The sequence below is a fragment of the Gymnoscopelus microlampas genome (assembly GCF_963454915.1).
Source record: "Gymnoscopelus microlampas genome assembly, chromosome: 5".
NCBI lineage: Eukaryota > Metazoa > Chordata > Actinopteri > Myctophiformes > Myctophidae > Gymnoscopelus > Gymnoscopelus microlampas.
This window is the reverse complement of record NC_139942.1, coordinates 37268395-37340483: the sequence shown is the minus strand read 5'-3', so window position 1 is coordinate 37340483 and position 72089 is coordinate 37268395. Positions and strand designations below refer to the sequence as shown.

Below are 72089 nucleotides of genomic sequence, written 5' to 3'. Positions count from 1 at the left end.
CTGTAAACGGTATCCAATTCTGGTTACAGATGGATGGAGAATCCAAGAGCGTTGGTTGAATTCTGCCTTCCCTGTAGACTGTGTCTCCCTTTATACCATTGGTCAGACTGATGATGTCATCCTGACATGATGTCATGATATGTCATCCATATTCATATATGGATTCCCAAGGTCAGCCATGTCCAAATATAGAGTCCATGATGTCAGACTTAGATGTGACAGCCATCTCCATATAAGGGGTTCTGGGTTGTCAATCATACCCAAATATGGTGTCTGATGTGTACTAACAGCAAAAGCCGTGTTAACCAGGATTCACTCAAACTTAGCGGGTAACTATGGCGACCTTGGGATGGGCCCATATGAAAATTACATGTAAAAAAGTATTGCGATTAGCGATAATCAAAATATGCTTAATACTTAGAATGACACTTTTGTTAATCACTTCAACCCCCCGCATCCCTATTCTGCGGGGAACGTTAAAAAAAACGTCAAAAATAGCGGAGCTACAAGCTCAAAACGTGTTGTGTTTGCAACACAAAGTGAGCTTGTAGATCGGCTATTTTTGGCGAGTCGATTTGTGTAGAGTGAAATAATAGCTTACCAAATGACCTCTTTACTTTACGGTTTTATCAAGTATTTAAGAGATACGGAATTTGCAGCTCAACAAAAGCTAATTCGTCCTAGTTTATGACAGGATAATTTCAAGATACATTTTAATCTCTGCGATACGATTATTGTGAGTTGTTTTTAATCCCGATAAACAATATTAACGATTATCGTCCCATCGCTAATCCTGACATCCTGAGGAAGTGATGCTCTTCTCTTAGCCGCCCGTCAGACGCGTATTTTAGGGACAGAGTCTGAATCTGCAGTGTCCAGGCAGATGGGCTCCTGAGCTTTCTGCTCTCAAAATGACTTGGATGTCATTTGTAATCAAGGACGATCTGGCTGCGTGCCAAGAGTGATCCTCTCTCTCACCAATGGGCGAGAGTTAGAGTGATTCTCTCTCTCACCAATGGATGAGAGTCAGCTGCCTCACGAAGGATCAGAACGAGGTCTTCAAGGAGAATCGCATCACTTCAGATTGAGATGGTAGGATATTCTCAAAACATTTGTTTTGAGAACTTGTGAAATGGGACTTTCTACACAATCAGTACTTTTACTTTTGCTATTTGAACTCTTTGACTGCCAGATCAATAGTGTAATAGTGAACCACTGCTGCCAGCAAAAACAGCAATTTTACTCTACCTTGGAAAAATCATGGAATATTATCTGTGACCGCCGTCCTCACGGTCCTCTCCTACTCTCCAGCGTAGGGGAAGAGAAGAGTCTCTTCTCCTCTCCCATTCTGTCTTGTCTTGTCTTCACGTTTTACCATCAGTATGGACCTGCAGGAGCAATACAGTATGCCATTAAACCTTTGAACCTGAAACCAATGATGCACAAACATCTCCATCACCAGGAGACTATCAACAGCAGAACATTTCAAACAGCCCCTGGACCAAAACATCCAACGTCTCTAGTTATTCACATGGATCTCATTACAAGCAGAGCAAATTCACTTCCCCATAATAACGTCCAGCTTAGGAGACAGAGACGCTTCAAAGGAGATCCCGCTACTCATCTCACACTCATCAAGGTGCTGAATCAACACAGGATGACGTGACATTTATTTATTTATATTGGATTCACAATAATTACGCACCCCGCACTTTAATTTGTGCATCGATATTTTATTGTTGTGAATTTGATACAAATAATTGATTGAAAGGAAAGTAAAAAAGTGTGCTATATCCAAAAGATATTAGCAAGTCAAATGTGATACATATCGGCCCTGTTCACATATACAACTGACCTTTTTTAATTGAAATAAAGAGAACAGCTTTAAACAATGTGCTGCTGCCATTCATCAAATGTATCCACAAAATTAATTGAAAGTTGTTTGAAAATTAAAAAATGTTCAGAAGGAGCCCTTTCTTAAATCCAGACCAAGAGATTGTTTGTGTGATTTGTGTACTATGCAGGACAAGCAACATCCTTTCGGAACAGGCTGATTGCTTGGCCCTTGGAAGTGCTGCTTGAAAACAAAACAAAAAACAAAATTAAATAATGGCTAAGACGATAATCGATTGTTACAGCCATACTCTTGTGTTCAGCAATACACCCGCTATAGAAACTGATATCAGCTGATTCGTTAACCAGATCCAAATCCAGTATGAGAATATGCTTTAGGCTGTGGCAATCGCCTATTGCTGGAATCTCTTCGATGCTTCTCTCTCTGGTAGTTAAGTTAGCTCGGGTTACTGCTGGAACTGATCTGAACCTAGGCATGCCGAGCCTTTTATACGTTTTAGCGGTGGCCCTAGTGTCCCTATGATGATGTCAGGTAGTGTCAGACATCTCCGTTTATGGGTCGGCCCACGTCAGTTATGCCCGAATATGGGACTATGCTGTCAGTCCTAGACGTGACGGTTATCTCTATATATGGAGGTCTGGGCCAAGGATGCTGATGTCAGACTCCGTACATATGGCACATTTAGGTCTCGGCTATGACGACTAGCCGGTTGATTGTCTCCATCTATGGGGATCTCCATATGAATGTTTTCTACACCCGCCAAGTTGATCGTTGAATGTGTTCAACATTCGTGATGGACAGACAGACAGACAGAGACATGATACAGACAGAAAGTACACGCAGTGATAGATACTATATTGTATGTGTGAATTGTGTGTTGTGAAATCAATAAATAATAATTATAATCTAATCTTTTCAAGTGTGCCCAGCTGGCTGGAAACTAGGAAATGATACCATCAAGCCTGATGTCAAGAAGAGCAAAGAATTCTTCTCCAAGCAGTAATAATGCCACGACCATATTGTGCAGCCTACTGTAGGAGATCTTTAGAGATTACAAATCCAATATTGCACAATATTGAAGTCAGTCAATCAACCACTGTGCCTGAGGAAAAAGGGGTGAAGGAGACAATTTCAAGCCAACTCACCCCATCTGTTATGAGTTTATAGTGGGTATTTGTTTTAAAGAAACTTAAATGTATAATTGTGTTCACACTATTATTTGTGTTTTTCTGTAATAAATATAGATCTGTTATCTTACTTCATTCCTTGCTAATGTAAGACCCAAGGTCAGTAGATGAAAGCTTTTCATAGTGAGGAGGTGACAAATATTTGTTCTTTTTTGATTGAAATGTCCTTTCATTTAAATACATTTGAAATAAATAATAACGTTTCAAATGTATAAGAAAACATCATTGCACAGCAGTATGCAGTATGATGTTTCTTACACATTCAAGAGGACCGCTCTAAGATAACATAAAAAATGTTAGGTCATCTTGGGATGATGGACATCTGGTGCCTTTTTGTGTGACACAGGCTGAGTCTCCCATTTCTTAGATTGTAGCAATTTGTGTTTGTAGACAGGCTCTCTCAGTAGTCGACTGAATTCTGCTTATAAATAAGTTGGAATACTACAAATATGAACATTAGGCTATTCAATCAATATTATTGATACGAGGTAGCTTCAAAATGTCCTAAATATGTGTAGCCTATATAACTTCTCCTAAACTGTCTTTTTCTGAGGAAGAGTAAACCACGCTCCAACTGATGTTCACGAGGGCTTTTTATTTTCACCCAATGTAGACAACGTGAAAAACTGTAAATGAAATGACATAAAACAAAATAATATTTTTTAACCACAATGAATTATGTCCTTGTTGACAGCCATGCTGTATTCTTTTTAAATGTCCATGAAATGTCCACATAACAAATGAAATGTCCATTTTAGTTGCATAAACACACACAACAAAACAACAATAACAATCATTGGTAACCGCCCAACTCACTCCAAATCCAACTCACTCCAAATCGCGCCCAACTCACTCCAGACATCTCACTCCACACACTTGCCCAGCTCACTCCACACACTTGCCCAACTCACTCCACACACTTGCCCAACTCACTCCACACACTTGCCCAACTCACTCCAAAAATTATTATTGAGTACAATATTGAGGAATTAAGTACAATATTGAGGAATTTGTTACTTTTAACTCTATTCTGTTTTAGGCTTGGTTAAAGTTTTAAATACTGTCTCTACAAAACAACTTAATGGTTCTGGGGGGGCGGGGGGGGGGCTCGCTGGCCACTTTGGCACTTGGAGTCCAGTGTTTGTTAGATGTCTTATTCTATTGTTGGTCAAATCAAGAGGTGTTGTTATATTCCTCGTTAAGGTTTTGGCCCTCCTCCACTGAGTTCACCCGCATAATCACCCTCCACCCAGGTTAGGGTTTAGGGTTAGGGTTAGGGTTAGAATGTAAGAGTCTCCACCGATTCAACCCACACACACACACACACACACACACACACACACACACACACACACACACACACACACACACACACACACACACACACACACACACACACACACACACACACACACACACACACACACACACACACACACACACTATAATATTATAATTTATAGCTGCAAAGTAACTAGTAAAACAAATACATTTAGTGGAGTAAAAAAACAATATGTGGATCCAATATGTAGTGGAGTAGAGGTAAAACCATTGGAAGTTGGGAATACTCAAATAACGCACAAATACCCAACATTGTACATAAGTACAGTACTTAAGTTAATGTACTTAGTTACTTTACACCACTGACACATTGAACCAATATTACACTGGTGACATTGCATGGAGTGAGTTGGGTTTGGTCCTGGAGTGAGTTGGCTATGGTCCTGGAGGGAGTTGGTCTTTGGTCCTGGAGGGAGTTGTCCCAGCCCTGGAGTGAGTTGGGCGAGCCCTGGAGTGAGTTGGGCAAATATTTCTTAAGTCTTCATGGAGTGAGTTGGATTTGGAGTGAGTTGGGCGGTATTCCAATCATTGTACAGACCAACAAAATAAACAAGTGACATACCGTGTGCGCCTTCTGCCCAGATATGCTCAGGAGTATTAGTACCTTTTATCATTTTATATATTTATTTTCTTCTTGACATAGAGGGAGCTCCTCACAGCCCTGAAACTCTGTTTGTTCTGATTACCAGCACCTAAGCTCACGCAAGTGAACCCAATGCTGCCATGATTGGTGTCACGTGATATCTGCTACAGCAGGCCACACTGCAGAGTGGAAGGCACTATATCACCATACTCATAGACGCCGGCGACGACGGGGTCACGCGGCCCTTAATGTCCCCCCACTTTTCAGCTATCCACTTCTTTTATATATATATATATATATATTTAAAAAAAACAAATAAAAAAAAAAATCGCCTTTTTTTTTTACCTCCGCCCACCCCACCGTTCCCATTGTCAAGCGGCCCCAGCCAGACATGCTAATTGCCTCTAATAAACAAGTCGTGATCTCTGTGGCTGTGCTAAACATGTTCTGCAGGTTTTGGCGTTGCCGTCTGCCCTTATTGAAATGAAGGGTCGCTATGCTGTGTCCCTCGACTCCCTCGTCCTGCACTAACAGTCACTCACTGCATGCACTGAATACCAGTGGTGGGAAAAGTACTCACATTTTTTACTCAAACAAAAGTATAAATTCTGCGATATAAAAATACTCTGTTACAAGTAAAAGTAAGGTATTCAAAATGTACTTGAGTAAAAGTAGAAAAGTATTGGTATCAAAATGTATTTAAAGTACCAAAAGTAAAAGTACTCATTATGCAGAAGGTCCCATTTCACAAGTTTTCAAATGTGTAAAATGTATAAAAATTCTTTGAAAATAGCAGATCTACAAGCTCACAACGCGTCGCAAATCTGCTATTTTCAACATAGTATATGGGTTAGTTTAGTATATATACTGTATAAGTGGTTTTGTAATAATAATCAAATAATAATCAAAATCTACAAACTTACTATAGTAAATAAAGTTATCAAATAATTGTAGTGGAGTAAAAGTACAATATTTGTCTATGTAGTGTAAAAGTACTCTACATTTTTTAATTCTACATTGCATTACTTTTACATAAGTAAAACATTTGAGGATGGGACACACTGAAGGATGGGTAGAGTGTTGTTAATGTTGTTTTATGGTCATTTATATATTAATTAGGCAAAAAAAATCGCGCGCGCTTCGCGCGCGTACATGCCCGTGACGCAGTGGGTGGGGGGGGGGGCGAGGGGGACTCATAACGTTGCCACTTGGCCACGCCCCCCTATGACGTCATCACTGCCCCCCCACTATTTAACCCCTTCCGTCCATACAATACAGTACATTACCCAAAATAAACAATATTCACTTTTCATATTTTCAGAAAAATAATAAAATCAAATACCACAAAATTCAACCACTCTCTGGAACAGCTACAGCCTATGTTATGAAATCAGAGTTTATATTAAAAAATGTACGCAAGCGGTAGGGTAAGTGATATTTTTTGGTTAAAGCTAAATGTTTTTTGTTGAAAGGTCAAAGCACTATTCTTTTTTTTTTGTTCAAGGTTTTTTTTTTTTATATTTTCACATACAGGTCAATAACAAAAGGCATACAAAAACAGTGAATGTATGTTACCCCTCCCACCCCCCCAAAGTTCCCGCTCCGAAAGAGCCACAACCCTGGTATCTTATTGTACCATTAACACAAAGGACAATACAAACAAGTAAAAAAAAAAAGTATACACAGTAGGATATATATTTTAAATTGAATTTTAAAAAATAAAAAAATAATAATTCAAAGCACTATTCTGATCAAAACAATATCACTGACAAAATGTCAGCCAATCAAGAGTGTTCCTGCTCATTTCTTTATGTCATCACTTACAATTTCACTTCACTTTAATCCGTATCCTGTCTGAGTTCTCTATCCTGATTGGATAAAATTGGTATCCTGACCTGATCATCTTTTGAGAATTTGTAAAGATTCTTGCCTATAATGACTTGCCCCAAAATAATGTGGTTCAATTCAATGTGGTTCAATTTAATTTAATTTAATTTGAGTTCATAAGCACAACATCAGCTGGGACAGTGATATTTTGGCCCACATGACCTTCATGATTTGTTGATTTGGCAAGACTGGTGAGAAAAAAATACATAGTAGCCTATATCCTAAATAATATCAGATAATAACGTATTAACATAATATTTATTTAACATAATAATAATGTTTTTTTTGTCTTCAGTTGTGTCTCTAGTTGTAATTTACTCAGCGGTGGAAAAAGTACTGAGTAAATGTACTCAATTACTTTACGCCACTGAATTTACTTTGGGCGGGAATTCCAAAAATAGCCGTTCTACAAGCTCACACCCCTTAGCTTCCTTGATCCACGGTGAGCTTGCAGATCTGCTGCTTTAGGCGCGACAACGTCGTATGGCGTAGTACGTATTAGGGCCTTTACGTCACGTCACCCACCCGTCTCAGAAACTCTAGCTGGGCAAAGTAAGTTATGCTGAACAAGAAGGTCTGTTTAAAGTCACTCTTTAAATATGACTTTTACATAAAACATATTAACACATATTTCACATGATGTATGATGTATTTATGTTGTTATTATGACTAACCATTTGTGTTTATTCACATTTTCATGCTAGCTGGTGAATGAGAGAAGATGGCAGCATCTAAACAGCAAGCATACAAGGTAAGGAAATGAATAAACCGTTGTGACTTGTGTGCAGTGGTGTAAAGTAACTAAGTACATTTACATGCCAATACCTTTGTACTTAATTAAACATCTTAAAAAAACATCCTTCCTTGTTGCATTCATTAAAATATTGTAATGCTTAATCGTAGGCCTGCGTTTTTGTTGACACTTCTTGTATGGAGGTTTTGTTTTATTGTTGTTTTTTATCTCTGAACACGTCGAAGCAACTTCCAAATCAACTATAAAGTTGACTGTTATAACGCTGAATGTTGAACTTGAACAGAACTGTTTAACATGATGAGTTAGTTTTCAGAGACCGTAAGTTAACGGGCGCCATCTTGTGGTTCTGTATAACAATCAGTGGTGGAAAAGGCACTCAAATATTCTACCTAAGTAAAAGTATCAATACTGCTAATGTAGAAATACTCTGTTACAAGTAAAAGTACGGAATTCTACGTGATTAAAAGTACAAAAGTATTGCCCTCAAAATGTACTTAAAGCAGTGGTTCTCAAACTTTTTCGTGCCAAGGACCCCCAAATAGACACTTAGACCGCGGACCCCCATTTGAAAAGATAAGCCAGGGACCCCCATAATAGAAGATTTTTACGGCTCTCTAGCAGTGATTCTCAACCATTTTAATTACAATGACCCCCAGTTTGACAAGCATTAGGCTACGGACCCCCATTTAATGACATTTATATCCCTGGGACCTCAATTTATATTGTAAAATCAATGTTGATTTAACTCTGAGAGTGTACATATGGAACCAAATGGACCCGATAGGGTCCACACAGGACCGATCTCTTGTAAAGGGGGACAAATATGATTTCATAGTTTATCTACAGAATAATCAACTTTGTTATAGTTAATGTATAAGGCTGTTTACATTCATTATTAGTTTATTTTATTTGCTTGTGCACAACTCACAAAACACATCCATTTTGTGTTGACGCTTGAGCTTTGTATGAATGTATAACTAGTGTGTGGTGTCCATTTCTGACTTGTCTCCTGTCACCTGCAGGGGCCCTCATATGCGTCAATCGTCAAGAGGAACCTTCCTCTCAGCAGTGCGGGAATCTCACCTCCTGTCCCTGAAGTCACTCTAACAACACCGGTAGGTTGACAACAGCCAGCTCAGTACAAAACCAAATCTACTAAGTTGCATTGATTCTTAACCACCAGCTCATAGCGCGGCACCGAGTGCCGCGCTATGAGCTTGTAGATCTGCTATTTTTGAAAAATCTTGAAGATTTGTGCAAATCTTTGAATATATATAATTTATGTTTTAAAGCGAACATTTTCTCTCTGATCTGTGCTTCTGGGGGTCCCTGGAACAACATATTTTGAGATGCGGGTCCGCAGCCAAATACATATCATTTTGGGGGTCCTGGGGGAGGTTGGAGCGCCACTGATATAGCAACATACGTTTTTTTCAAAAAACTGTAGAATAAATATTCAAAGATTTGCACAAATTGTCACGATTTTAAAAAGAAATAGCAGATCAACAAGCTCATAGCGCGGCACTCGGTGCCGCGCTATGAGCTTGTATATCTGTTTTTGAATATATATTATATATTGAGCTATATATATCTATTTTTGAATAGAGACATCTAAAGTGACACAGATGCGTTCCTGGATTGAATGGGTTAAGTCAAGACCTTCCTATTTTCTCAAGACATAGCTCGTCTGTGTCTATGGATGTGGCATTGCTGTGTCCTATGTGGATGTATGTGGGATTTGCTGTATCTTATGAATGTGTGGATGGATGAGGGTTCTACAATGCTGTATTTTATATTTGAGAATATTAAGTTTAGTGGCCCTCATTTATCAACGTGGTGGCCCTCATTTATCAACACGGTGCAGACCAAATAATGGATGTAGGGCGAGATCAACAAAACATTAGTTTTGTGACTTTTTGTCACAAAATGCCATGATGTTTTGTTCTTTTCTTTTGAATTGAAAAGTATTGGCTCTGGCACTGTTTTAAAAGTACCGGTTTAGCACTGGTATTGGATAAAACCCAAACGATACCCGACCTCTTTCTGGTAACATCCAAGTGACATTATTCAATTTTGGTGTGCCCGAAATGCAGCGTTGCAGCGTTGGGTCTTCTCACTCGGTTATCTTCCCTCTCCAGGAGGCAGAAACGGTGGCAGCTTTTGAATTCAAGGAGTTAGCTAAGGGAGGTTCGACGCTCCTGCCTCTCACCCACAATGCTGCTTTCAAGTGGTTCTACAAAGATCCCCAAGACGAGATACAGGGTAAGGGCTGGGGATGAAAGGAGAGAATCTGTATTCTGGAGCTTGGGTTGAAAACAAATGTGATTTTGTAAGTTGGAATGCAGAATGAAGAGTGAACATGTGAAACTCCCATGTGTGTCTCAGGTCCTTTCAGTGACCATGATATGATGGAGTGGTTCCGTGCTGGTTACTTCCGTGAGACCCTCTTGGTGAAGCTGGGCTGTGACGAGGTGTTTCAACCCCTGGGAGAAATAACAAAGAAGTGGGGAAGGGTCCCCTTCGCCGAAGTAGGCGAAGGGGCGAAGTAGGGCGAAGTAGGCGACCTACTGTCTACCCCGCGATTTATCAGACCATTCATTGGGCGTAATCAGGAGCTACTGACCTACCGACGGAGATGACTTAAATACTTCAGTTTCGGTTTTGGTTTTGGTTTCGGACCATGACGGAGGCGCGCAGTCTCAGGCGAGCTGGAGCCCCGCGACGGGCCACCGAAGGAGCTAAGGCGACTGAGTTGCCGTCCGGAGCGGTGCGACGCTCGCCTGTGCCTACTCAGCGCCGTTCGAGTTATGTACCGATACGCACAGAATCGTAAATATTGTTGTGGGGACTGCTCCGCCTCCGTCGGTAGGTCAGTAGCTCCTGATTACGCCCAATGAATGGTCTGACAAATCGCGGGGTAGACAGTAGCTCGCCTACTTCGCCCATTCAATGGTCTGATAAAACGTGATAATCTCCCATTCAATGCATTGATAGCATTCGAAGCCGGTGACTGGGATCAGTGCAGTGACCAGGGGCCTATTACACGGAAGGTGAATTAAATAAGCCTGGGCTTAAGTCAAATCCAGGTTTGTCAAAGTCTGGTCCGTACAGCCTGGTTTATTCCGTTCCCTGAACGCCAAGCCAGGCTGAAAAGGAGCGACTTTGTCGAGCTAGACCTTGTCAAGCCAGGCTGTGTCGAGCCAGGATGGTAAAGCCAGGCTTCACGTATTCCTGTAAAAGACCATGAAAGTCAGAATCCTTGAACTTGACCAATCATGGAGTCCAAAACCACAGCAGCGTTCTTCTCTGTGGCTGAACAGCAGCACTGCAGCAGCTCAAGGAATCATATTATGAGGAAGTAAAATGTATAAAGCAAGAAAGGACACACGGCCGCTATAGAGTACTGAAGTCCTGACGTCACTCTGTCAGGGTTGAGTAGCGGGAAGGACCCAAAAGCAGACGAGTAGGAATGCAGGATAAACTTAAATGTATTTATTGAGCCAAACAGGCCGGTTAACACAGGTAGGTAAGTATAGCAACTTCACAATGGCTAACTGCCAAAACACATGACTCACTTGACAATGGTCTACGGACCAACAAGATCATAATGCCAACACAGGGTTTAAATAGACAGGGGAGTAACAGGACGCAGGTGAACTCAAACTACAATCAACACAGTGATAGGCTGGGGCACAACAGGACACAGGTGGAGAACATAACTAATCAAGAGTAAGCGTGACAAGACAGGAAACAGTAAACAAGGCAGACAGGAAACCATACTACAAAGTAAGAGCACAGGACACCAACTGCAAAAGGCAGTAACAGAATGACAGATACAATACAGTATAGCACATGCAGTATGCAGAAACAAACAATATTCAGAACATACAATATGCACTTTGGCCTAATCGGCCTTAACTGTTCACGACCATATACTGGCATATTCAAGGTCTAAATAATAAACGTTGGCCTAACCGGCCTAAAGTGTCCATGACCAAATAAGGGCATTCAAGCTCTAAATAATAAAGTCAAAGTCCACGGCCCGAGGAGCGGACCGTGACACACTCGTTCATCCCCTGGGTTGCAGAAGTAATTTCTCTATGGAGAATAACATTGGGTCATCTTAGAATCGTCTCATATAAGAATTGTGGTCCAAAAATAAACAAACTATCCCGGCGATATTGTCAGCGAGGTGTCGCTGTATCGTTTATGATAGTCAGTCACTCATATTTGATAAAGTCTATTTCTGGAAAATGCGAAAATGTAACTAATTTGGCCGCAGTAACATTAGAGTTTTCTCACCGTCAGTTGATGCTTCATATCCATATAAGTCAAACCGCCGGGGTCATTTGTTTATTTTTGGAAGACAGTTCTTATTGACGCGATATCAAACAAGTCTATGGGAATTCTGAATGGGGGAAATAAACCGCAACCCAGGTAGGATGAGTAAATTACGTCAGACTTTGGTGCTCTATAAATAGATCCCGGGAGAAGGCATGGCAAAGTATTGAATGCACAAGTCGTCCAAAAATATATACAATTTATATATATTGTCCATAAATATATAGTCCATAAATATATAATTCTGTTAGGCTTAAACATGAGGAGTATACTGTAAGTGAATATCGCCTACTAATCTACAATGCTATTATATGCGCCATGCATGCAATGTTGAGATTACATGGAATCCATCTATGTAGGCCTATATACTGTATCTGCAGTGCCGTCCACGGGAGTAACGGGGGTCCCCGGGGGTTGCCGTTACCCGCGGCAGTAACGGGGGGGTCCCCGTTGCGGTGATGGGGGTCGCGTTACCCGGGGCAGTAACAGGGGGGTCCCTGTTGCGGTGACGGGGGTCGCCGTTACCCGCGGTAGTAACAGGGGGGTCCCTGTTGCAGTGACCCCCCCTTGTACAATGTCAATGGCCCTTGTACAATGTCAATGCTCCTCATTGACATTGTACAAGAGGCTCTTTTAAGCCCATCACTAATAATTTACACACACACACACACACACACACACACACACACACACACACACACACACACACACACACACACACACACACACACACACTCTCTCACACACACACACACACACACACACACACACACACACACACACACACACACACACACACACACACACACACACACACACACACACACACACACACACACACACACACACACACGTATGTATGTATGTATGTATATGTATGTATGTCAGACATTTTTTATAATCTAAAAAAAACCTAATATATTATCAAACATCTACAATATGAACTATAGTGTTAACAGAGTGACAATGACATGTCACATAAGTCATTGTGAAACAATTATGATTCATGGTCACACTATTTCAGTAATATAATTAAATTGATTATATCTTATTGTATTTATTTCATTTTATTGAATCATTCAAATGAGTCCATATACAAACATAGGTGTTGCATTAAATGTGGAAAAAGTCACTGGTTTACGATTGGAGTCATTGGACTAACAGCTATTTCCCAAAACTTGAAGAACAAGGCACTGGATTAATTAAGCTTGGCTGTTAGCCTGCTCCTGACAAGGCTAACTTCACAGCTAAATTGCCACGGTAACTAAAGTAGGATTGCGTCAATTTTCTTTCGTGAAATCTAGTCATGGATAAACTTAGCCAGGGCGAACTGGCTAAACTAATCTGGCAAGATAATTCAGCTTTCATGAAACTGATTCATCGCAAATCCTGGCTAAATTAAGCCAGGATAGGTGTTAAATCCAGGCTTAATCCCTAATTCTGCTTTCGTGAAATAGGGCCCTGTTATCGTACAATTGTTCCATTGTAGACCTGCGGAGCAGCATTGTCTCACCGTCTGACAGGCTTCTGGACACATATATCCACCCCAAAATGTATTATCTAACACACTAATAAAGAATCCCTGTGAAAATATAACATTTTATAAACTCATTTAAACAAACTGCTTTAACAGTCATTCAGATAAGATTGCAAATCTGGCTGCATTGAAAATAGCGATGCGATGCTTGTGAGCTTGTAGCTCTGCTATTTTCAAAATATACAAGCGCTTTTGCGATGAGATCCACTGTGTATGAAATGTGCTATACAAATAAACTGCACTTTAATGTCTTTTGTCTTTTTCTGTCATAATGTAGTGGACCAACTTATTCCAAAGTGACCTGAAAACGTCCCTTGTCTTCGTTAAGAGGATGATGGCTGTGGCTGTGTCCTCCATCACCTACCTGAGAGGGATATTCCCAGAGGACGCCTACAGGTCTAGAGATCTGGAAGGTAAACGTAAATGAACACTCCTTTGATAGTCATGGAATAAATGCCTTTATCATTTCTGTAAATGTCCTTCCCTCTCACTTTACTTGTTCAGATCAGTGTGTCAACATTTTGCGAGAGGACTTTGGGGGACCCGGACCTGGCATCTCTTCCAGCATGATCGAATTGTTTCAGAAACTGGAAAAACACAGAGTAAGTAGTACCATGTTTCTGCTCCTTTAGTTGAAATTGCTGTTGTTTCCTTAGGTCTGTGTGAGATAATATTGATTATTGCTTTTTAATATTGATGCTGTTTGTTTTTTTAACAGCTTGAAATTGTGTCCATTACGGTAAGTGAGGTCATTGGAAACAACTATTACAGACATGTAACACGACAAGAAAAACAAAAAAGACATGTATTAACTTTGTAAAGTCAGCACACTTCTGAAGAGCACTTTCTCATTTATAGTCGTATGTACTGTAGTTAACTGAATCCTGACTGCAAAACAAATAGCCTTTGGAGGATATAGAATATTTACTGTGGTATATATAACAAGTGTGATTTTACATTGTAGGTTCACACCTACGCAGGTAACTACAATGTAAGTTATCTTCCCAACACTGAATAAAAACAAATTACGTTTGATGATTCCAAACTAAAAGACACAATTATGGTTACAGCATAGTCTCTATTATCCCTTGCCTCTACTTAAAGATAACAGATACATTTTCTCCTCTCTTTGCAGGAGATGATGAAAACTGAAAAGTACCAGCTCAAATTCAAATACACAGCCAAAGGACCACAGATGGATATACTGAAGTGAGTGCTGTACACACTGTATATCTAACAAGCTTTATAACACAGTATACTGCAAAAGGTAGACAGCATGGAAGGGGTAGAGCTTTTTCACTGGGAATAGAACAAGATTATGTATATTTGGCTCTGGATTTTTCACATGTGAATGTAGACTGAAGGTTATTCTGTGGTGTTGTGTTTCCCATTTAAGTAATGAAACCTCAGGGGATTCTTTTGTGGAGTTCTCTATAGGCAGCACTTTGATCTCCTTGAAGCTTTACAGAACAAATATTGCCTTGACATTTCTGTGCAAAATAACACCAGTGTCAGTGTACACTGTTCTGAGTTCCAAACTAAACTCTTTAACTACAGGGACGGAGTCGTACAGATCAAGAACACCGATAAGGCGTCTGTGCTGCGGTTTGAGGAGCTTTTCCGCCCAACGAAGAACCTGCGTTCTATCACCACGGAAGTTGTCCTCGACATGAAACTGTTACGTTACGATGAGACTCAGATGGACACTGAGTGTCACTGGGGCTTTGCGGCAGGGTTTCGCCGGCCAGAGATGCTCCTGGAACGTCTGATCCATTTTCACTCAGAAGGGGTGATTTGGCAGTTCTTCCTCAAAACTGACCAAAGAGGGAAGTCTCAGAGGGAAGTCTCCCTGACCTCTGAACTGGGCAAGGAGGCAGCAGTTCTCCAGACCGGACCGGAGATACGACAACCTGCAGCAGCCCCCCAAAAGGTCCAAACACACTGTCCCTCTCTCTCTCTCTCTTAACACTTTCTCTGCCAGATATTAATTCTTATTTTGACGATCCACGGAGAGCCACGGAAGCCCGATGTGGACACGGATGTAAACAAAGGCTGTCCTGGGGGAGGGGGAGGGGGAGGGTCTCTTCTATCCACCGGAACAAATTTTTTTTTACCACGATCGTCCATTCTGTAGTTATCGGCCGTTGAATAAGGCTCGTTTTCACAAAAAAAATAAGAAATCCGAGCTAGATGTGTTTTTCTGCACCTCATAACATAGGAGTGTACGGCAATGAATCTTTTTGGGATGACGTCACATCCGTCCATTCCTTCTCTTGCAGTCAAGGGATCATTCATAGGTTGCGGAAGAGCACCCTCTAGTGTTTTTAGCGTTAAAGGGATAGTTCACCCCCAAAATGACCTTTATTCTATGGATTAGTCACCCCATGGAGACTTGAATTAATTGTTTAGTTTTCGTCTCATTCCTAAGCCAGTAATTTGATGACCGGTAGGAGACATGCAGAGTCTCCTTTGTGTCTCCTACCGGAACCGCTGCCTATTATGGTCTTAGGTATGTGACAAAAACAAAAACATATCCATGAATTCATGGGGAGACTAATCCATAGAAAAAAAAAGTAATTTTGGGGGTGAACTATCCCTTTAACCCACTTAGACCTGAGGCCGATTCTAAAAATGCCTTCTAAATCCTGACCTAAGTTTTCTGAAAAACAACAAAAAATGACAACAAATGTATGTTGCTATATACTGTACATAGCAACAGGAACCCCAAAAGGGGTTCCCCGTCTTGAAAGGTATAGTTACAAATAGGGGTTCCCTCCCAAAATGGGTTACGTCATTGAAACCCGGAGCGCATACGTGTCATTTGAAGATTTCTTTGGCTATTCAAAAATAGCAGATCTACAAGCTCATAGCGCAGCACCGAGTGCCGCGCTGAGCTTGTAGATGTGCTATTTTTGAAAAATGAAAATGTGAGCATATTGAATATATATTGATTGATTGATTGATGTACTTTATTTAGTAAGACACCAGAACAACAGTACAAATTCACAATACACGGTCTGCCTGCCTCTGATGGTCGGTTGTTTGGTCCGTATTTTTGGACTGTCTGTTTTGTGTCAAATATTTTTTATTGTGAAGCAGTTTTCTGTCTGTGAGTTTAACCCTATGTCATTTTGTGTACATCTGTCTGCCTGTGATTCAGCCTCAGTCTCAGAGAAAATTGGACCATCTTCCAGCTGAGCACCAGTGATCTCCGTGACAACCAGGACATTAAGAACAAGGTGTGGTAATATACTGTATCTGTGCTGTAATGTAAAAAATGTTTATATATTTTTTTTACGTGGGGGTCCGCGGACCCCCTGGGAGTGTTGGGACCCCCTTGGAACATGGCGGACCCCTTCGGCTGTTTTTTTTTTTTCATGAAGGTGTTTGCTTGTTTCTGGCGCAAATGTGGCAACACTGATATTCAATATGGGGGACCCCCGGGTCCCCTGGGAGTGTCGGGACCCCCGCCAAACATCGCGGACCCTTTTGGACCCCCGCGAAACATTGCATGCAAGAGGTTGCACATGAACTCTGCAGCCGCACTGAGGCGCTCCAACACAAACACTCTGATGCTCCCCTAAATCCATTCCAGGGTTTGAAAATACCCACTTGACAAAGGGGTGACGTGCATCACCGTTCCAATGACCAATAAACTCCACTTCGGGATTTCGCAAAGACCCACAAAAGCGTGCAGTAGTCCACACACACACACACACACACACACACACACAGCGTGCTGAGAGCTAAAGGGAACTAACCTCGCATCACCAGTCTTTCCAGTTTCCACCTCGGAGGAAATAAAAGGTAACACAAATGGTGTACACGAAATTTGGTCCGCCTCGCGGTTTGGGTCTCGCTGGGCGGTGTTCGGCGATGACGCTAAGGAACAACATGGCCGACCGTAATGTTGTGAGTTTGTGTTGGCCGCAATTAATTATGCTTCGAGGGGGCAGATGTGTGCTGAGCAGTGTGAAGTGGCCTACAGAATGCGCGTAGTGATTCTGCGCGTTGTGGCGTGTGTTGTTAGTGACATTGATATGTTGTTTTTGTGTTTATTCCCACACAGTGGCAGGGTTTGTTCTTGGGTTTTGGGTTTAGCAATGTATTATAGGATATCTTCCATCCAGGTACCAGCCGGCCTATCAGGATACCAACCTGAAACATTCAGCAAATTCTTAGCTCTCTACCTCCATGGAGCCGTTTAAGACTGCATGATACCTGAATGATTGTCCGTATTGAATAACTCAATGTAGTGTTATGCTTTTGTTTTAAATGGTATCATTAAGTTACGCATTAAGTATTTCAATCATCAGTTGTTGAATAACTGCACACAAGAAAATGCTTGTATTCCATGATAAAAAAGTAGACAAAATATGAAAAGTAGTACAGTATGTTCTTTTCAACAGAGGCCTTTATTCCAGTTTGAAAAAGCCAACAGTTCATTTGGAAAATTACATTCTTTTTTTGTCCATTTATGCAGAGATGAAATCTCCAAAAAAAGAAAATTTCACAATTTTATTACACAATCTGTTGGTTGTAGAATCATAATAGATTATTGATCCATCCCGCGTATTTTGGCATACATATTTTTATTTACCTTTGTACAATATATTTTATCCATCCGTCCGTCCATTAACCCATCCCATCCACACACGCGCACACACTATGCTGTACAAATTGATCAATAGAACATACATATATCATTTTCCAAAGTCCGTTTGCCTGTAGATGTATTATCCATTAGGCAAGGAAATACACAGCCGAGTACCTTGGTGTTTCAAGTTGCTTTACCTGGCATGAGATAATCTTCCCCCCTTAAAACTGAGACAGGTATAGATAGAGCAGTCTCTAAACCAGTGTTTTGTGACCCAAAAGAGAGAGAAAACAGGAGAAGGTGAGAGAAATAAAGAGAAAGTGCTAGCAACTGAAAGGAGGAGGAGAAAGATTCAAAGGAAGAATTGACACTTCCACATTGCGCAGATTCTTTTGTTGGCTCCACCAGCTTTCTGATGAACATCAGTGTGGCATTCAACTGCGGTGGTCCAACAAAAAGTAGAAACTACAGCTTCTGTATTGTACTCGCACTGCGATCCAGCAGACGAGGGACCTCTGAAACACACAGACAGTCACCTGGCAGATATGGGTCACGCCTCTCTATAGTATGACTATAGAGAGGACTGCAGTCTTCTGTCTATACAAGTGGTGGTCAAGTACTGTACATTTATGTATTGTAGCCAGCATTGTTAACCTCCCTGCCATCTCATAGCATTGCGTCTGCAGGCAGCTACCGAGGCTAGAAGCCACATTCAGTTAGTTAAAGTCCAGTTCACCCCTCCATAGTCCTCAACAAAAACCTCCTTGTAGCGATGGACTTATCCAGTGCAGAGAGGCTTTGCCTCCACATCTCGGCCATAGGAATCCAGTGTAAGGTACAGGAGTGGATGTGACCTTCACAGGAAAACAGTGGCACTAACACAGCAGTGCAGAGGAGAGATCAGAGGATTGGTTAAGTGCAAAGAGTCTAAACTTTTTTTTTTGGGGGGGGGGGGGGGGTCTTCAAGTTCTCAAGATGATTGTATGTGGTTTGAAAAACATGAGCATGTGGAAAGCCAGTGACCGCAGGCTGACTGGAGAGATGGAGGGATGCTGTATTGGGCCGGGCTTATTCCGGGGACAGGGCCATGCTGGGTTAAGAGGAGTTCTGTATTTCAGGTCAGGGGGTGCAGAGAAACACGCTTCCTCCTGTGATGTTGTCTACCTGCCGAAGATGCCCTCGTACTCCAGCAATATGAGCTCCACAATCTGGTTCTGATACACCATATGGACCGCCATGTTCAACGTCTCTGTCTCAGGTCGCAGGAGGGTGGGGCCGAAGACGATGGCCACGCTCTGGGTTGTCATACGGTTCTCCTCACCATGGTCGATCACCCTGGGGAGAGAGAGCGATTGAGAGTGTGTATTGCAGAATGTATGAGGGAGGGAGATATAGACACATAACATATCTAATTAAGTGAAATGCTAATACATGAGGAATTTCCTCAATTGTCCACACATTTAATCTTTGTAAGCATTAAATATGTCTTCTTTTTCTAATGTAGAGCAGGCTGCTGCCGTTTAAATTCATTTTACTCCTTAAAGCTACAATCCATTTGTTTTATTCGTTGTCTCCCTCCTGATAAAAAGAGGGTGGCCCAGCAAGGGGCACATGTGGATGTAGAGCTGATTATCGGGGATTTCCCAAATTTAGAAATAAATCTTGCCTTTAACGGAAAGTGTGAGTAATAAACTCTAAAGCCCTGTAGCCCCCCCCCATCATCAAACAAAATGATAAATAAAAGGGACAGGATGAATGTAGTGCTTACGTCCTGAGGTGTTTGAAGAGGACCTGCATGGTGTCGTGGTTTGGTTTGGGCAGCTGTTTCACCAGCTCTTTTATGGTATGGACACGCTGCTTGTAGTCAGGAATCTCTACAGAATGGACAAACCTGTCACAACTTTGCAGCGATGCAATGGATACGTCCTAATGTGCAAAAAGTGACTTCCATGATGTGTGTGTGTTGTACATACTGATGGCGTTGACAAAGTCGTGGAAGAAAGCATAGGTGAAGAGAGGCTCAGGCAGCTCTCTGAAGTACATTTTCAGAGCTCCAGTGGTCACATGGATGTCCTCCCACTTCCCATCCGTTAGGCTCACCTTCTCATCTACAGGTACACAGACGTACGCAAGCATGCACACAGATACACACAAAATAAATAGAATCAATTTCCAGACAATAGCAATACAGTATATGCCTTATATGCACTTGCATTCATACAATGCCTGAATACATGTTGGGAGGAGCCTAGAGGTGAAGAGTTAACCTGGAGGGTGGCAGCTTACCGTGATTGACAGCGTAGCGTAGTTTCTGTATGACGGCCAGGTTCCCACTCACCCTGTACAGCCCATCCACAGAAAGACCTGCAGGGTGGAAATAACATGTACAGTATATATATATATATATATAACAGGTTTTGCTTCCCCAACACAGGGTATATCTAGTCAATCTACAGTGCAGTCAATGGGACCAATTCAAGCTAATAAATACTATACATACATACATACAGATACACATATACACATACAGTATACATACATATACACATACATATATATATGTGTGTACTGTATATGTATATTTTCACCAGTTTGGCATAGTGAATGTTACTCCTCCATTACCCTAGACATGCACCCAGGAAGTTAACACCCATTGATCATAATGATCATAATCTGTAGACACACGCGCCACACATGCACGCACACACAAACAGGCACGCACGGACGCACACCATCTACAGTTCTTAAGGGACCACATCGGTGGAATGGCATGTTTACCCCATTGACTTTGAGTCCCAGTTAAGAACTGCAGATGATGATCTGTGTGTGTAGTCGATGTCAGCATCACTCACCATTATTCTCCACGTGGTCGATGCACATCATGACGAAGCTCGGCACAGTGGCGTTCTCCATGTGACACAGGTCACTCAGGCTGTAGCCAAACACCTGATCTGAAGACAGAGATTAAACACATGAACCCCACCACCCCCATTGTGGGCATGTCATATAGGCGGACAGTCAGCTAAAATAGGCGAAGATTTGGCGGAAATATCGCTCTACTTGCATACTACAGTCTGACATACAGTAAAAAATATCAACTTAAATATATTAAAACCAAGAAATAAATATCAGGATTTATCTGGGTTATTAGAGGTTTTGACACAAGAACCTGCATCCTACCTTTGATGTATCCCTTGTCTCTGACAGACTGCAGTGTAGGCCGGCGTGTCAGGAACCTCTTCAACTTGTGTCTGGTTTTCTTGTTTTCCGAGGCATCCATGCTGGAGGAGGTCTTCATGGCTGTGGCGGAAGGATGGGACAACGTTACCCAGTGGCGGGCTACAACTATTATTTTCTGCAAAAATAGCCGATGTCCAAGCCGAGCTTGGACATTGGCTATTTTCACTATTTTGTTTGAAACATTTTGCCTATATTGAGTGACATACCCAAAATAGGGATTGATTATTAATCAATTTAAATTATTGATTATTTTTTATAATCGATTCGTTCGATTAACTGTTGCACCCCTAGAAGGAGTGACTGACGAGTGACTGACGAGTGACTGACTCACCTCTGCCCTTCTTAGAGTCTCTGTGATCCTTCTCCTCGTCCTGTTTCTCAGCGCCAGGAGACTCTGGCATGTCCTCTTCTATGGCCTCATCAGACTCCCATGCCTGGAAACAAACACACTTTTTAGAACCCATTTTCTACAAACTTTATTTTTACCCATTTATTCATGTTGTATTTGTCTGTTTTACGCTACTTTCTTACGCTTGGCTACTCAACTATGCCATTACTTGACAACTGCTGGGCTATTGGACCTCAGCTGGTATAAACTTAATATACAGTAACAACATTTTAACACATACTGTATATCCTACAGAGGTCGATATCAGCATTACTGTAGCTATGGGTGTTTGTCCTGACTTCTAAACGTGTGTCCTACAGTGTCCTGTAGCTCTAAGCGTGAGTGCTTTGCCCACATTTACATAACAGCCATTATGGTCTCACTATGAGGTAAGAGCAAAATGGCTGCCATGTGAATATGGTCAATGTTGTTGTGTCAAAGCACTGGGTACAAAAACAAACTCCTTCTGTGAACGTTGCAATCATCAACACAGTGTTTCTTATTGTGCTTGTGAAGGTGGAGGGGGTATGGTGGGGGTGCATTACATGCGTGCTGATGGTGTCCTGAAGTGCTCGGTACCAGTCGTTGATGACGCTGTCGTTCTCCGACTGGATCAGGAGCTCCGTGCCTTGGCGGGTTTTCAGCTACACGCACACACGCGCGCGCGCACACGCGCACACACACACACACACACACACACACACACACACACACACACACACACACACACACACACACACACACACACACACACACACACACACACACACACACACACACACACACACACACACACACACACAGATTAAAACCAGCATATCACTCATCTAAGTAACTATTGTCTGCTGAAAAGGTTAGTGTATGTCTCCAGGACATCCACAACCACTCCAGGACAATGGCCATTAAGGCAGTTGTCCGGTGCAGCAAACCCAACCACTCGGCTATTCTAAAAATGAAATTAAATAAATACATCTGACTAGCTGTGGTTATCATGGAGGTGGGTTCCCCTCAGTCACCTCTAACACATGCTTCTTGCTGGACTTGTCCTTTGAGGCCCACTCCACCGAACCTCCCTTCAGGTCCACAGTGAACTCAGGCTTGGATTGGCTGCTTCCAAACTGGGGATGAGGAGACAGGAGAAGACATGAACTAAAGGGTGCATTTGGAAATGCGCTCTGAGAATCTGCTTAGATTGGTTGACATATACGTAGATGAATGCGTTTGGTGGGTGGTTGGAAGGGTAGCTTTGACAATTGGACTGCAGGAAAGAATAGTAAATAAATGAATGCCACCCAAACATCCAAGAGACAAACAACAACACAACACCACAGAGAGAGAGAAAATACTTCAACAACTTCTATTTCCATATGAACCCGCTAGCATCCATCTGGTTTTAGTGTAAACTCCCAGTGACCTCACTTCTTCCCAGTGTGCAACAGATTTCTGTCACTCACCCAACTGGTCCCGCCTCCTTGGCCTTTAGCAAATAGCAGTGTGGATGCTTGGAGTACCGTCCAGGAAGAGGTCCAATTCTTCCTGTCAGGGGGATAATTCAACAAGATTATCTTATGTTCAGTTTTCTCTCATCTAAAATGTTATTGTTTCATTTTGTTTACCGTTTCATTTATAAAAATGCAACTTCTGGTACTGTACATTTAAACCTAAATCTAAATAACATAGTACTCAGCAACAACTACAAGTACTGCATCGGATTTCAACTCTGGCTCTTACTCACCGCACTTTCTTGCCATGTTCAGTGATCTTAGTCACATTCAGAACGCCACATTTTTCTGATGGCTGCAGAGACACACAAACATCACAACATATTGGAGTGGTGGCATACAGGAACCACAGAGAGAAAAAAGAACAGAGCAAAGAAATGTCCAAGACTACATTCACAGATGAGATCAAACATCTGTCAACGCTAGTAAACATCAGGCCAAACAACCCAAAGAGATCTGACAGAGAAAGCTCTGAACAAGACACCACCACCAAGATCATCACCACCACGTAAATTCAGGAGAAAAACACTGCAAATAGGCTTTCCATCACCACACCTTTCAGAAAGGGAAGCTTAAATATAATTAGACAGCCTTAAAAAATACATTGAAGGAGAACTTTGCTGGTATTTAACATGATTCCTGTCGTTCTTTTGTGAGGATGTGAAAATCGAATGCACCTCTTCCCAATGCTTGACAGACCGATTGGATTCACGTTAAATATTGTCAAATTAATTAATTAAAATTCATTAGGTTACAGTTAAACGCAGCATGTGGACTTCAGGGATAAAGTTGCCTAGACTTGCAATCGTGGAATTCTATAATTGCAAGTCTTTAAGGTTGGGATACAATTGGTATTTTTGAATGGGCATTGCTTCTAGCAACTTTCCAGGCAAAAAAAGAAGGTTTCAGGGTCACAGAAGTCACAATAAGTGAGAACAACTTTGGCTAATCAACTCCTTGAGCAATGCTGTTCATCAGCTGTGCCCAAAAGCTTATCAATTTCGTTAAGCAGAATCCACAACTTGACCCCCTCAGTGATTCTAAGGGACAGAGCAGCAACACCCGAGGGGAGAAGAGGGGAGATACTAACAGAGGTGGGGGGCTTTGGAGATGAAGGGCAGGAGTCAGAGTCAGGAGAGGAGGGCTTGGGGCCTGGAGGAGCATCCTAATATTGAGAAACATGGATGACACACAAGGCAAATGAGTCAAAAAAGTCACTTCAACCAGAAGGGACCACGGCACGAGAACATGAGACGTTAATGTAGGTGCAGATGTTTGACGATAGTGTTATTGATTGACAGGAAGACCTTTTGGAATTAGATTGAATTAAGCAGTGGGATTCTGAAGCGTGATAGTTGGAAAAGGCCTCTAGTTGGTAATCTGCACCCAGCACAATATTGTACTGTTCCACACTGGCACGGTGGCACCAATGAAATTTCTTGAAAGCACTGAGATTGAATTGAATCAAATCCGTCGCCATGGATGTTGTGGCGTGATGCGTCAGCAATATTCTGGTGACAATGCGCAAGTTTGACTGATGATCTACGGTAACTAGCAAAATAATTTGGCCTCTTTCCCTTTAAAATCACATTGGATCACATGGATAGGACTGCAAATAAAATGATAAATGTTATGACCAACCCATGAACCCTAGCGTACATATTCTGGGGCATACGTTTGGGGGAAATAGCTGATCTACAAGCTTACAATGCATCCCAACTTGACACATTGTGAGCTTGTAGATCAGATATTTTCAGCTAAAAGATTTTGTGTAGAGGGGAAAAAAGGGGAACCAAGTGTAGAGCTCTGGGGGACCCATGTCAACTAAGTATAAAGGGGTTCATCGCCCTTAGAGGCCATAACATACCAGCCCATAACAGCCCAATACACATAACAAATTATGTTAATCTGGATAAAATATTGTTGAAAACATTTTTTTTTAAATCTGTGGGGAAATAAAAATGAAAGAGGCATTCAAGTGACCAAGATCTGTCAAACACATTTCCACAATTCAAAGTCTCCTTCACTTTCCCTGTCAGGTGATTCAGGTGAGGATGATCAGTCTAAAGTTAACATAGAAATCAGGATAAAGAAACAGATACATCCGGTGATGCTATACCGCCTCGTTTCATCTCATAATCGTCATGCAAGGTGATTGGCTTTTTGGATTGAAGGTCAAGGCAATTGATTGGCGGGTTGAATTGACAGGTCACACTGACTTGGTGTTTGTATGGGTGTGGGCGGGCAGAGCCTGCACGGAAACGCCTGTTTTTGAGGAGCCGCTGAAACAAAACCATCCGTTTGTAACCTTGTATTATTATCACACACAACACAACCTACCCACTCGACAGGACAGAACAAAAACTAACATTTGTACAGTAGCTGTAAAATTAGTGATCATTAGGGTTATCATTTTTTATTGGGGAAGAATTATTGTCTTTACAGTGCAGCGGTAATAAAGTATCAGTTGACCAAAGTTTATTGAATGTAATAAAACATGGAAGGAAGGTCTATTATTTGTATTCACTAGTTCACACAGGGTATGGAATGCAATGAGATAATTGGGGGACAAATACTGTCTATTTGTAGTAACAGCAGACCCAAAGTTAAATGAAACAAAGGACAAATGTTCTCTGGTTGTAGTGTAATAACATAAAGGGATCCGGACAGAAGACAAGTGGCTGTCTATTTAACGACAGTAAACGAACGTGTATGGACTGTACTGCATACTGTGTTTCAGACCTTGTCGTTGGGCTCCAGGACGTAGGTGCTGTGTCTCCACTTGGTGAGGACGATGGGTTCCTGTTTCCTGTCCAGACTGCGGGTCTTGGGGGCATCTCTGCCCGGCTGGGGTGGTGAGTGGTTGTACTGCAGGGACGAACAAAGAGAAAGGAGCAGGGGTTGGAATTAAATCACTTTAAAAGTCCATCAAACAATACAACACAACACAGATATAGGGTTGTATACATTACAAGCTTTATAAGATGAGTCGAGCCTGATTTATAATTGCTGCCCTTTGAGGCGCAGGACAGCGTCCTGTCCTACAATGGAGTTTAAATTAGCATTAGATTGCAATGAGCAATGAGTGGTAAAGATTCTTACCTTGGGCAGCTCCCATTCTGACCTGGAGCCATCTGCGCTGTAGTAATAGGGCCGGCCCTGGTCATCTACATGCTTTATCCACTGTTGGCACACACAAAGGTCAAAAGTGGGTCTGACTGACTGGTACGTGCTCTGACCTTACGTAAGAGCATAATTGTCTGATTGAAAGCTACAATACTGACTAACGCCTGAATAACATTGAAACGAAACCTCTTTGGAACATCACATCATATATGCTGGACTCTGTGTGATGCTTGAACGCCACCACGAAGGACCCCAGAAGCACAGAAGCAGCAACCCAGAGAAGAAACCCCCAGGTATGGAAGTACACCACCATCACACTGTCCTCTGCTGGTTGTGTTCAAAGTCTTGACTGTGATTTATTCAATTATGACGTTATTAAATAACACAGGTGCATCCGGCTTGGCCGGGCACTCTAACAAACACGTGGATGTTGGTGTAGATATTACCAAAAGTTTTTTTCCCTGGAAAATGAAAAAAATAGTCTGCCAGGAATGAAAACAGCCAGCAGAGGGAACTAGTCATCTCTGTCCTTTCCCATGAGGGAACAGTAGGAGCCCTGCAGCAGGAAGGTACCTTCTCATTAGTGTAATCGCTGACGTACAGCGTGTGGCCGTGCTCATCCATCTCCTCTGACCAGCCGCGGGGTGGCGAGCCGTACTGGCTGTCTGACTGGCTAGAGTAGGTACTGAGGCAGGTGTCCTCCGATGACAGAGGCTGGAGGCGGCCAATGGAGAACGAGAGGAGAGGGAGGAAGGACGGCGAGAGCGGGAGAGGAGGCGTGCTCTACCATTCAGGGAGGGGGAAAAAAAGATGTAAAGAGAAGAGAGAGAGAGAGAGAGAGAGAGAGAGAGAGAGAAAGATCTTTCACCATGGAGTTATAAAGGAGAACAGATGATTGGAATGCACCCATAACCAATCAGTGTAAATCAGATTAGTGCAGAGCCAAGGAAATGCCCGCCACCAATGAAACACAGAGTGCAGCGGTGCTGGATAGAGAACCAGACACCCGTAATGAAGAAAACCAATAAACCACTTTACTGTGAACTCCGTGACCTCATATAAACCTTGAATGTGAGTGCAGGAGATCTTGTGGTGACCTGACTGTGGATTTGCATTCGTTCAGTAGTACCATTGACTGCTTCTCGCCAGTAGATGGCAGGGTGGGAAAGCAGTCGTAAATCGATGGAATTGATGACTCAAAATCTGTGACTGCTTCTCACCAGTAGATGGCAGTGTGGGAAAGCAGTTTTAACTCGATGGAATTGATGACTCAAAATCAGTGATGCCTTCGGTGTGAGTCACCGCCTGATTTGGTACATAAGGACTCCGTGTGCGGTTTCAGTGGGCGTGCCAGTATGAGAACGAGTGTATGTTATATTTTATGTGTAATGTTTCGATACAGTACTCATCCATGTGTGAAATACCAGTGATGTCACCCACATTGCTGCCGCACAGGCATGCACATGGAAGCATGTGTGAGTGTGTGACAGTGTGTATACACGTGTACAACATGCGTCATACACAGTCGACTACCGTAATGCCAAGTCTGAGGATTGTCTGCAATCTAATTTATAGTCGATTGTCTGAGAATCATGTTCTGCAATGTCCCGTTTAATTGAATCATGGATTATCGATGGACAGAATGTAGTAATCAAACAATGGGTTTAGTGATGTATGACGCTAGGATTTCTAATACATGCCATGTACAACCATAACGTGAAGGTGCATATACCTCGGTACTCTCTCCAGCGCTGCCCGTGCTGGTCTCCTTGGCACGTGGTGGCTTCCAGGTCTTCTCCTGGGTGGAGCGGTTGTAGTAGAAGTGTCTGCCGCTGTGGTCCTTGTGCGTCTCCCAGTCTCCCAGCACGGAGACCGGGGAGCAGGAGGGCTGCGGGGGCTGGTTGGACTGGGAAATCTTCAGCTCCTGGAGGTTAGTGTAGACCGGAGAGTCGGAGCGCCCCTGGCCTGATGGAGACATCGACTGATGGAGGGAAAGGGGAAGAGAGAGAGAGACAGGGGGGACAGGGGGGGTAGTTGTTGGTTAAAACCATGAATGCAGGCAGCAGTGATATAGGTAGGTGTGTGTGTGTGTGTGTGTGTGTGTGTGTGTGTGTGTGTGTGTGTGTGTGTGTGTGTGTGTGTGTGTGTGTGTGTGTGTGTGTGTGTGTGTGTGTGTGTGTGTGTGTGTGTGTGTGTGTGTGTGTGTGTGTGTGTGTGTGTGTGTGTGTGTGTGTGTGTTACATCCTGCAGAAGTATCTGGGGGATGTGTGAGTGAGAACGGCAGTGGAATGAAGTTGATCAAACCTGCAACACTGCCATTATGTGGTCGACGTGCCAACCGGTCTGCTAATGTCAAGTGCCTGACATCATCTTGTCTACATAACATGATTGTCATGGTGATAATATTACTGCGTATGATGTACATGTGTGCATTGGATAATTCATCTCATAAGCATAGCAGCAGTGGCTCACACTTAACCATACACAACATACGCGTACTACAGACATGCTGATGTATTTTGGGAGGTCAACCCGGAAATTACCTCTGGAAATATCCGATGGTCTCCCTCAGTGGAGAAATTAAGAAAATACTCTTATGAATATGATATCCCCCTCCAAAAAACTTTTTAATTGACCTTTGTAACCACACAACCAATTTATAGGCAGAAAAAAAACACCTATACCCATGAGTACAATTCATGTTCTAGAATTTATATTAACCACAGACCTTAGTTATTTCGTCCATAATTCAAAAACCCTATGGTAAAGAAAAAGCATTTGAAATCAGGTCAAGGAAACCCATTGTGAACTCACAGGTTTTAGGACTACTAACTGTAATATTCTTATTTTACATGACAATGTACAGTATATAATATAATGAGTATTGATTAGATAAGTACCGCTTTTATCTTTTTCTGTATCTTGTATTAATGAATTTTACCCTGCAGGATCAATAAAGTACAATTCTACTCCCAAACGTAGTACAATCTCCTGAGCTCAGAAGGCAGAGCAGTCACCTGGGAATCAGAAGGTTTACTTATGTGAGGAATGAACAATAGTGCTTTGAGTGGTCAAAGAGTAGAAAGGAGCTACATAAAAGCAGTCCATGTACCATTTTACCATTTAATCTTTCTAGTTGCTACTGAAAGATGAGCAAAGTTTCAGTCTAATTTATAGACATGGAACACCAACACATTGGAGGACATCGAGGAATGGGACAAGAGGAAGGAAGTGTAGCACATAACAGGAAGTGAGAGCGGGACAGACAGGGAACCGTAAACTGCCAGGATCTGTTGTACTTGTTACAAATAAGAGATTCTACTGGGAGAAATACAGAAGTGAGACTGACTTGTGGAGATGGATTATTCTGTACATCAACATAACAGAATATCATCATGAACAACAACATGGAAAGAAAAATGTAAGAGAGAAAAATAATAATGGAAATTCCACCATAAAAACACATGTGAAATACACATTATTCTTTGGTTCTTGGGAAATGTAACTTTAGATTTGTGTGAGGCCTACCAATGCTGGAAAGAAAGAATGATGAAGATGTCAATATGCTAGAACACCATTTTAAGTGTGTAACCCATGTTCCTGTAATAATAAATCTCCAAATGTGATTCCAACACATTCCAACACACCCTTGACAGAACCAGAATCACAAAACATCATCTCAGAAAACATCAATCCAGTCCTATTAAGTCTCATTACAGCCTCTTAAAAGCAGCATACTCCATCTAATAAAAGAACCACATGCTGCAATTCACACACACATACAGTAACTGATCTCACAATCAGAAATGTCTTCATGAAATATCAAAATGCCCATGAAATACATTTACATTAAACTTAATGTATACTAAGTGACATTAAGGAAAAAATACTCCTAAATAAAAAAAGGCTATAGATTTTACAGAGAAACTTAGTAAATTCTCTACGCTGACTGTTCTTCATGATCATTTTATATTGGCATTACAAAGGCGCTGAATGTCTGGGGAGTGACAGGGCAGAGAGGCTCATAAATAATGCCAGTGTGCCCTGAAGCCTCGTAGAGCCTGTGATGGTTTTATTACTCAGAGATCAATAGGGATGAAATATGCAGGGGCAAACAGAGAAAACAGTTGGAGGGCTAGTGACGATCGATGGACTGTTCACTGGACCCAAGGAGATAGTCAGGTACTACCTCATGCATGCTGTACTACCAAAGAAATGTGTCATTATATCCAGCTCTCGGGTTCCCAGTGGAGACACCATTTTCATTTTTGATAAGGCACCATAGGATGTTAAAGGTATGAGCACTGATATATGCCTAGATTGCCTATTTGTGTTGTGCATCTGCACACCACTGTAACATGCGATTGCTTTATCAATCACAATCATCACAATGTTGATTTGTTATCATTGGAACACTAGAGTCAGTGTGGAGATATACCTTTTTCTATTTTTCTACTATTACAATTTTCCATTCTATATAAATTGCAAGGTGCAATAAATAAATAAATTGCAAGTGCAAGGATTCAGGTTACACAATTCATACATTTTGTATTTGTACTATACTGTATGTCAATGGGATTTTTAAGGTAGAGAAATATGATCAAATTGTTTACACATGTGGATGTGGTACAGTATCTACACAGACTGTTCAAGATGCCTCACCTATGGACTGTAAAGACTCTGTTTTGGTATCATGTGCCTCAAGAACATTTCTGTGAGTGCTGGTATTCCCTGACTATAAAATAACTTTTCTAGACCGTGGCGTGTACCCAGTAATATAACAACTATTAAAATAAGCTGACGCATTCTCTTGTAACATAGTTTGAATGCATCTGGTTAGCAGGGTGGCTGGTGAGTTAGAATGACCAAGTCTGAAAAGAAAGGTCGCTTGTGGTTTAATCTTTGAAGTGTCATTGAGCGAGTCACAGAACTCGCATTTGGGCTTTAATGGGTCAGAGAAAATGTTAATAAAAAAATTAATTAAAAAAAACGTAAAATCTTGGGTTGCATCTCTAGGTTGCAAACCAAACAACCTAGAGATGATCTCTAGATGTTCTCTAGATTTCCCCTTCACATAACAGAACACAACACAGGTATATAATAAATGAAAACTTGTCTACCTTTGGTGGTGAGCAACTAGTGAACACATCATCGTCTCTAAGTTTTCTCTCCTCTCTCCTCAGACGCATCATGGCGAGTGTGTCATGGAAATACTTTTGTTTCAGTGCAACACCGTCTAAGCTGTACTGAAGTCTCTCTCTGTGCTGTTAAGCGCACATGTGATTTTATGTATCAAAGGGGAAGTTCAACCGTTGGGAAGCTGCGGAGACACATCTCCACTTTAATGGAACCACAAAACCACAAATTTCCCCTCTGGAGTATCTGTGTTCTAAACACAACTTCAATGAACCACCACCAACCACAATACAGTGTGTGTGTGTGTGTGTGTGTGTGTGTGTGTGTGTGTGTGTGTGTGTGAGAGAGAGAGAGAGTGAAACTGCTGGTGAACGACACAGAACTGTGTGTGAACAGTCTGTGAGGTGCTCACTTCATTAACTCTAAACTTTTAGGTATAGATTACTCAAAAGGGTAAATAGAAATAAGCCGGTCTTTAGCCAAAACCTGGCAACCTGTCGACAGATAGACCACAGAGATGGAGAGGGAGTAAGAGACAAATAGAAGTTTCATATGGGCCTCCTTTGTTAGGTCAGTGAATAATATACATTATAAGGTCTAATGTTAGACATACATGGTTTGTGAGGCTGTGGCATCAGTTAGTCTACTCTGAGATAAAGCCTAGAACACACTGTTCTTGTTGCTAAACATTGTAGGCCAGTCACACACTCTGAAGGAAATTCATTAGTTGTGAAGATCGTAGTACACACATAGTGATTAAGAACGGTTTCTGGTCCTGTTAAATACTAACAGCCGATCGAGAATTTCTTGCAGTCTGTACTTGACTGGAGTTGATATATTTTCATTGCGCATGCGTCAGGTTTGTTTTTTATGTTTCTTGTTTTTATGAGGCATATGCTTGCATGAACCCTAGTGTACCTCTTCTGGGGTGGACGTTCGGCGAACATAGCTGATCTACAAGCTGACATTGCCTTGCGCTGCAACGCTTTATTAGCTTGTAGATCAGCCATTTTTGGTGTAGGGGGTGAAAGGAGGGGCCTAGTGTAGTCCCCTCTCCCAGGGGTATAGTATATAGGGTATATAGGGTTTACGAGTTTAATGCTACTATAAATAGTGGGCTAGTGCTGTCCAGGCAAGAGAGGTCTTAAACAGAAGCTCATAGTTGACCAGAGTCAGGCTGTCCATTAGGTGGCAGTCTGACTGCATTATGTTGTGTGAAGATTTGGGAGGGTGGGGCCAGTGGAGGACATTTCCTGTGTGGCACAGATCAACCTGCTCTACTGCATACCACAGGGAGCCAGAGCATGCACACACACACACACACACACACACACACACACACACTCCTCCCAAGTTCTGCTATTGCTGCAATGCAGGCACATCAAAGTATGGACTTTCCTAAACACAAGGCATGTCGACACAGTAACACGTGCAATATCATGTGTACACACACGCACGCATGCACGCACGTACACACACCTGCATAGCATTTCCTTATCCACTAATTTAGTTACATAGGGAAGATAATCACTGCAGTGCTTTTCCTGGTTAAAACTATGACAGGACACCCAAACACATACATGCACGCAAGCACACACGCGCATACACACACATGACATAACCTACACACACACAATTATTTACCCTGAGTGTTAATAACTGCTGTAATTCTTCACCCATGTTTTTTTCACATGACACATGGACATGCCGGCATGACACTGTGGGATTTGATCCAGTGAACTTTCTGTCACCACGTCTCAGAACTTAAAATGTATTGCAAAAGTATGGGATTTATATAGACAAACAAAACTATTGTCCACGTACAGCTCCTTTTGGTGCTGTAATACAAGACAATAGACCTCACACTAATTAAATCAGTGTACATTAGTATTTTTAGCTGCATTGACAGACAGCCTTTTGAGTGACAGATGACCAATGTGATTAGCTGGGGAGGGGGTGAGGGCGCCTGGGAGGGACAATGCCATGTAAACAGGAAGAGGGCGAGTTCAAATAGACGATTTAAAGGGCAAGTCCGTCATTTCTTGAGAGATTACACGACAGACAGATGGAGAGTCAGGGGTTCAGGAGATGAGGTGAGCTGAGACTGGCTTCACTACATTGTCATTATACTGCTGGGTGGAGGTGGAATGCAACACACAAACATCTCACTCACACACACACACACACACACACACACACACACACACACACACACACACACACACACACACACACACACACACACACACACACACACACACACACACACACACACACACACACACACACACACACACACACACACACACACACACACACACACACACACACACTTTTTCATGCTCAATGGTTGATTGCCTTTTTACAGACGTTTTTATCGACAGTTTAATTCCTTAGTTTACATGCGCGTTAATCCCTTTGATTTGTTACAATTCAACCGGATGTACACATTGTATAGTTGTTGGAGGGAGGTATTGGAGGAAATATTAAAGAAAAAATAACTACAACAGAAAGAACACAGAGTGACGTCACTGACAAAATACAAATAAATAAAGAAAAAAGGCTGTGTGTGGTCCAATGTTATTGTGTGTGTGTGTGTGTGTGTGTGTGTGTGTGTGTGTGTGTGTGTGTGTGTGACTGTGTGTGTGTTTTTTTGTTTGTTTGTGCATGAGTGTGTTCTTGTGCATGTGCACATGCACATGCGTGCGTGCAATGCTCATTCAGTCTGGCTTAGTAATTCCAGTCAAAGTGAATGAGCAGAATAACGACATGGAATAAAGGCCGACCAAAGCCCAGACAAACACACTGCAAGTCACCACACAAAACAGCCGTGAAACGCTGCCACCACCCCAGGCAATTACACAACTACAATTACACTGAATAGAAGAAAACAGCATACAATGCGGTGCAGGGAAAACAGCCTGGGGTGGCTTTGTGCTCAAAATGACTTTATGAAGCTCAGCCCAATATAGAGGAAGCACTCTGCAGGTTACAACAGTCCCAAAATGCCACTGGCTACCTTGCAGGCGCCTGGGTCCAACTTCTAAATAAAACAAAGGGTTTTTGTTGCCGTTCTCTGAGAATAAGCCCGATCCCCTGTAAAAAAAACTGTTGTACTGCTGCAGTAAAATCTGTAGTGTTAATTTAATTCAACACTGAGGATTTCACAGTGCGCACACTTTTACTTGATGTCAAACCCACGGTTTAACGAACAACGCCAACTCCAAGGGCGCCTTCAAGTCTCTAGCGTGATACTGTGAGTGTGAAAAGACAGCTCGTACATCCCCGTGTTCTACAGATGACTAGACATGAGCCTGCCATCACCTCAGCTGAACTCCACTGACCAAACACTCCTTATGTTTTGGATGTGCATTTTTAACACATCCACATGGGGGGTACCACACAAGGGACATCCTTGTCAGGGTCCGATGCAAACACCAGACTTCCAGTATACAGTAGTTACGGTGCTTAGAACAGTAGGCTATCTACTCCCTGTTTTAGCACAGGAAAATACATAATTACACTTAACGTATCACTGGCCTCCCAGTCTCTCTTTTTCGGTTGTCCATTAAATACAAGTCTAATAAAAGATAAGCCCCATTAACTGGACGGCACGCAGCCATTCATCAGTGCAGTACTAGACCAATTAATTCTATTACAGCTCTGTGTGTGTGTGTGTGTGTGTGTGTGTGTGTGTGTGTGTGTGTGTGTGTGTGTGTGTGTGTGTGTGTGTGTTGCTCCATTGGCAGACAGTTGTGGACTGTTGTGACGCTGTTGTCCAGAGTCACAACATTGTGGCGGGCTTTTTACAGTGGCCCTCAATGTCTCTCTATGATACACACACAAGAAGGCGAGTCAGAGACAGGACACACAGCTGCTACAGCTGCTGCTGTTCATTGATCTATCTGTGTGTATGTGCATAAATGATTGTGTGTGTGTGTGTGTGTGTGTGTGTGTGTGCATGCATCTGTGGATATTCCAGTGTGAGTGTACGCGCAAAACGGTTTGTGGATCTACTGTGGGCATAATGTGGATGTTTGTCTGTCTGTGTGTGTGTGTGTGTGTGCACTTGCGTGCGTGCATGAAAGTGTTCCAGCTCAACAGCTGCTGTGTGTGTGTGTGTGTGTGTGTGTGTGTGTGTGTGTGTGTGTGTGTGTGTGTGTGTGTGTGTGTGTGTGTGTGTGTGTGTGTGTGTGTGTGTGTGTGTGGCTGGCTCTGACCTGCCCTGTCCTCTCTGTAGTAAAGCAAAGGAAAGGTTTCTTATCTACTGATTCAAGGCCACAACAGACTGAATCACAGTCCAGGTCAGAAACATATTTATGAATCTCGGTTATGTTACGGTTATACTGGTTCATACCATTACGTACTGTTGTGCAATATAGTTGCTGTTATCCACCGCAGCTGTACCTTTGTTTGTCCCGATTGTGTTTTATTTATCTGTTTTTTAATCACCGAGCTGTGGAATACTAAAATTATATTGTGTTTTTCATAGAGCAAACATATACATTAACCAACATTATAATTCATTAAAAATAGTACTGTGGTATAATCAATTAATAACACCACAGTTCACATTGCAAGTGCCAATATCTCCCGATAACAGCACTCTACCTTGTTTACTTTACCTGTAACCTATTAATGGCCAGAGCTGTTGGTAACAAAGTACGTAATTCATAAATATGAATGAAACTGTGGTACAATAGCAATAATACACTATACCGTGAGACATTGGCACTGGTGTACTGAAATAGTAGGAACGTGATAGAGTGCCATACTGTAGATCAGCACACCAGTGTCAATATTCCGTATAATATCCTTATGTTTAACAAAATATTCTTGTATCCCTGAACATATAAAAATTGTACTGTAAAAAGCTGGTACTGTTAAAACGCAACAACACAACACACAGACATTCAGTGAGACCGCGGACAGCCTCAATCTAACCACTAATCCTCTCCTAATACCTGCCACCTGATTGGTCCCTGATAATGAGTCTAATTCTCCTGCACAGCAGTTGGTTGACAGTCCCAGGGCGAGTGTGTGTGTGTGTGTGTGTGTGTGTGTGTGTGTGTGTGTGTGTGTGTGTGTGTGTGTGTGTGTGTGTGTGTGTGTGTGTGTGTGTGTGTGTTTTAACCGTGTTTGCGAGTGGGGAGGTGCACTGAGGACAGTTAGAGAGGGTAGGAGTAGGATAGGGCTTTTATGATGTAACAATAGAAACAGGTGGACATGGGCAGTGTTAAGGACATCTCATGCAAGTGGACGTGGCCTGGGGAATGATGCATGCTGCACATACTTTCCCACTTTGGGGCTAGTGAAGACTTAATGCTGTGTGTGTGCATGCACAAACAAACAAAGCATTAGCCTACATGGAGAAGCTATAAATGGAGCTACAGCTACACATTAGTCTACTTGCAATCCCCTGTAAGCATGTGAAAGATTATGTCAATAAATGATTTGCTTCTCCACTGCCTTGAGATTGCATCTTCTGCAACACAACATGACCCACCAAGCCCAGTTCAACTGGTCTCTGAAAAGGACAGTGTCTGATCACAATGAACCACCGTTTCCAACGTGAAACCAGTTATCTAAACCCAGCACCTTTATGGTTTGCCAACGTAGTTGAGGAAGATGTAGATATCAAGCAGAGTTATGTGACCTTTTGACCCGTCTGCCCTGTGTTAGTATTATGGCTCAACAGCCATGGGGAGCCACAGGGATTTATACCACTAATCTCTTAGTTTAAATAGAGTGGTTTATGATACAACTAATTTGCCTTAAGTGTATTAGTAATTTAGCAATGCCCCCCCCCCCATCCATGGTATATTCTAATCAACAACGTAATGTACCTCAGAACAGCCCAGTTCAACTGGTGACATTCTAGTCACAAGCTTGTTAAGACACGCACATTACCTTAAGGTACAGTGTGTCAGGCGACAGCAGACTAGTACTGCAGAGTTGGATAACTGAACTGAAGAGATGAATCCAATGTGCTGAGAGCACTATACACTATACACTGAGAGTGAATACCTTCTGCATTGCTGTCAAAAGATAGATGAGGTTTAGTGAGCCCACCAGAGGAGGAACGTTGTGTATTTGTAGTTTCCATTTGAATAGTTTCCAATCACACATTAGCTCTGTCAGAGATATCAGCCTGCAGACTGCACAAACCCACGTAAGAGAATGATGTACACAGGAAGTGTGTATGTCATCTGTTCAGATCACATTGCAAGGACACAGCCTCTGTGTTGAAGCTGCGTAGCCCAGCTGAGTCCTTTGAATAAAATGAAACCATATCCTGTGGGAAAGGACACGACTGCGTCTTATTCAGTCAAATGTGCACAGTGCGTTCAAGGCTGCCTGTCCATTCACCAACTTGAATGAAGCTACAGGCTGTATATGCCTGTTAAGCCAGATAACGGGGACATTATAAATCCATGGGGCTCTGATACAGTTGAGACCATGGCCTTTTGAGGAGGGTTGTCTATATAGTTTGACTTCTTTCATTCAGACACTCACAGTAAGTCAAGATATCCCTTTATCAGAACAGTAAGCCAACACATAGTTTAAGTCCAGTAAGGGACAAAAAAATCCAATTCATGGCAAACAAAATACTTCTTCACACCAAAAAGAGACTGGAGGCTTGAGGAAGTTTAACCCTAAATGACAACCTTACCAAAACCCATCTTACCACAAAACTCTAGGGGAAAAGATACAGTTAGAGTCTAACTATCTTTTCCTCTGGATAACCCACATAAGGAGAAGGTAACTGCCAACTCACATGCTGTTGTGGTGACCTTTACCCTGGGCTATAAAAGCAGATAGACTATATTCAGTGAGGTGGACCTTACCACAACTCTGCATACTACTAAAAGTAGGCTGGTGAAATCATTCATATTGTCGCCATTATTCCTTTATCCTACACATCAGAGAAACACATTTGTGAAGGTAAAATTAGCTCCATGGTCTCAGTTACTAGGCTAGTAAATCTCTGACATCTCTGACATCACAATGATTTAATTTGATTCAATTATGTTTCTTTCAGAAGCTATTTAGTCCAACAGGAAATCTCTCACGACACCACGACGCAAATCAATCCGATTCGATAATCTTTATATGATCAAACCATTTCCAAATACATTGAATTCACAAATATGACCTGTTTAATCTCATTTGTTCAATACTAGTGGAATATAGACAACAAATGATACACCAAGCTTCAAGTTCTCATCACACTTAACTGTCAAGAACGACTTATGACGAGACATAACGCCCTGGCTGCCAAGGACGACTTATGGCGACTTTAAGCCCCATAATTGATTCTATCAATGCAGCTGAATCAATAATTTCTTTGCAATTCCAGTCCTAGTACTAACCACCCACATTTATCTTATTTGACTATGGCATTCACTAGTCATACAGTCCATAAGACTGTAAACAACAAATTAGCAGTGCCTCAGTAATTCTTCCCTGGATAGTCTGCACCACTGGGGACAAGCAGAACTTCTTGGGTTTATTGCTTTTAGTAATACCCATACACTTAAGTTCAATGCTAAAAGCCAAAGCAGTGGTCCTCTGGGGACCCAGAGCACTTTAGTTAATTTTCATTAATTTACTACCAGTATCTGTTAGAATAGGCAACTAGCAGTCTGAATGGAGAATTACAGTACTAGTCCTACAGCATTCCCATGTGAGACAGTTGTTTGTTCCGACAACAGGAACCATGTGGACGTCAATAGGACTAGAAAATAAGCTTTTCTGTCCCTACTGCGTGAATAGTGGCTGTGAAGTCAACGGGTGGGAGATAAAGTCAAATGTCAGCTGGGCTGATGACAGTGGGCCTGTAGGTACCCTCAAACACAAGCCACAAACCATGACTCACTCACTCTCCATTCATTCTCCAACTGAACTGAGATCAGAGGATGGCAGTTATCAAAGAACTGTGTGGGACCACAGAGAGAGACAGAACTGAAGTCATTGAAGTGAAGACACTGAGTGACATTAAGCGTGGCCTGAGTGAGCACTGTATAAGTGAATTCAAAACCAGGGCAAATACTTCAGTTGATGAAGTGTTAAAGGATTTTTTTTCAAGATTTCTGTTTTAATTAAGACAACCAGCCAGCTGACATTATGCACAATGATCTTGTGAAATTTGATTTGCAGCTTGATTTAAAACATGACACAAATGATGACAAACAAACAAAATGTTCAACAAACAGTATTCACCACACATGATAAAACATGCTAAATGAAACCATGTGGGGTTGATAACATCCAAACAATAGACATTTTGAAGTTATCTCTGCTTTATTCAGATAGTACATGCAACACAGTCTTTGAAGTAGTCACTGAACCCAGGATGTTATGGTTATTGTGTCACTACTTGAGCTGGTTCAGTCTCCATATAGCATCCCTAACACATTTCTAAAGTGAAATTGTTGTTTACATGGCTTTCCCTGAGTACTGGGGCTGTTGCACACAGAGTGGATAACATGTATTCATGTCACAGACGCAATAATGACCTCTGACAGATGTAAAGATGACGTCATGAATGAATGGGGAATGGAAAAGAGAGTAAGTGAATGAGTGAGTCACTCCTGAGGAGTGACACAAGGAGCCTGTTCATTGACAACCCAACACACTGAAATAAAAGGATTAGCTGCACAAGGGAGATGAATGTGTTATATCACAGTACTGGGATGAGATGAGGCATTAAGCCCTAGGCGGTACAGGGTTCAACATTAACTTCAATGTCTCCTCCAGGCCGAAGACGTGGTCGAGACTATGTTTTCGCCCCTGTCCGTCCGTGTGTGTGTGGGTGTGTGTGTGTGGGCGTCCGTCCGTCTTTACGTCAGTAAAGTCAGTGAGCAGCTAATCTCCGGCACCGTTGGACCGATCAGCATGAAACTGTGAGGCTAGAGTAGAACCTCTGCCTCAAATCTCTCACATCGGCCTGTTATAGCACCACCAGGAGGCCGATTTGTTCTAAACACAGTTGTTGACATTGCTCCAACAGATTTTGCCCAAACATCACGCCAATCGCTACACATTATCTCTATAGTCATTCGATCAAGACAGATCTGTCCGATTTCTCATATTGAATCCTGGTTGGCTAAGATTGGCTTCCAAAGTTTGTAGGAGTGGCCCGTTTTTAACAAAATGCCTCAAATCATGAAATCAAGTATGTCTGATTGCCGTGAAACATTGCTGGCCCAGTAAGACAGTAAATGAGAATTGTAAATCAGAAGACTAATTCCCATAAATTACCAGTCTTCAAAAAGACCCAAAACTAAACAAATGGCTTTATATGATAGACATGGAATATAAACACAATATCCTTTCTCCTTCCCTGTAAAACGAAAGTGAGTATGAAGGTGGCAAGTAGGCCTACTCTAAGCCACACCACTTCTAGAAAAAGTCTTCTTCTGAAGAGAACCTAATTGTTCCAACTAAAATCGAGGTTCAAGGTGTTTATTGTCAAATTCATTCAATGCAGCCTGGCAAGTACAGCAGGCAGTGAAATTCTTGTACTTCCTCAACAGTGTGGATAAAAACCTTAAAAATAACAATGGATAAAATACAAAATTATCAAAATAAAAATAGCATACCCCAAACCCTGGATCCACTGTTCAGCATTCACTGAAAGCTGATACAAATCTACTGAAAATATATATATTTAATGACCTAATAAATAAAAGGACATGTACAGACTACAGTAGGAATCCTGGTCTGCGGTAATGTGGAGTTACTCAACAGGCAACCAGAGTTACAACGCTACAGTACTGCGGACACCGAGACCAAACACTGCAGTGCAGAAGAGAGCTCAGTAGCAGCAGAGCACACAAACACAGAACGACAGGCACCAGCTATTAAAGGATTTCAGAGTATAATCAGACATGACAAAGTGACAGTGTTCTATCGCCGATGTCTTTTCACAAGGTCAGCCACTGCAGAAACCAAACCAATGACAAAATAATATACTGTACATCAAGATGGAAGAGGGAGGCAAATTTATACAGTATGAGAGAGAGAGAGGAGAGAGAGACAGAGAGACAGAGAGAGAGACTAAGTACATAGCATGAGAAAAACTAAGCAGGTGAGCTGAGAGAAAGCTAAGAGGTGGATGAAGATAAAGCCGGGGTCATTCATGTCTCAACACATTGAAGCAGTGGAATATACACAGGTTGGAAGAGGAAAACATTAAACTGCAGAAAAATGCAAAACATGCAAGGAAAGAAAACGAAAAAAATGTCCATATTTCAAAAACACAGGAACCATCAACCTCAACAGTATCAGATGAATTCTCTCGAGACCCTGTAGTCTATTGTGTGATTGTAACTATGCCTTTGCTGTAACTATCCAACTTTGTCCCATCCCCTCCATGGTGCAGGAAACACTGCAACAGAAACCCACCCTGACAACAAACAGGCATTAGAAAAGGATGAGGCTAATTTATCTTCTGTCGAACAACCATTCTACGGGTGTGCAACGTGGGTGACCACTGACCTGTGCATGCACATATTGGTCGGTAGCATTGTCTATTATAGATTACGTGTACTGTAGATGGTTACGGTTAGGGTAAGGATCTGGGAGGGCGCTTAGCCAATGAGATTGCGTGACATCAAACTCCCAGATTCTGAGCTTGTACAAAATTGAGTACCGGTGCCGGTTCAGGAGTCATTTCACAATGTAGCTTTAAGACAGCTTCACTTTGCTATCTAGAATAGCCCATTGTGCAAGGCTTTCAGAACAAGGCTGTTGTTGAACAAATCAATCAGCTGGAAATAATCCAACCTATTTAAGGCATCATGCTAGAAAATCATCAAACACAGGGGTGTGCTGGTAGAAGAACGTGTGTTGACCATAGGGTTGGGATCCGGATCCCGAGGAACCGGATCCAACATTGAGGAACCGGAATCGGTTCCATCACATTTGGAACCGTTTCTGGAACTGGTTTTACCCCACCATCAGAGCTGGTATGTGGACTTTACATCTGCTATACAATTACAATACCAAACTGCCTCCCCCTGGCCAGCCGGGGCGCCTGATGGAGGGGAAAGGAACTGGTTGGAATAACGTATTCCTTCCACGGAACACGTTACGTCCAACCAGGGAAACTCCCCCCTGTCAGGTGACAAGAAGGTCAGTTGGCTCTCATGCATTGAAGGAGGCATGAGCTCGGCCCTGGCCTCCCTAGGTTGGCAGAGGGAAGGTAGTGCCCAGGATTACATAGACAATTGGCACTGGGTGTAAAAAATGGGGTTACAAAATCGTGGGATAAAAACAAATAAAAAAAAACTAAAACAAAACAATTACAATACCGTTGGTTCTCAAACTTTTTTAAATTCAAAGAACACCATAACTCTCAGAGTTACAGACCAGTAAGGGTCTATTTGGAACCCACATAGGAATCGTTAAAGGGAACCGTTCAGGAATCGGACCAGTAAGAGAGAATCGTTAAGGAACCGGAACCGGAAACGGAAAAATGTGGGGCAGAGGTTCTGCTGTGGTATCCAGGGATTGTGTGTGCGCAGTTTCACAGCGTCCAGGCCAACGGTGGCGGAGATTAGCTGCTCGCAGACAGAAGGACGGACACACGGACACGCGGACACACGGACAGACGGACGGACAGGGGGCAAAACATACTCTCTCGCCATGCCTTTCGGCCTGGCGGAGACAAAAATAGATTTTTACCAACATCCCATGTCACAGACATGATGTTTTATGTTGCACTGCAAGTGACATGAGGGGGAACGGTATTTCATTTTCTGCATGTATGTACATGGGGAAAGTGACAAATAAAGTGATTCTGAGACTGTGACTCACAGTGGTTAAGATCCGTTATCAGCCAGCGTGGGAACTCTGTAAAAGCAGTATTTCTTTACTAACCCATTGACAGCTATACCTTCTTAATCCATTAAGACCGGGAACGTATCTGTGTCACTTTAAGATTTCTTTGGTTATTCAAAAATAGCAGATATGTATGAGCTTGTATGAGCTTGTAGATCTGCAATTTAAAAAAGAATCGTGTTCAATTTGTGCAAATCTTTGAATACATATATGTTTTAAAGCGAAAATGTTTTACTCCGATCTGTGCTTCTGGGGGTCCCTGGAACAACATACTTTGAGATGGGGGTCCACGGCCAAATACATATCATTTTGGGGGTCCTTGACATGGAAAAGTTGGAGCACCACTGCTATAACTACATACTGTTAGGATTTAGAAAACATTTATATATATTTGGCAGAGGACCCCCATCTCAAAATGTTTTGTTCCAGGGACCCCTCAAAAGCAACGATTTGAGTTACAAATGTTTGCTTTAAATTCAAAGATTTGCACATATTTTCACGATTTTCCCCCCCAAAATTGAAGATATACAAGCTCATAGTGCAGCACCAAGTGCCGCACTATGAGCTTGTATATCTGCTATTTTTGCATAGCCAAAGAAATCTAAAATGACACAGATGTGTTCCCGGATTGAATGGGTTAAAGCTAAGTATGAGAGACCATGATTAATGTTAGACCTTAGTGGTGTGTCCTAGTAGCTGTGTTCAGTGGTTCTGCAGCCAACGGTGTGCTCCACTGGGTTGGCTTGCTGTGAGAGGCTCCTCGATCATCAGATATACCACACATCTGTGTCATTTTAAGATTTCTTTGGCTATTCAAAAATAGCAAATATACAACTTAAGCTCATAGTGCGGCACTGTGTGCCACGCTACAAGCTTGTAGATCTGCTATTTTTTAAAACAAATTGTGAAAATGTGTGCAAATCTTTGAATATATATTTTTAAAGGGAACATTTGTGACCCCCATCTCATATTTTGAGATGGGGGTGGGGGTCCACGGCCAAATACATATAATTTTGGGTGGTCCTTGACATGAAAAAGTTTGAGAACCACTGATATAGCAACATACGTTTTTTTTTTAACTGTTAGGGTTTAGAAGACACTTGTAGAATCCCCAGAAGCAAAGATTTGAGTTAAAAAAAAAACGCTTTAAAAAACAAAATTGGTGCCGCGCTATGAGCTTGTAGATCTGCTATTTTTGAATAGCCCAAAGTATAAAATAATGGTTATAGCTAAAAAAATCTAAAATGACACAGTATGCGTTCCCGGATTGAATGGGTTAAAAGACAGGACGCACAGCAGCAGAGAGATGCATCCACTAAACAGGCCACTGCTTTCGGCTGCTGCTCTAATTCATTACAGTAAACATAGAAACGAGCTCTGATCGCGTTCCCATTTTGCTGCATTTTGGGGTTTTCTGCATCCGCCGGTGTCATTTAAAATATTTTAGGCTAATTCCTCATGAACCCTAGTGTCCCTATTCAGGGAATGTCATAATGGGTGAACATTCTGCAAAAAACGTAAAGATTAGCCACAAATAGTAGATCTACTGTACAAGCTAGTTTGTGAACTTTTAGATTGGCTATTTTTAGCAAATTTGGTGTAGAACAAAAAAGAGGGGGCCAAGTACAGACCCCTGGGGGTCTGTACTTGGTATATAGAAATATATATAGGGCTTAAGTGACTAAACTAGCTACAGTTCTGTTGCCTAGTTGAGGTATTATGTTAAAGGACATCTTTGCAGATTTTTCACCTGGAACCTATATCAACGGTCTTAGGGTGGTGCAGGTGTAAAGTTCCTGCCCATCACATCTGGCTTACACTGTTCAAGCTCAATTGGCTGTGTTTGTGCACAAACACAGCCAATTGTGTTCCCAACATGATGGGAAGCAATGGAAATATGTGGCTGACGCTGCACTAATGACTCCTACAGGTTGATCAGGTGCCTGTTCAACGGGCAGTGGAACTGGGAGGGATAGCGTGTTCCTCTGCATGCGTTACGCACTCCCGGTGAAATGTGAAACTCTTCACTGTCAGGTGAAAGCAGCAGCCAGCCTACATCCTACCAAAAGACCAACAATGTCGTCAGCAGCAGCAGGGACTACATGGGGGTAGAAATGCGCTGATGAGCTCCGACGTCACCCGAATCTGTGTGTACAAATAAATCATCCACCCACCATCCACCCGAATTAATAATTTCCCAGAGATGTAGATCTGAACCCACCCAGACATGTTTATCAGATGGGTCCTGTCGGCGGGGAAGGAGAGATAAGGAATCAATGAAGTGACGCTGCTGTGCCTCGCACGCATTACGCACTGTGCATTAATGACCCTCTTCCTGTTGTAGACATGTAATGTCGATCCATCCCTCCCTTGTCCCCTTTCAACCTCATTGGATCATTTCTGCTGCTTTTCTCCATCTTCTCACTAGCGCCATGCTGTAAAACCAATTTCATTCTCTCTTTTCAACTGCACAATGTCTTGTATCAACCTGTCTCTGCTCACCTCAAGAATGCAGAAGATAGAGAGACCGAGAGAGAGAGATAGAGAGGGAGGGAAAAAAATAAATGGTGTCAAACATTTTCCACCTCCTCCAGCTATGGAGAAGAGGCCACGTGTCCTAACGACATACCTCTTTATGGAGAAAGAGGAGGGTTAAGTATTGGTATGAGGAAGATGGAGGTGGAGAAACAGATCCCTGGGCTAGGGAAGATCCCAGAGTCAACCAGTGGCATATCAGGATGTTGCTGGCAGAATGTTGTTTAAACAGGTTAAACCATATACAGTATTACAGTAAGACCAACTTCAACTACTACTGCTAAAGTGGATGGTTATTTTAGCCATAATAATAATTAAAAAAAGAAATAATTACGCATTATATTTGTTGTTACCACACAAGATACCTTGATGAAGGCTAGGTCTGAAATGACGGTACTGTAGAGGTATTTAAAGCATGAAGTGTGCGCCTGATATTCCAGCCTACTTAGTTGTTCTTCTGGGTCAGTGCCGCTACTTATAAACAAAGATATCTGCATACCATATCTGTTTCAGATTTGAATACAACTTGTTTTGAATACAACTTTTGAATACAACTTTCATGAACTGTAACATTGTTCAGAATCAGACTAACCTCTGATCTGTTTCATAACTACCACGTAAAGTCGTAAAACACACAATGATTTACTGCTCCCATGTCAGTGCTTGCATCCTCACCGACACTGAGGGGAGTAAATGTATCCCCCATATTCTGAGAGGAGAGAAGAAAAGGCTATGAGAGAGGAGAGAAGTTAAGTCATCTCCTCGTCTGCGCATATGCAGAGTGACAACCTTTAAAACGATACAGCCAAAGCTGTTCACCGTGTGCCATTTATCAGCCAGTGAGCGAACCGAGGGAAGACGACAACAACATCAACAATAACAGACAAGGACTTTCGCAAACAATCAGTCACAGAGAGTGCTGATAACTGCTTTACAAATGAGTCTGTGGCCAGCCGCTGTCTATTTTGCTGAGCGGAGGATAGGATGGCGAATGGGGGGAATATAAATGGAGGAGTGCTTGGCTTAAAAGCAAGTGAAATTGAAAAACGGGGGCGAGAGAGAGAGATGAGGTGGAGGAGGCTACTGTTGGCTGTGATTACTTCAATGACCATGCAAGCCCTCCTGCAAGGTCAAACGAAGAAGAGTCAGATCTCTGCAGCAGTGAAGCACTGAGAGCAGACATTAACAATAACCTGCATCAACTCGTTGGATTGAACGGTTATGATCAGCACAGCTGCTAACACAAGTTACCTTGTAAACAGTAAAATCTTCAGAGTTAATTTAACTCTAACTGACCCAAATGGGCCCTTATGGGTCACAATGTCTAGTGTGTGTGTATATGTGCGTGTATGCATGCATACGTGCATGCGTGTGCAACCATGCGGTTCACAGACTCTTTTAGAGTTCGGGCTCCACCGGACATAGGTCCTGTCCTAATTTTGTTGAGGTATCTGAAGAGCACAGAGTAAGTTTCTGACTAGGCACTGTGGGCAGTATGTGCCCAGTAGGGGAGACTGACTCAGGTATTGACAGGCTCACTGACAGTCTCTCCTGAAGAAAACCCATACTGCGCAGTTAAAAATATACCTCAAAATCATATAGTGTGTACAACTGCACATCGAAAAACAAGAAATATGATATTTTTTTTACCTGAACCGATTATTTGACAATGGTCACAATCATTACAAAAAGTAAAGAAATCATAAGCTTGTCCGACCAGCTCTCATTGCCTTCAAAGCATTCCATCAAACTTATGGCTCCAGTTGCTTCCCAGTGCGTCTCCTCCGTTTTCATACAGAGGACTGAAAGATGCTAGCAAACGACACATATCACTCAGCTTCCTTTTGATCCAAAGGTAGATGATGTGACGTTGTGTCACAGAGGCATTAACGAGTCATTGACAGTGACACACGTTTTACTTTCACTAGCAGGATTAGTATTCTGCTTATTGCCTGCCAAAAGTCAAAAGCCAGAAGAGCATGGAAGCTCGTCAAGACCAAGATGAGAGATCTAATATTAGATCACCCAAAGGCTGCTAATTCAGGACCTCAGCTGTTAAATTACTACTCTGTGAACGATAAGAAACCATCATGAAGATGTCCTTCTGATTTAAAAAAGATTATAAAAATAAAGTTACTGGTGGCTAATTTCAGGATTCATCAGTAACTACGCTCCGTGGACAAAAATGTTAATTTCGTAAGCTGACCGTGTCTCTTGAATCCTCTTCCTTTGCCGGCCTCCACCACACACACGCACACACACACACACGCACAGTTCTTATCTCAATGTAGCTGATAAGACACAAAGCTAGCGATGTGCACACTTAGAGATAGGGCGCACTAGCCGCCAAATCACAGCAGTTCACTAATATATTCATACTATTCACAAATGCACAGATGAGGGAAACGTATTTCATCAAGTCATTTGAAGACTGAAACCAAAACCAAGAGACCCCAGCACAAGTCAAGGTTTCCAGAGGTTGATAAGATAATACCAGTCACTGATTGTGTAATTTGTTGTCGTATTTATCCGTGTGTAATGAAATCCAACGTGTCCTTGGTAAAAACCGTTGGTCCACACACAGTTCAGAATGACTGCTATTCACACAGCCCTGAACCTGTATTTCAGGTCCTGAATGCAAATGAACAATAGCTTGGGACTATCTCACTGGCTCCTGAGACAGCAGCCCTGAGCGAGGCAACAAAAACTTCTGGCATCAAACCAGTTTAGCGAGACAAATAGAACTGGCCTGACTGTCTCTGAGGGATCAGGGCCTGATTGAAGCTACAACTGGGAAGCATTCCATGCAATGTTACTGAAATGCTTCATAGGTTACTTAAGACACGATAGACACATAGAAAACAACATTATACACACACAGATATATCTGCAAAAGGACACAGCCACACATGCACGTGGACAGACAGACCAGGCGTAAATACAGTGTGTAAATACTGTGTGTGTGTGTGTGTGTGTGTGTGTGTGTGTGTGTGTGTGTGTGTGTGTGTGTGTGTGTGTGTGTGTGTGTGTGTGTGGACAAGAGCCCATAACACATTTTGTAGTGTGCTCTTAACAGAAGCATCTGCCATAACCAGTGTCCTTTGACCCAATTCAACCCCGGTCTGTTGACACACCAGAGCGGTCTGATGTGGATTATGAGGCCCTGGAGAGCGGTTTCACCGAACGACAGAGATTTCAGTCCAGCTTCAGAGACACATAGTTTATGCGTATGTGTGTGTGTGTGTGTGTGGGGGGGTATGGGGGGGGGGGGGTCACATAAGCCTGTATCTCTTTGCAACTCAGAGGGCTTTGGGGAAGGGTTCACCATAAAATAAACCAGCTGTGTATCAGACAGTCCGCTGGGCCGATACTGTCTCTATCATTGCTGCGAGGAAGAGGATTACAAAAAGGTAGAATAGAGGTAACAAGAGGAGAGAGTTAATTCATAATTATCACAAGAATATAAACATATTTTTACCGTACATATTTACTGTACAAGGGATCACAGCCGACCGTTGTCGCTGTGACCCCTGCTGTTTTCACACAAAGGACAGTGTGGTCTACTTTCGACCTTCAAGTATCGCCCAGGAACCTCACAGGCTCTACTGTAACACAAATTATAAACAGCTCCACGATGCTGCGATGTCCCACCACAACCATCAATTTTAATTATGTTGCAAAAACTAAGTGGCTTCTGGGAAATATTATGGGTTATTATGCACTGGAACAACTCGATGGGTTCGTTTGTCACCTTAAATGACCGGGACAATGTGTTCTCACATTTAGTCTCTAAAAAGCAACATGGATAATATCAACAATGGACTGCAAGGTAGGCTACCCGAGGCAAGCCTGCAACTAGGGGGACAGAGGCCAATCAACACATTCCAAATCCCATGAAAAAGGACAATATGGTGTCAATCTGTGACAGATTCATAAGCCATAATGGGGAGAAGCAAACAGGAAGAGGTTTGTGGTTTATCTCCCCAATTTAGTCTTTGACAGTTCCCCCCATGTATAGGCTATAGTCCCAGTCACTGCAAACACCTACTTGTTGGTCTTGGGGAGGGTGTAGACAACCACTTCTCCTCTGATACACATGGAGTCACCAGACACTTCATTTCACCTGACAGTGAGGAGTTTCCCCGGGAGGGCGTAACGTGTGCCGGCAAACACGATATCCCTCCCAGTTCCGCTGGAACAACTCGATGAATACTTCTGATGCCTGCCTCAGCATGCCGTGGATAGTTTGTGATCTAATCCACATAATACAAATTTAAGCTGTGGAGAGGAGCCCGTAGGTTGTGTTTAAGGCTGGACACACAGCAGTCTGGACACCAGTTTGGTTGCAATTGGACTTATTAGAGCCCCTAAAATATTCACACAAGTAGAATGAAGAGCTGAGTCGATGCTGTAAAGATAAATGTATATGGACAGACTACAGGCAAGGTTATGTAGCATAGATGTTTATCTTTAGACTATAGACTTATTCTAAAATGTGATTTGTAAAGTCTTACTCAACAACAAGACTGTGTCACAAGAGGGGCCTGGTCAAATTCCATTCATAAAATTAAATCATTTGGACTACAGCAACCACCTAGGATAAACACATGCAAGCCTATCCTAGAAATGCTGTGTATTCAAGCCCAATACCACATCAAAAGTACTAGATCATAATTGATTCTATGCAGTTAATGATAAGAGTTCCATCTCTTGACTGGTTTTGACCTCTGCCCTGCGTAACTGTAATAGCGCTGAAAGCTTCACGTTCAACAGAGCAGCTGGAGGAGGGGGGTGGGATGGGGATAAACCCTCATTTGTAGATGTTGCACTGAGTCTGACCTACTGACATCAAACCTTAGGAGTGGTGACGTCTAAGGGAAACCCACTCCAAGCTGTGAGGAGAAAGTAGGTCTTTGTAATTGAAGGCTAAACCAGTGCTAATGCTCATTGTGCTCAATTGAGCTCCAGTTACAGTAGCCCACACAAACCAGTAGGGCCACAATAATCTGAGAAGGGTTCCTAAACATTTCTCCATTTTGGAGAAATAAATATAAAACCAATAGACATTTTTCCAGTAGTTTTCTTCTTTTGTTTGTTTTGCATTTGAATATTGCCCACTCGCCACCTATTGCACACTTGTCCACCCTGGAAGGGACTGGGAGCCCCTTTTCGTGCTCCCTCCTGAGGTTTTTTTCTTTACTTTTTCTTGGGAGTTCTTCCTTGCCCAATTGAGGGGCTAAGGAAAGGGTGTGTGGTTTGTTTCCTTTGAGAAATGCGGGCCCTTTGAGACTGCAACAGTAATTAAGGGCTATACAAATAAACAAATACAAATAAGCTTAGGCTGACATTTAATAGTATGCACTGTAGCTCATAAATGGCTATTGTAACTAGAGTTCATCACACTATACAAAGTGAAGACTATTCTTCACAATAAGTAGCATAACGCAAAATAACAGAAACCAAAGGAAGTTGTAGTGCTGACCCTGACTTTTCTGAAACCTTTTGTGAATTTCTATAAATTCACGTTGCATACTTTGCCACACTTTCTAGATATGTACTGGAGAGACTTGACTAAGAAGTCTTGAAATCTTTAAACAAACCAGTGACTCAATTATTTTGTATTCCATATTAGATTCAAATCAGATACCACATTAAACATTCAAATTGCCACATTCCCAAAGTTAATATTTGTTGGCTCAGTTTCAGAACTTGATTCGGGGCAAAGTGCAAAAAGAGAATCCTTCCCAGTGGAGAGTGAGAAGTTATAGTGCACACTGTCATTGCCCAGACAACCCTAAGTACACATGGGCAGGGCCCCAAACAAACCTTTATTTATACTGGACTGGGAGATTATACAGAACTAACTGTTCTCTGTCATTTGGTGCGAGGTCAGAGAGACACGCGGTCTTGATGAGGGTTCACTTCATAATTTAAGAGACAGATGTTACAGGAAAATAGCCTTTGTTAGCCAGACAGTGTGTCTGATCCCAAAAAGTCATCCTAGTCCAAGAGTCGCTCAGTTCATGCTCCTACCTAGAGTTATGCCTTGCTCAATGGCATGAAAGGAGTGCAAGGGGATCATGTTATAGAGACATGCTTGGAAAGGAAACAGATACGAGAGCGAATTTTTAAAACAAAACATCAAAGTTATAGGTTGTGTCAGTAGCTTATGTGGTTAAACAAGTATACAAACTCTCTGGGCAATGTTAAGATTTCAGCATCTTTTCGTTGATGATAACTGGTAGCGTACCACATGGAGACAGAGCTATTTAAAAAATGTATGAACATGTGAAAATAAATAATAATTTCTACCAAGACTGCATATCTGTTGTTAAACGTATCGTCTCCAACGGCTTCATGCTCATGCTGATGAATTCATATTTTATGCAGTCAACAGGACAAGTTCAGATTTACTCCTGACTGTAATAACCTTCTTTTTTTTTAAACCAAAGCCGGGGAATATACACAGAATCTGCCTCTGTGTTTGCACAAAGAAAAAAACGAAATCCCAAATCCACAAAGCAACATTACAGAATATTTGGTCCAGTCTACACCTCCTCTGCCTCCCTCACTCCCACCGCAGTACCACTGCCGCCCTGAGCTCTTCTCACCAGCCAGCTGTCCAAACAAATGTTACGTAGCCGGCGCTTATGTAATGTAGCATGACAAGTGCTTAGCGCACCCTCTTCGATTCACCCGTCGCATTCCCCTCATCATCATCCTCTTCAAGACCGACTAGCATGAATCTCAGCTGTCTGTTTCTTGAATCTCGGGAGCTTCTGACATTATGCGTTCAGAGAAGTACCCTGTGTTTTGTCCGTAAATCTTTAAGGATCAGCTGTGAGAGATGAGAACAGACCTGAATGAACCGAAACGAGAGAACAAGACTCTGCTAAGTCTTGCAACAAAAGCTGTCAGATCAGTGTGTGTTGTGCGTCTGCAGTGTATGTCAGCATGCGTGTGTATGTGACAAAGCTTCCGATGCATGCATGTTCAGAACTGTAAGCTCAAGAGCTTCTGCTCGCACAGGGCTGCTATTAAAACAGAGCATTACAGCACAGAGCACACCAGATAAAGTCTACAATAGCGGTGTCACTCAATTAAAAGATATTGCACAGAATAGAGCGGAACGTAACAATGCCAGCTGGCAGTGATAAAGAGCCCGCAAAAGCAAAAAAAAAGCCAGAAGCCTCTCTGATGAGTAATATGAGCGAGGGCAGAGATATTTTGCATTATATGCCTGTCTGAGTCACTCTGCAGCAAGCAACTTACTCCAATGCGATTAGGCTAAGCAGTATCGATTCTCCTGCTGACTCTGCAAACAACTGCGCTGCGGGTTGTGCCAAAGAAACCGCACACATCTGGATTTGATCGCGTATCTGACGCTCAGGTCAAAAAGTGTGCGTGGCTCTGAGTGCCCACGCATGCCAATGTGAGTATTGTGTTGGCATGTGTACATGCCAACACAACATGTGGGGGGCGTGAACAGAGAATTTGTCTTACCGTCTCATTGCCGTCTGGGTACATGTTGTCCTGCTGCTGTACTGCTGCTGTTACTGTAGCAGACTCCTGTCCTGTGGTGCTGATGAGAATGGAGATGATGCTGAGGAAAGCAGAGGAGCCCAGACATGCAGTGGCAACCCCCGTCTATTCACAAACTCCCTCTCTTTCTCTTTATCTCACACACAAACACACTTGACTGACTGACTGACTGGACTATTACTGTGGCGCACCAGATAATGTCCCTCTAAGAAGGACTTCTCAAACCACACACATCTCTGACATAGACTCTCATATAAAGAGAGAGAAAGAGGAGAGTGTGGGTGCGTGCAGTGCTCCGTGTGATACTGCCCACAACAGTCACTGTCACCACTGATGGCCCAGCCCTCGCAGAATGCCGCTCTGCACAACACAGGCCGTCCCAGCTGGTAGAACAACAGACCACCAACGCGCAAGGATGGGAACACCAAATCTCACACATACACACACACACACACACACACACACACACACACACAAGCTCACAGGCACATGCACATTCATATGCCCGTGCGTGCACACACACACACACACACACAGATGTGAGCGCACGCCGCGCACACACACACAGATATCCAATTGAAGGTCCCAGAGGGATTAACAAAAGCTCTCTATAAGAGTGGGTGGTATTCCCCCCACCGCAGAGAATGTTCTTGTTCTGCGTTTTAATCAAAGACTCTCAGGAGGGGCTACTGAGAGAAACATCAACCACTATTCATACATGTACACCACTGTCCAGACTAGAGACATGTGTTATACCTTATGATAGTCTTTTTTTTTTTTTAACACTCATTTCTGTAGAAAAGTTCAAAAATCACTGAAATTCCAAAACTAGTTTTCAGTTTCCCTTTTCTTTTTGACACTTTTTATTATATTGACAGGTACAGTGTAGAGAGACAGGAAATACAGAGTAGGAGAGTGACACACAGCAAATGGTCTGGTTGGCTGAGAATCAAACCGGAGACTCACTGTCAGGCATTAGAGCCCATGTATGACCCCTATCCATTCGGCTATCAGGTCGCTCCCGTTTTTTTTTTAAACGCATCATCAATTTTTATAAGACATGATGTGTAATGTCGATATGGAGAGACTACAAAGACACACTGATTTCCAGTGACAGACCAGCATTGTCCTGCCAGGCGGCCACAGAGAAAGCTTTCTTATATGTCCGTAATCCCTTCCCTCTAGTCTAGAACACAGTAGAGACTTATCGGACCAGCAGCAAGGGATGATTGAGCAAGGAAACACTGTTGTCACTTTAATGCAGTGTTTTATACAGTCACCTTCCCTGCAGGGATGGTGCATTCATGTGCCCTCAGAGAGGAGGGGGGGGGGGGGTGGGGGGGGGGGGTTATCCGAGCACACCTGGTTACCGGTAGTTTTAACTCGGAAACTGTGTTTGCTTTAAAAGTCACTTTTTGTGGAAATACAATACAATTTGGAGGTCATCTTATCTCATAATATAGATGTCTGTAACACTGCAAGTGGCTGTTTTGTATGCAGTAATGTGGTCAGCAGACTCTGCATACAAAATTACAGAGATAAACAATACAGTTAGTTTGCAATGTTTTGTCTTGTGTGGAGAAATGTCTGACTAATATGCAATACTAGTCTTTTTTAATGTGCTATATAATATTTTTTATTAAAAGGAAGAAAAGAGGGAAGTGCAGAGAGAGAAACAGGAGGATACAAATAAAGAATACAGAAGGACAGACATTTATTTTTAAAGATATTAAAATGAAGATAGAGAAAGAATCAAGAGGAGATGTGATGACACCTTTTCTTCAGGCTCCATTATTTTGAGAAGAGAAGAGAAGAAAGAGGAGAGTCGAAAGAGTCGATGCTAGACCGCCTCAGGCTGTGTGTATGCATGTGCGAGTCTGTGCATGTCAGGGTGTTACTAGGTGTTTGCCCTGACTATGCTCGCGTGTGCATGCACTGGCTCGCTTGTATGGCGTGATTGGGGTCTAGTGTAGTGGGTGTGCTTTTGTGCATGTGTAGCCTGTGTGTATGCAAAATGTGTGTGCGTATATGCAGCATGTATGTGTGTCAGAACAGTAGAGAATGGTACTACGAAGTCCTCAGGGCTCCTATATGACTTTGGCTGCAGAGACGCAAAGCCTGTGTCAACAACCACATAAGCTAGCACGTACTGTGCTATTATTTATGCCAGTGTTTCTCAGGCGTTTTCATGTCAATAACCCCCAAATTAGTGTTTGGCCGCGGACCCCCATATGAAAATATTTGACAAGATTTGCTGTTAAAATGTTTTCAAACTATTCCAAAATGTTCACATATTTTCATGATTATTTGGAAAATAGCCGATGTATATAGGTTTAAAGTGGTTAAACAGATTTTGATGCTATATTAACTAATTTTGCTGGGGACCCCCTGGAACCCTCTCTCGCCTGTACTATTCTATATACTACTATACAATGAGCAAATACTATTCTATCTACCGTAGCACTGTGCGCACATACTACTATATATAATGAATGCATGAATTAAATGAAATAATTCATAATAACAATAATTATTATTATCTTGGCACTGTTGAAAGTTAACTTACATGATAATGAGGCCATGACAAATTAAAGTTCCCATAGTTAAAGGGTACTTAAGGTTCTATTTAATCCAGTTCTAGCATCTACAACGGACAACCAATATGGCGCTCTGCCAACATGTGATATAAATAACAGGCTGCTTTAAAACAAGAGAGAGAGGTGATGCTGAACATGTCAAACAAGGTGTGAGAGTGAGAATATACTGTATGGCGAGTGACAGGTGCAGAGTGGAAAAGAGATAAGAAGAGTGCAATAAAACATGCGCGCAATGTGTACTATACATTATATAATCAAACAAATAAGGAAGTGCTTCCTTCCTCCAATCAATGCTCCCATTTGATTACAGGAAGAAGGATGGGGAGGGGGCAATTGATTGGCTGATATTTACCCTGAGAATGAGAGAGAGAGAGAGATAGGATAATTGAAGCAAGAGAAGGAAAAGAGGGGTGACAAATGATGGAAAGAGATAAGACATACTGAGGGGAAACATCGAGAGAGATGGAGCAATGTTCCTGCTGACTCACACACTGTGTTAGCAGAGTAAAAGTTCCAGGTTAATGGAAGACTACACAGAGGAGAGGAGTGGAGGAGAACAGAGGAGAGGAGAGCCTATACTATATGTAATCTATAGCCTTGAGCTGGGACAATCAATACACTCTTCAACCAGAGCTGGAGGTCAACAACATCTCTTCTTGATGCTTCCTCTCTGTGAATGTGTGCCCACACAGAAGGTCCATTGTCTGTCTGTCCTATGTCTTTCACCGTCCCACCACACTGGATGTGAGGAACTGTACTGTTGTCCCTGTATCTGTGCAGAACTCAAGCCACCAATAATGTTCCTGCACTGTGTGCAATTACTGTACTCGTGATCAAAGCGCTTGTGGTTCATGGTTTATCGTAGCTTTACAAGACAAAGACACTGATATATGGTTTAATGGCAAGACACTGATATAGCTACCTGTACTATAATCGTTGTGTGTCTTGCACTACTCTATGGCACTGAGTGTAAGTTCAGTCCTGTCCTTCTAAACTGTGTTATTAACTTATTATGAAAGCCAAAGATGAACGTCTAAGGTGTCAACACTTGTGCATCAATGGAACAAGTCAGATTCCTGTGTGTGAATTGTCCTTTGTGATAAAATGTTCTATTCGTCAATATAAAAATTACAGAAAAAGATTGGACAAATATGTGGAGAACTTTTCAATGTTTTTTTTTGTTTTGTTTTCTAATTTCTGTGCTGTGCATGTTTTGTTTTTATTTTTTTCCTTTTTATTGTTTGTTTTTTGATTGTGTGTTGTATGTATGTGTGTACAAAAAAGGAATACAATTCTAAGTGACAAAAGAAAAAGTTCTATTCGTGCAACAAATGTGCTCACACAAAATTGTCTAATTGTGTAAATATTGTGCACAGAAGCAAAATCATCAGCTTAAGTTGAACTTTACCCATCTGAGAATTTGTTTGAAACTAAAATGAGCTCACAACATACCCTGCGAGGAGTTAGTTCATCTAGAGAAACACCACTACTGACTGGTTCTTAATTCTCACTGGATGTGATCTTAGGGCCTCTGGCCAGCAGCATTGGAAAATAGTACAGGAGTGGGGGGGCAATAACGAGGTGCACTGGAGCAGAAAATTATAGTACACAGGGACGGTGTGAGCAGAGTCATTAAATGAAGCGACTGGAGGGAATAAACATCTGTCTCCGTAGGTGACTATAACCGGTGTGACACTCTATTGCCCAGGGAAGGACGGACGATCCACTGATTTCAGAGCCAGATCGTTCATCTGAAGGAGGGTTCATGAAAATCAATATCAGGGCCTGGAGAATGTCGTGTCTACTCTGATGAGGTATCCGTCACAATCCAACAGATACAAATGGAGAGTTTTAAATCAGTCGTTCTCAACCCGTGGGTCCGGGCCCAGCCCCCCAGTATATGATAAATGTTAATAAGAGGATCCCATGCTATTTTTTACTTAACCTATTCAATCCGGGAACGCATCTGTGTCACTTTAGATTTATTTGGATATTCAAAAATAACACATATACTGTACAAGCTCATCTTTGAACATATATATATATATATATATATACATTCTTAACTCAAATCTTTGCTTCGGGGGGTCCCTGGAACAAAATATTTTGATATGGGGGGAGGGAGGGGGGGGGGGGGTCCGCGACAAATACATAAGGGTGGTCCTTGACATGAAAAAGTTTGAGAACCACTGATATTATAGCAACATACGTTTTTTTTTGTTAGGATTTAGAATACATTTGTAGAATCCCCAGAAGCAAAGATTTGAGTTAAAAATGTTCCCTTTAAAAAAATACATATATTTTCAAAAGAAATTGCAGATCAGAAGCTCATAGCGTGGCACTCGGCCGCGCTATGAGATTTTTGAATAGCCCAAAGTATATAATAATGGTTAAAGCTAAAAATCTAAAATGACACCGAAAATGCGCTCCCGGATTGAATGGGTTAAGTTCATTTGAAGCACAATATTCAGGTCAGATTCAGCATGAATCCAGTTGAGACCCACTGTTCCAGCAGCTACCGATCTTTCAAAACCCACACACTGTATCAATTCAAAGTCCTGAGGAGCTGGGGGAGGCTTCAGCCTTTCTCCCCATCTGAGGACCGGGATAGGAGGCAGGCAAGAGAAGGATGGCTGGAAGTAGAAAGGCTGGAAGACTGGTGACTAAGTAGGCCATCGTTTGCAGATAAGAGAATGAGCCCAACTCTAACCCATTTAGACCTGAGACCGATTCTACAAATGTCTTCTAAATCCTAACGGTGCGTTTTAACAGCGGGCAACTCTGGGCGATGCCGGGCGATATCGCCCAAAAAGATAAAGAAAATCCATCTTTCATCGCCCCCCCGCCCACTTCGCCCGATCGCCGGCTCTCATAGACTTTCATTATATTTTGGGCGATGTTGCCCGGCATCGCCCGAGAGTTGCCCGCTGTTAAAACGCAGGGTGACAGTTTTCTGAAAAACTATTGTTGCTACAGTATGTCAGTGGTACTCAAACTTTTTCATGCAAGAACCCCCAAAATTAGGCCCATATGACCCCCAGAAAAGTTCATAGCGCGGCACTCTGTGCCACGCTATGAGCTTGTATATCTGCTATTTTTTAATAGCCAAAGTATAAAATATAGATTAAGTGGTTACACAGATGCGTTCCTGGTTTGAATGGGCTAATGCAGCGAGTTCTTCAAAGACTCACTGACTGACTGACTGGCAGAGTGAATGACTGACTTAGTGACTTATCAGAGGTAGTGTACAGAGCTTAAGTGAGTAGAAATTGCCTGAAAGCTGGACATAACAAAGGCAGAACCAGGCCTTCATCACTTCTCTGGTAATGTATTCAAGACCCTCACCACTGCCGTGGTCATGCATTCAAGACCCTCATCACTGCTGTAGTCAATGTACTTAAGACCCTCTGCACTGCTGTGGTTATGTATGTATTCATGCCATTCCATCTTCTGGTGCTGGTGCTTTATGGTCATATCATGGTATTTATGGAACACATTTCAAAGTTAGAGTGCCACAGGTCTATTTTCTCCTAAATAATGATCATCATTATCGTTTTTTCTGTGGACACATAATAATAATAGCTTGAATTTATATAGCGCCTTTCATGAACCCAAGGAAGCTTTACATCAAAAACAACGAACAACAAACATACAACAGCTCATAACAAAAACTGGCTTTTACTTTTTCACTGCCCACTTGTAGTCTCACCAAAGCACTTCTCTCCCTACCGTCTGTCTCCTTTGTGAAACGGAAATAGCAATCTTTTTATTATAACTTCTCCTATTAGTAAAACCGGCTGCTTCACAACAATGCCGGTGTAATTAAGTCCAGACATTAGCTGCAAAAATAGCTATTTTTTTCACATTCACTAATACATACTATAATAATTCCTTGTTGTTGAGATGCATTTACATCAGGTGTGCCAATTGTTTTTCTGAGCGATACAATTTGAAATTAAGTCAATGTGATGGGAGGTGCATGGTGCTGATACTGTATGTCAGGAGTGCAAAGTGTTCCTATTCACCCATTTGCCAGAGAAGCTAAAAGCTAAAATACACAGGCAAGACATCCTTGCACATTTTAACCACATTGGGCAGGAGTAATGTGGATTCCCTAGACAAATGACAAACAGAAAGTACAAAAATCATGGCACTGCAAGTTTAATATTGGACATGATAGTGATGTCACCTTTTCTCCAGGCTACATTATTTTGAGAAGAGAAGAGAATCGAAAACAGAGGTGGGCGGGGCCAGTAGAAACTAAAGCAGTAAAGTGTTGATTGACACTTGAGCTGGAATCACCAGCAGCATGCTGTCAAAGCAGAGGAAAAACAAACAAAACAAGCTGCCCATTGAAACTGGGGAGGTTTCACCTACACGCACGCACGCACACATATGTACAACCAACATATGCTTCTAGAGGACCCCTGCCTACTAGTAATAGGAACCTTACAGGACTACAGGCTGGACTTTAGCTCAAACGAGCGATCTAGCAGCAGTGTTTTACTGTGGTGTAGACAGCAGCTGCCTGTTGATACACCCAACGCTGACCTTTCTCCAGGCCACAATTTCAATGGCCACCTGTAAAGGAAGGAAGGAACTCTACTCTGGACTGGAGCACTGTAATAATATGGTTCTATGTTTAAATTGAATGTGTTCACCTTTACTAGAGCTTAACGTCATGAAACAGCGGTTGCGAGCTTCCCCTTTGAGACCGCAGCACAGCACTGCTTAGGCACATGTTCTAGGGTTACTTGACATAACATTTTTACTCATAGTCACATGCACATCTTAAAAAGCTGGGTTGAAACAACATCAAGTGTTTTAACTCTAATAACTTCTAATAAAATATTGTACTGTGTGTGCAGATTTTTGTTCTTTTAACACGTAACGTAACATAAAATACCATCTGAACTACAGTATGTGGAAGTGACAGAGTTCAACTGAGTGCAGACCGAGTTGAACTTTTAGTAACACCCAGATCTTCTAAGTTTAAGGAGTTCTACATCGTCTAAATAGGGCTAAAGCAGGTCACAATGTAGTGGAGGTTGTGTGAATGTGCCATACGTACATACTTCTCCACCAGTACATCTCCACTCCTCTCATATGGACTCCCACACAAAGACAAGTAGACTGGGCTTAGCGTCACACGCCAACCCAGTTTTTGGGCTCTAGCTGGCTTTTGTTTAGCCAACAGGCTGAGCTAATGATCTCAGGGACAAACACCCCCCACCAGTCGTCCACCCAGGCATCCATCCTCCCACCCAGACCATTGTCCACCTAATGGACTAATGAACAGCGCTGCCTGACTAATTCAAAAAGTAGCTGCAAGTCCTCCTGAATGTTGAATATACAGTAGCAGCACTTTCTGTCGTACTCGCAGCACTTTCTACCACTGTCACATTAATATTTTGTCTATTGTCTCTCTTTCAGTATGAGAGAATGATGTGTGTGCAAGTCTGTATAGGAGGGTTATATTAGAGCCATGGAAGGAAAATAACATGATTTCTTGTTTGTTTTTTTAATTAGGGAGAAGAAAAGTTACCCAGACAACTGACTTTGGTAGTGCAACACAACAAACAAAAAAAGGGCAATCTAGCGATGTATAGTTGAGCCAGAAGACATCATTCTGTTCTAAATGCAATCAGTCATCATAGCAATAATTCATCAATCCTTCATATGATGAATTATTCAAAGGTTGACAATGTGTTAATCAATAATTGACTCACTTGACCTTTGAACTTTGACCACCACATAGTCAGATATTGAGTTATGAAGTTTCTGATTTGATGATGATAAAGTGTATTGTAGAGCCTGACCAGCCAGACCAATAGATCAGCTTTTGTTTGACTATTTTGGGGTATCAGCAATTATGTAGCCACGGTACACAATTACCGTTTGTGTCCCGATTTTTTACCTTTTAAATATTTTCTAAAATCTGTCAAATATTCAGTAACTTGTGGCCTAGGACTCTCTGAAATCAGGATCAGACCCACAAATCAGGCTCATTGTGGACAGAGTGACATACATACAGACATACAGCCTCATAGATCCAGAATCACTGCAACATGACATCAGCCCCGGCTCCTTACCTCAAGCTGTTCTGTGGAGCTGCAGCTCAGTTCGTCTCCAGACTCCGAGTCGTTGGTACGTCTCTCCGAGCTCTCCCCAGCCGAGTCGCAGAGCTCTTGGGCATTGTCCACGTCCAGCGGGGCCCTCACCAGGTCCGGAGAACGTGCGCGGTTCCGGGGCAGGGTGTTACATCTTCCACCATCACCGCTTCCCTTCTGACCACCTTGGACCAAGATCTCAGCCAGGACTCGGTCGTGCTCGGTGGGGCTGCTGGCGGCAGGGTTGTGGTTGGAGTCGCGGTGTGGGCTGGACGGGCTGAGACGATAGCTTGAGAAAGAGGAGGTGGCCGAGGGTGTGTTAGGCGAGGACGGCGAGCGGCTGAAGGCCGACTCGTGCCGTTGTTGGAAGTTGTCGTTGGAGTGCAGATCCAGGTCGTCCGGCCTTGCTCGGCATATCTGCCCGCCAGCGTGCTGGCCAGGGACCGCGTTGTTACCTGGCCCTTCAGGGGCCGTGGCTTGATGGAAGATGGGTTTGGGCGGGGGCATGAGGGCTTTGCGGACCTCTCGGACATACTGAGCCGGTACATAGAAGGCCTTCGTGCCTTCCTCCTTCCTCACCTGCCACCAGTCCTCATTAGTTTTCTTAACCAGCATGTAGCAGTCTCCCTGGTGGATGGTGATGAGGCGGTCTTTGGACTTGTACTCATAGTCATACTCCACCTCAATATAGACCTGGCCCGGTGCGATGGGCAGGTCCGCCATGACGCCACTGACCGTCTCTCTCTCCCCTCTGGAAGGATATTCACCGCAGGACAGACAGAGATGTCAGCATGGCTCGCCAGATGAAGGCTGGAGACAGCAGATAGACATAGGGGTCAGGACAGAAGTTCATTGAAGAGAGAGAATTATTTCTTAATTCATTTTGTGTTTATCTATCATCTGATTCAGTTACACCTGCCACCCTTGGCAACATTTATGCATTTAAAGCAGAATGACATTGAAAAATAAAATATAATAATATAAACTAGGAAGAGTAGTTGATTTTTATGGTCACTCTCTGTAATTCATTTGTCTTTTACACACACACACACACACACACACACACACACACACACACACACACACACACACACACACACACACACACACACACACACACACACACACACACACACACACACACACACACACACACACACACACACACACACACACACACACACACACACACACACACACACACACACACACACACCAGGGTGTGAGATAGTGAATGAGACTGTTAATGATTACACAGAAACTGTGATGTGAATGAGACACATGCTGCCATACACATTACATGAGACTCTTTCTTACAACACTGCACACACCCAAACAAACACACAGATGCACAGTCAGACACATAGCCATGCTTTGCCTTAACCCCTCAACCCAGTCAGACTCAGAACAAATGAAGATCAGTAATCCTGGGCGGAGCTCCCAGGCTTAAATGTGGCTGAGCAGCAGATGAGATTAAAGAGAAGGAGATATGACTTGTCTCTCTCTCTTAGCATCTTCCTCTCTTCCATTCCATCCATTCCGATTGCAAACAATAACAAGTGCTAATAGGAGTCAGCCAAACAATATCTGAGTACTGCTGCAGTTGTGTTGAGAGATGGAACAAACGCACATACTTTTCTGCTGATGTCACACACACACACACACACACACACACACACACACACACACACACACACACACACACACACACACACACACACACACACACACACACACACACACACACACACACACACACACACACACACACACACGCGCGCCTGAAATACACCTTTAGAGGCTTTGTTCAATGGAATGTGTAAAGAAATGAGCATGCGCTCAATTATTAAACCAACTGTAAAACCTAGCCTACTAAGCCTAGAGCTTAGTTTCAAAAGCTGACCAGAGTAGTGCTGGGACAATAACTGCCTTACCGCTATACCGCCGCCGTGGTTATATGATGCATAAATACAGGGTTACTTTAGCTCATGACCGTCCACAATGTACTTTTTTTGCTGGCTAAATTTACAGGAGTGCATATGGTGTACTATGAAATGTTTAGCTATCATCGATAATATAGTGTCACTTAAGCTTCACTGGCAAAAAGAGCATGATGGTGCAATCATGTCGCATAGCACATCCAAGAATCAAGAGGGGTTCATTTTCCCCTTACAAGCAGGTAAATGTTAGTCGTCGACTGATGGCACTGTCGCAAAAACATTTTATGCCAATAAATGTCATGCTTTTCTCTCTGTCTTCCAAGATCTTCAGGCCTAGGACCCCTTAGCTGAGAGAGATGAGGCAGGGACCCCTACTACATATTGTATATAATTTTGTTAACTTGCAGATGAAACCTTTTCATAGATTTCATAGACACCACAGCCCAGTTAGATATCATACCGTCACCGCCCTAGATGGCAGACCAGAGTCTTACAGAGAGGAACTGTGTTTTTTGGTTCTGGTGACTGATATTGTCCTTCTAATACGTGAGGAAACATGTTTTTTCAATTACTTTTTTCATATATATTTTTTTGTATTAAATTGTAAAAAATACATGAAAAAAGTAATTGAAAAAACACGGTCTCCTCACGTATTAGAAGGACAATATCAGTCACCAGAACCAAGGACGGGTGTTTAAAATTAATATCAAATATCTGTCCGGGGTGCTCCCTAAAGCCTGAGTAGACCCACATAAAAAGTGAAATAACCCTTTAATTGTTAATTGTTCTTCTTCTTGGGATTATTTTTAAATAGTGATTTGGTGTAGAGGGAAAAAAGGAGGGGACCAAGTATAGAGTAAGTATATCGGGTATACCCTGTCTATGGAACCACACAGCCTCCTGCATAGTAGAATCCAGAGAGTTAATTTACTCTATGAGTTAAATTAACACTCTGGATTTTCCTGTGTCTCTTATGATTTCCTAATTATCTAAACACACCGCAAAATAGGGCTACAACACAGAGTGAAAGAACCTAGGACACATTCCCCAAAACACCTCATTAGAATAGAGGTAGAAACCATTGCAGATGTTTTGCCAGTGGGCAATAGTGTGCAGGTGCATGAGGGAGAATTGCAGCAGTGCAAAGCCTGAGGCTGTTGAGCCTCTGAGCCTTAACACTCTTGTCTTGAGATTCAGAAGTTGTGGACTAGTGCTAGGCAAGATGGCGCCTTAAAGTTTTGTTGTTTCTTCGGTGACTGGCTTTTATTGTTGGCATTGCACGTCAACAGTCTACAGGCATAACCCAGTCTAGATATTATCTGGTACAAAAATGCTGCCAGTGAGTGCATTCACTTTTAGAACACAAAGGCCAACTTAAATATAGGCACTCTGGGACCTCCTCAAAGTGTCCCCAAAGAACGGCCTCCCAGACTGTGTTAAGCATAAAAATAAATGCATAACGGACATTTCCATTCATAGCAATGCTGTGCTTCCACATAAAGCATGGAGAGGAAGTCATCAAATCATGGGGGCCTCTGACACGTTTGTTGGATAAGATGCATAATGATAGAATAAGCATCATCCGGTCCCATTTCTCTGAACACAGTCGTAAGGCACTTATAACCTATCTATTCCTTGTATCTCTATGGTGCTTAGATCTGAGGCGTGTGTGTGTGTGTGTGTGTGTGTGTGTGTGTGTGTGTGTGTGTGTGTGTGTGTGTGTGTGTGTGTGTGTGTGTGTGTGTGTGTGTGTGCGCACGCAGTATATGAACTGCACTTTGTACATTTGAAGCCCTATAATGGTGACTTGTTTCTTGTGGTAATCTTTAATATTCTAATTAAATATTATTGGAACCACTGGATTTGTCATCATGGATGTTGCTTTAGATAAGCACTGCACCCATTGGAGAGGAGGCTATATTTACAGTGGGTGTGATTCAAACTATATAAAACTATATACAGATTTCCCTTCCCAATGTGTGTGTGTGTGTGTGTGTGTGTGTGTGTGTGTGTGTGTGTGTGTGTGTGTGTGTGTGTGTGTGTGTGTGTGTGTGTGTGTGTGTGTGTGTGTGTGTGTGTAAAATCCATAATTGCACCATACCTCAAAAATTAAGCCACTTCAAAGTGGGAGAATTCTTGAGAATAGGCTGACCACACAGCAATCCGCATCACTGTGATATAGCCTTGTTTAAAACCACATGCTTACAGCTCACCAACAGTCTCGTTACAAGCACCATCAACATAATTGGACGTGCTGCACCGCAAACTCTGGGCTAGTAGGCACTAGGCAGCCATTATGGAATACCCAGTGCTGTGCTGTCTTCACTCAACCTCTATGGTTAATTATCTTAATCAAAGACTATGCCTGGTGGCTCAGGCCAGTTAGTGCACAGACCATTATGCTCCTTTTGAGCGTGAGGACCTGCGTTTGATGCTGACCCCTGTTTTGTCTTATATGTCTCTCCTCTCTCTGCCCTTGGTTTCCTGTCTCCATATACAAGACCTAATTTAAAGGGGCTACACCATGAATTAAAAAAAAATATATTATATATAAATATTGCCCCCTAATACGTTTTAAACAGGTTGTAAGCCTAAAAAACATCCAGATATTTTTTCTCACAATCTGACTGTCTGTCATTCCAAGCTTTTTCAGCTGCAATACCAAAACGTCCTATTGGGCAGGGGGGAGCTACTGAGCAATTCTGTCTGGCCATCATCAATGCAAAATCAGGGTAAGTGACATCACTTGCCCTGCCATTCTGAAATGGCCTGTTCAGACACGCCCATTCAGGAAATCCATGAAATGAGCATGAATGACTGAATGTTAAAAAAAAAAAAAAAATTGGGGTACAAGAGACACTGGGGAGCCAAAAAAATACTAAAAACCTAAAAAAAAATGAAATTCATGGTGTAGCCCCTTTAAATAAAAATGCCAAAACATGCCACACTTTTTCACCATCCCCTCTTTTAACATAGCCTAGCCTACATCTTTCATGATTTTCCTTTACAAGCAGACCATGCTACAATCATATATGAAACACTGGAGTAAAAGATCAAATCTTATGACCAAACTGACAAAGACTGCACTAGGCTGAGTGAGCTGTACTGTGGGCAATTCCCACGCAGTAGTTTGGGTACTTACCATCATCAACACCATAAATTATTTTCAATGTTCATTCTTTGAAGTGGGTGTGGTCTACTGACCAATCAGAGAACGGTTAGGGTTTGTGGGTGAACACAGTAGAGCCATACACCACTGTAGAATGAATCCGGTGAATAGGATTTTGGTGATGCAAACTGGCATCATCACTTCAATGGTTAACTCTATCATCTGCGACGTCCAAATTCATTTGGCAAGTATCACCGGAAGAAACCGATACAGTTTCCAATGCCGTTGAATCTTTTCTTTACTGTATTATATGAACGTGCGACTGAGAAACCCTACCTGCCCATAGGCTTTCCACTCTCAGATACACAGATCAGCTATCTATCCATCTATAAGTAACCTCTTCTAAAGTAAACTGTATGCACTGTTGAACACAATCCGTCATGATGATACACACTTCACTGAAGAGCTTTGTTGTGCTGTAAGCCCAGAGATGATGTTGTTGTGGTTAAGACCCTTGTCTATGGAGCCGAATTCACCACCAATCCAGTAGAAGATTATCTCTTATGTTATGCCATCTCTTGGAAATGATACTCAAGAACAAAAACTCAAGTATATGTAAAAAAAATGCTTTTAAGGTTGTCTTTTCAGCATGGAAAAAAAGATATGGATACTTGTTTTTTTAATCATCCAGCCACTTTAGTGGGTAAATAATCATTATATGGGTGTTTCTTTAACTCTTAAAAAAATATATGTTGGCTTGTCAAACACAAAAATATCAAGTGGATTTTGGGACTTCTCATCCACTGAGCTTGTAGGGGAACGTTTGTTTCCCACCCTGCCCTGCCTGTTTCACACTTCCCCCTAAGATCACTGACAACCTCCCTGAAGTCAGGCCTGGGCCAGAGAGAGTGAATGTCAGTCAGTCCTAAACTTGTTGACTTAGCCAGTTTACATTAAAGTTAGACTACCCTCCTCCCTTCCAGATAAATAGCTACTACTAAAACCTAGTTCAACCTCAAAGTTGACCTAAAAATATTCTTATTTGGAGAAACGTGGGCTGGGGAGTTGCTGAACACACACAGGCCTATGTGCTTCCCAATATAGGGTACTATAAACCACATTTCTACAGTGTAGAAGTTGGAAAGGTTTACTGCCTTGCTCAAGGGCAGATCAGTGGTGTTTATTGAAGGAGCAGAGCCGAGTCTTAACTCTTATCTGCTTCCCAGCTTTCTTAAGATCTCTGTAAAAACAAGGAACATATCGTTGTTGTCGGGCAGAAACCTCTTATCTCCACATTTAAACTTTTTGTGTTTTCTGGTAAATTCTCACCCTATACCCAATCATACTACAGCGTCACACAAAAGCATCAAAAATAGCAGATCTGCAAGCTCGAAACGCAGTGCGAAGCGACACGTTTTGAGCTTGACAGTCTGCTATATTTGATTTTTTTAATCCGGAAAAGTAACAATTTTAGACATATGAGGTTTCCACCCGACAAAATACAGATCATGGGAGTAGAGCTTCTGGGAAAGAAAGGTCATGAGAGAGTGACGTGACAGGAGAGGAGTTGTGTCTGTGAAGTCGAGAACTATTTGATAAGGCATCTGTAGTAGAGAATCTGCTATCGTCAGCGCGTTCACTGATGCACCCTTACAGTTGTTTTTTTTCCCTTCCTCAGCAAAATGGAGAGCAATGCCTCGGAAGGAATTTTCAATTTTCAATATGAGCCTGTAAGGTGTTTTCCATCGAAGTGCGGGTATGTCAGGCCCATGGCGTCGTTCTTCAGTGTCAGCTCTGAAATGGCTCCACTTTGCAGAATTCGAGCTGTTTTTTTGACAATACAGAGATGAGTTTTTAATCACTCACTGGCCTCTGTAAAATTGTAATAGTTGGCCAGCAACTGCCCCCAAGTTAATAGTCATTAAGGTACATAAACTACCTATAATGCATACAGAATGCATGTGTGTGTATATTATCTACATACTGTATCTATCTGTCTGTGCTAGATACCGTATATATCTGCAGGCTTTTTTAGAGAGAGAGAGAGAGAGAGAGAGAGAGAGAGAGAGAGAGAGAGAGAGAGAGAAAATATGGCTATGAAACCTTCGAGGGTTCAGGTGATACAGGTAAATTGGCTGATAAACACACATATCTAATGAATGTGGTTGATAATGTAACATCACAGAGGTCTGAAGCAGAAGTACTCACTCCTCAGGAGGTCCATGGTGACCTCTGGGTGTAAGCACACCAAATATAACAGCTTGGTTCAGCACAGTATGTCCTAGTTAAACAACTCTCTCCCCACAGCTTTCCTTGAATAAGAGCAAATAGGCCATGTCTCACTCTGTCTCTGACTATGCTAAACCACACAGCATCACTGCATCCAGTGTGTAACATTTATATGGAATTTTCAAGGGGAAAGTGTTGGGTGATGTGTAGCAATTACTGTAGAAATCTATATTCCAAGAACATAAAAAAACATACATACACATACATACATTCTTGAAGAGTTTGATATAATGTTTTTGGAACACATCATAAATATACATTTCAGTCTTTTTTACTACAATGTTTACAAACATTAGTGTAAACAATCCTACAACAGCCCCCACAATACAGCAAATGCAGCTTTCAAACTATTTACCTGCTGTCCATCCTACAAGAGCTGAGACATTCACCTAGTGTCCTACAGCAGTGGTTCTCAGGCCGTGACCCCCCAAAATAATCATATTTGAACTGGGGAGGGGACCCCTCAAAATAAACAGGCATTACATTTTCGGTTTCACAGATAAATATTGTGAAAATAGAAGATTTATAAGCTCACAATGCCTGGCAGTGAGCTTGTAGATCGGCTATTTTTTTTTTTTCCTCTTTCTTATATTTTTTGACAATTTGGCCAATATTTGACCACTTTTTATAGTATAGTTTGTTGATTACTTTTGATGCAGTAAATGTAGTACCTATTTTTTTTTTTAGGTACTATAAAAAGGTCATAGAAGTCCTTAAATTGCCACTTCACTGTCATCTTGCCCCCCCCCCCCCACACACAAAATAAATAAATAAATAAAATCATGTGGGGACCCCCCTGGGGGGCCCGAATCCACAGGTTGAGAACCACTGTCCTACAGAATAAATGTCTCCACTGCTACACAAACATTTTGTTTACGTTTGAAGCACTGCTTGTGCCTTTAATGAAAAGACTACTAGTTACTGTAAAACATTACTTTCAGAAGAAAAAAAATAGGGGTGTTTTTTTTTATATGTCACTTGTCAAATTGAACTGATCTACACAAGCTTGTAGCTCAGTTCCTTTTGACAGACCGACACCGTCGTACTGCGGAGTATACATGAGGTAGGCAGGCAGGCAGGCAGGAGTAGCTAAACTGTTGCTAACGTTTTAGCTAATTAGGGTTTTGGCTGTTTCTCAAAGTGTAAGTAAATCCAAAACACTGGAAGTCAGGGAAAAATCTTACCTTCTTCTTGTAGCGAGAATCAGATCCAGAGAAAAGAAGACAATAATAACACGCTGCGGCCGCGGCAGGTTTTCCTGGATTAAAGTTTAAAACAATCCAATGAATGTTCCTTCTCTTCCTATTCCTTCTCCCCTCCTTCGACCTGTATCTGAATCCACTGGCTGGTTACTTCTTTGCGAAAGGTAACAGCCTCAGGACAACCCGCTGTTCCGTCAGATCTTAACACGCTCGTCAAGAGAAGCCTTACTAAGTAATAAACATCCGGTTGGCAGACTTCAAAATAAGATATCATTTTTGTCTCCGCCAGGCAGAAGAGGTGGCAGAGACTGTTTTGCACCCTGTCCGTCCGTCCGTCTGTGAACAGCTAATCTCCGGCACCGTTGGCCGGATGGCACTTTTTTATATTACTCCTACAGATTGTGTCCAAACACCACGCAAATCGGTAGGTACACTATGGGTACACAGTATTTGAGGAACAAATGCCACCCTTTTAATATTGCCTTATTATAGCACCACCAGGAGGCCGATTTTGTAAAACATATTTTTGTATATTACTCCTAAAAATGTAAAAAAAAATCCTGTAGGCCTATCCAGTATGATTTTTCTTCAATGTTTACAAAAAATATATGATAAACATAGAGTAGCCTACACAACATTGTGTTCAATCACTAAAAGAGGGCAAGCAGTTTATGGACTAATTCATTCATAATCTTCAGAAATGAAATGTATTCGGACATTAGATACAAATGAAAAATATATGTGCATATGATTTATGAGAAAAAACTAAAACAACATCCATTCCAAACTAACGCTAGCAGAGTCATGCCTATACATTACATCACCATTATCCATGAGAGAGAGAGAGAGAGAGAGAGAGAGAGAGAGAGAGAGAGAGAGAGAGAGAGAGAGAGAGAGAGAGAGAGAGAGAGAGAGAGAGAGAGAGAGAGAGAGAGAGAGAACTTAACCACATAACCACACTCATTCAAAGATCCAGTGTAAATATCTAGGGCCAGCAGCTCATAAAATTGCCTTTTGTACAACTTGTTGCTATTTTGCAGAAGTTTTTCATATTAAAGTAAATGGGGCAATCAATCATCATACAAGAATCAAGAAGGATTGATGTCCCTTACCCATCACTTACATTTACACATTTAGAATTGACATTACAATGCCTATTTATTTTAAAGTAAATACACATTTTAAAAGTATGGCCTATATTTTCCATATTCAATAATGTCAAACAACAGCAGGCTTGTGAAATTATGGTAATAATTACTTTATGGCCTTTTGCACTGTCCCAACTCCCAAATAACTATAACGACACTTTTATTTTGAAGTCCCCCACCTGGAAGTGGCATGCTTGTGTAGGTAGTTTGACGAGCGAGTTCACATTATTCAAACTAACTTAACACTGTTACAGGACAGCCTCTTCTATTCGACTCGGTACGCGCTCCCAGTTTCC

The 72089-nt window shown here is 42.2% G+C and overlaps 1 protein-coding gene across 2 annotated transcripts; it reads right to left on the bottom strand.

The window, feature by feature from the left end:
- Window positions 1-17875: 17875 nt before the first annotated feature.
- On the bottom strand, window positions 17876-70828 carry LOC311045248 (rho GTPase-activating protein 12-like). Of its 2 annotated transcripts, XM_084057046.1 has the most exons (18): window positions 70628-70828; window positions 62088-62915; window positions 28071-28319; window positions 26912-27121; window positions 26315-26395; window positions 25955-26080; window positions 24303-24377; window positions 23446-23507; window positions 23165-23246; window positions 22727-22828; window positions 22256-22354; window positions 21654-21756; window positions 21263-21382; window positions 20935-21033; window positions 20369-20446; window positions 20056-20190; window positions 19851-19956; window positions 17876-19417 (listed from the first exon to the last, which is right to left on the bottom strand). In XM_084057046.1, the coding sequence occupies exons 2-18, from the start codon at window positions 62826-62828 to the stop codon at window positions 19243-19245; spliced, it is 2643 nt and encodes an 880-aa protein (XP_083913172.1). In that variant the 5' UTR covers window positions 62829-62915; window positions 70628-70828; the 3' UTR covers window positions 17876-19242. The 2 variants fall into 2 exon arrangements, with proteins under 2 accessions (XP_083913172.1, XP_083913173.1); XM_084057047.1 differs by lacking the exon at window positions 26912-27121.
- Between the last annotated feature and the right edge of the window lie 1261 nt (window positions 70829-72089).

Coding starts and splice junctions, on each gene's coding strand:
- LOC311045248 (XM_084057046.1), bottom strand. CDS start 62,828: ATGGCGGACCTGCCCATCGCACCGGGCCAGGTCTATATTGAGGTGGAG. Junction 24,378..25,954: donor TCCTGGAGCCCAACGACAAG/GTCTGAAACACA, acceptor TCTCAATATTAG/GATGCTCCTCCAGGCCCCAA. Junction 21,757..22,255: donor AGGACACCATCAGCACGCAT/GTAATGCACCCC, acceptor GTTTGTTTCCAG/GCATGGGAGTCTGATGAGGC.